We start from the raw sequence: 72089 nt of genomic DNA on the forward strand, positions 1-72089 counted from the left end.
CCCATCTTTTGTAGGCCTGCAGATGAATTTCACATTTAAAAAATAATAATAACTCAGTCGGGGTCTCAACTTACTGTTGAGATTTAGAATAATAGAATGAATACACAAGGTGCAATTTCGAAATTTGGTTGTGCATCACAGCAGTCATTCAAATAGCCCATGTCAGCTAAATGTTTTTAGATTGGTGAGTTAGTCTAGCGGCCAGCTATCTAAACTTGTAGTAAGCATTGTTGAATTTCCAACAGGGGTGGGGCCCATTGATCATCAGTTATCATATTAAAAACTGCAACTTTTTCTCTCCGCCCCATGGCAAAATGAGTAGAATTGCATAATTATTTTTATAAAATAGCAAAATCTTCTCTCCACCCCATGGCAAAATGTGTAGAATTGCAGTAAACTTGCTTTAAAATGGCAACATTTTCTCTTCGCCCCCATGGCAAAATGTGCAGAATTGCAGGAAATTAACTTTAAAACTTGGCTGTCACGAGGGGGTCCGCTAAAATATTTTTGCTTGCGATCCACTGCGGCCCCTCATGATGAGTTTCAGTTGTTTGTGGCCCCCACCCCCATCAAGTTGCCCATGCCTGTTCTAACTATTTTGAATGCAAAGATGCAAAAAATAAGTATTTGACCCCCTCTCAATCAGAAAGATTTCTGGCTTCCAGGTGTCTTTTATACAGGTAACAAGCTGAGATTAGGAGCACACTCTCTTAAAGGGAGTGCTCCTAATCTCAGCTTGTTACGTGTATAAAAGACACCTGTCCACAAAGCAATCAATCAATCAATCAGATTCCAAACTCTCCACCATGGCCAAGACCAAAGAGCTCTCCAAGGATGTCAGGGACAAGATTGTAGACCTACATAAGGCTGGAATGGACTACAAGACCATCGCCAAGCAGCTTGGTGAGAAGGAGACAACAGTTGGTGCGATTATTCGCAAATGGAAGAAACACAAAATAACTGTCAATCTCCCTCGGCCTGGGACTCCATGCAAGATCTCACCTCGTGGAGTTGCAATGATCATGAGAACGGTGAGAAATCAGCCCAGAACTACACGGGAGGATCTTGTCAATCATCTCAAGGCAGCTGGGACCATAGTCACCAAGAAAACAATTGTTAACACACTACGCCGTGAAGGAATGAAATCCTGCAGCACCCGCAAGGTCCCCCTGCTCAAGAAAGCACATATACAGGCCCGTCTGAAGTTTGCCAATGAACATCTGAATGATTCAGAGGAGAACTGGGTGAAAGTGTTGTGGTCAGATGAGACCAAAATCGAGTTCTTTGACATCAACTCAACTCGCTGTGTTTGGAGGAGGAGGAATGCTGCCTATGACCCCAAGAACACCATCCCCACCATCAAACATGGAGGTGGAAACATTATGCTTTGGGGGTGTTTTTCTGCTAAGGGGACAGGACAACTTCACCGCATCAAAGGGACGATGGACGGGGCCATGTACCGTCAAATCTTGGGTGAGAACCTCCTTCCCTCAGCCAGGGCATTGAAAATGGGTCGTGGATGGGTATTCCAGCAGGACAATGACCCAAAACACACGGCCAAGGCAACAAAGGAGTGGCTCAAAAAGAAGCACATTAAGGTCCTGGAGTGGCCTAGCCAGTCTCCAGACCTTAATCCCATAGAAAATCTGTGGAGGGAGCTGAAGGTTCGAGTTGCCAAACGTCAGCCTCAAAACTTTAATGACTTGGAGAAGATCTGCAAAGAGGAGTGGGACAAAATCCCTCCTGAGATGTGTGCAAACCTGGTGGCCAACTACAAGAAACGTCTAACCTCTGTGACTGCCAACAAGGGTTTTGCCACCAAGTACTAAGTCATGTTTTGCAGAGGGGTCAAATACTTATTTCCCTCATTAAAATGCAAATCAATTTATAACATTTTTGACATGCGTTTTTCTGGATTTTTTTGTTGTTATTCTGTCTCTCACTGTTCAAATAAACCTACCATTAAAATTATAGACTGATAATTTCTTTGTCAGTGGGCAAAAGTACAAAATCAGCAGGGGATCAAATACTGTATATACAGTGGGGAGAACAAGTATTTGATACACTGCCGATTTTGCAGGTTTTCCTACTTACAAAGCATGTAGAGGTCTGTAATATTTATCATAGGTACACTTAAACTGTGAGAGACGGAATCTAAAACAAAAATCCAGAAAATCACATTGTATGATTTTTAAGTAATTAGTTTGCATTTTATTGCATGACAAAAGTATTTGATCACCTACCAACCAGTAAGAATTCCGGCTCTCACAGACCTGTTCGTTTTTCTTTAAGAAGCCCTCCTGTTCTCCACTCATTACCTGTATTAACTGCACCTGTTTGAACTCGTTACCTGTATAAAAGACACCTGTCCACACACTCAATCAAACAGACTCCAACCTCTCCACAATGGCCAAGACCAGAGAGCTGTGTAAGGACATCAGGGATAAAATTGTAGACCTGCACAAGGCTGGGATGGGCTACAGGACAATAGGCAAGCAGCTTGGTGAGAAGGCAACAACTGTTGACGCAATTATTAGAAAATGGAAGAAGTTCAAGATGACGGTCAATCACCCTCGGTCTGGGGCACCATGCAAGATCTCACCTCGTGGGGCATCAATGATCATGAGGAAGGTGAGGGATCAGCCCAGAACTACACGGCAGGACCTGGTCAATGACCAGAAGAGAGCTGGGACCATAGTCTCAAAGAAAACCATTAGTAACATACTACGCCGTCATGGATTAAAATCCTGCAGCGCACGCAAGGTCCCCCTGCTTAAGCCAGCGCATGTCCAGGCCCGTCTGAAGTTTACCAATGACCATCTGGATGATCCAGAGGAGGAATGGGAGAAGGTCATGTGGTCTGATGAGACAAAAATATAGCTTTTTGGTCAAAACTCCACTCACCGTGTTTGGAGGAAGAAGAAGGATGAGTACAACCCCAAGAACACCATCCCAACCGTGAAGCATGGAGGTGGAAACATAATTATTTGGGGATGCTTTTCTGCAAAGGGGACAGGACGACTGCACCGTATTGAGGGGAGGATGGATGGGGCCATGTATCGTGAGATCTTGGCCAACAACCTCCTTCACTCAGTAAGAGCATTGAAGATGGGTCGTGGCTGGGTCTTCCAGCATGACAACGACCTGAAACACACAGCCAGGGCAACTAAGGAGTTGCTCCGTAAGAAGCATCTCAAGGTCCTGGAGTGGCCTAGCCAGTCTCCAGACCTGAACCCAATAGAAAATCTTTGGAGGGAGCTGAAAGTCCGTATTGCCCAGCGACAGCCCCGAAACCTGAAGGATCTGGAGAAGGACTGTATGGAGGAGTGGGCCAAAATCCCTGCTGCAGTGTGAGCAAATCTGGTCAAGACCTACAGGAAACGTATGATCTCTGTAATTGCAAACAAAGGTTTCTGTACCAAATATTAAGTTCTGCTTTTCTGATGTATCAAATACTTATGTCATGCAATAAAATGCAAATGAATTACTTAAAAATCATACAATGTGATTTTCTGGATTTTCGTTTTAGATTCCGTCTCTCACAGTTGAAGTGTACCTATGATAAAAATTACAGACCTCTACATGCTTTGTAAGTAGGAAAACCTGCAAAATCGGCAGTGTATCAAATACTTGTTCTCCCCACTGTATATATATTTTTTTTTTTATGAATAAACATATCATCATATCCTCCATTTGCACATATACAATACTAGGCCGCTTGCCTGCTTGCAATGCAAAACTTCACCACTAGAAACTGTGCGTACTCAATGTCTAAGGTTTGCGGAAAGCTAAGCACATTCTCATGTCAAGTTTAGTTTTTCTAAAGGCCAACTTTTGTGTGAAAACTGGCGCACGCATGTATTTTGTACTTACACAACGTTTATAAATGAGGCCCGTGGTAAATGCAAATGTACTTACCAAATAAAGGTGATTCTGAAAGACACACACACACACACACACACACACACACAAAGTCGCTCCCAAATACACACACCCCACCCTATACCTTCTCCTAACCCTAAAATTAATAATGAACTGCAACCCTAAACCCACACCCCACCACATCGTCTCATTACCCAGCCAGCCAGATAATCAAGAGTGTTGTGTTCGGTCTTCCTTAATTACTTAAAGCTCTTCCAGGAGCGAGGAGCAGCGACAGAGGCCAGGACTTAATAATAACGGTGTTCATGTGATACGGAGGTGCTCACAAACACCCCAGTGTGTAGGCCAAAGACAGCACAGAGAGGTGGACTGACAGGGTTCTGTTGCAGGTCTCGTCTACGATGGTATTACTGTAGTGTGGGTCTGGCCGGGGCCTACTAAATCTCAGCCAGGATAAATCTATCTGAATTACTCTGCAGATTCCAGAGGAGACTCTCTACCTTCACTGTATTTACTGGAAGGAATTTAATTAAGTGATAAGAGCAAGGAGAAACCGCAGGGAGTGCAATATCAATATGTACAATGCATTCGGAAAGTATTCAGATCCCTTGACTTTTTCCAAATTTTGTTACGTTACAGCCTTATTCTAAAATTGATTAAATCATTTTTTTCCCTCATCAATCTACACACAATACCCCATAATGACAAAGCAAAAACAGGTTTTTAGAAATGTTTGCAAAATTATTAATAAATAATAATATCACATGTACATAAGTATTCAGACCCTTTACTCAGTTCTTTTTTGAAGCACCTTTGGCAGTGATTACAGCCTCGAGTCTTCTTGGGTATGATGCTACAAGCTTGGCACACCTGTATTTGGTGAGTTTCTCAGATTCTTCTCTACAGATCCTCTCATTCTCTGTGAGGTTGGATGGGGAGTGTCGCTGTACAGCTATTTTCAAGTCTCTCCAGAGATGTTTGATCGGATTCAAGTCCGGGCTCTGGCTGGGCAACTCAAGGACATTTAGAGACTTGTCCCGAAGCCACTCCTGCATTGTCTTGGCTGTGTGCTTAGGGTCGTTGTCCTGTTGGAAGGTGAACCCTCGCACCAGTCTGAGGTCATGAGCGCTCTGGAGCAGGTTTTCATCAAGGATCTCTCTGTACTTTGCTCCGTTCATCTTTCCCTCGATCCTGACTAGTCTCCCAGTCCCTGCAGCTGAAAAACATCCCCACAGCATGATGCTGCCACCACCATGCTTCACCGTAGGGATGGTGCCAGGTTTCCTCCAGACGGGACACATGGCATTCAGGCCAAAGAGTTCAATCTTGGTTTCATCAGACCAGAGAATCTTGTTTCTCATGGTCTAAAAGTCCTTTAGGTGCCTTTTGGCAAACTCCAAGTGGGCTGTCATGTGCCTTTTACTGAGGAGTGGCTTCCGTCTGGCCACTCTACCATAAAGGCCTGATTAGTGGAGTGCTGCAGAGATGGTTGTCCTTCTGGAAGGTTCTCCCATCTCCACAGAGGAACTCTGAAGTGACCATCGGGTTCATGGTCACCTCCCCCCGATTGCTCAGTTTGGCCGGGCGGCCAGCTCTAGGAAGAGTCTTGGTGGTTCCAAACTTTTTCCATTTAAGAATGATGGAGGCCACTGTGTTCTTGGGGACCTTCAATGCTGCAGAATATTTTTGGTACCCTTCCCCAGATCTGTGCCTCGACACAATCCTGTCTCTGAGCTCTACGGACAATTCCTTCGACCTCATGGCTTGGTTTTTGCTCTGACATGCACTGTCAACTGTTGGACCTTATATAGACAGGTGTGTACCTTTCCAAATCATGTTCAATCAATTGAATTTACCACAGGTGGACTCCAAGTTGTAGAATCTCAAGGGTGGTCAATGGAAACAGGATGCACCTGAGCTCAATTTCGAGTCTCATAGCAAAGGGTCTGAATACTTACACATACTAGTCAACAGTTTGGACACACCTACTCATTCAAGGGTTCTTCTTTATTTTTACTATTTTCTTCATTGTAGAATAATAGTGAAGAAATCAAAACTATGAAATAACACAAATGGAATCCATGTAGTAACCAAAAAAGTGTTAAACAAATCAAAATATATTTTATATTTGAGATTCTTCAAATAGCCACCCTTTGCCTTGACAGCTTTGCACACTCTTGGCATTCTCTCAACCAGCTTCATGAGGTAGTCACCTGGAATGCATTTAAATTAACAGGTGTGTCTTCTTAAAAGTGAATTTGTGGAATTTATTTCCTTCTTAATGCGTTTGAGCCAATCAGTTGTGTTGTGACAAGGTAGGGGGGGGACATATTATGGCAAGAACAGCTCAAATAAGCAAAGATAAACGACAGTCCATCATTACTTTACGACATGATGGTCAGTTAATACGGATAATTTCAAGAACTTTGAACGTTTCTTCAAGTGCACTCGCAAAAGCCATCAAGCGCTATGATGAAACTAGCTCTCATGAGGTCCACCACAGAAATGGAAGACCTAGAGTTACCTCTGCTGCAGAGGATAAGTTCATTAGAGTTACCAGCCTCAGAAATTGCAGCCAAAATAAATGCTTCACAGAGTTCAAGTCAAAGACACATCTCAACATAAACTGTTCAGAGGGGTCTGTGTGAATCATGCCTTCATGGTCGAATTGCTGCAACAACAAAAAACACTACTAAAGGACACCAATGAGAAGAAGAGACCTGCTTGGGTCAAGAAAGACAAGCAATGGACATTAGATCGGTGGAAATTTGTCCTTTGGTCTGGAGTCCAAATTGGAGATTTTTGGTTCTTTGTGAGATGCGGTGTGGGTGAACGGATGATCTCTGCATGTGTAGTTCCCACTTTAAAGCATAGAGGAGGAGGTGTTATGGTGTGGGGGTGCTTTGCTGGTGACGCTGTCGTGATTTATTTAGAATTCGAGGCACATTTAACCAGCATGGCTACCTCAGCATTCTGCAGTGATACGCCATCTCATCTGGTTTGGGCTTAGTGGGACTATAATTTTTTTCCCAACAGGACAATGACCCAACACACCTCCAGGCTGTGTAAGGGCTATTTTACCAAGAAGGAGAGTGATGGAGTGCTGCATCAGATGTCCTGGTCTCCACAATCCCCAGACCTCAACCGAATTGAGATGGTTTGGGATGAGTTGGACAGCAGAGTGAAGGAAAAGCAGCCAACAAGTGCTAAGCATATGTGGGAACTCCTTCAAGACTGTTGGAAAAGCATTCCAGGTGAAGCTGGTTGAGAGAATGTCAATGTAGAAATTAGTCAAAATAAATAAAAACCCATGAATTAATCGGTATGTCCAAACTTTTGACTGGTACTGTATGTAAATAAGGTATTTAAGTTTTTTTATTCTTTATACATTTGCAAAAATGTCTAATAACCAGTTTTTGCTTTGTCATTATGGGGTATTGTGTGTAGATTGATGAGGAAAAACATTTATTTAATCAATTTTAGAATAAGGCTGTAACATAAGAAAATGTGGAAAAAGTCAAGGGGTCTGAATACTTTCCGAAAGAATTGTAGCTACCACATAAATTGAATGGCATTTGTCCCTCATTTTAAGGTCAACCCTGTTATGTAAACTGAACTCTCATTTTAAAATGTAGAAACTATTTCCAATTTATTTTATATATATATATATATATATTTGGAACATTTAACAGTCAAATCATAGTGTAAAAGCAGGTGAGCTGGTTCTACTCTTTTTGGCAATTTACTCGTGTTTTGTAGTGGAAAACTGAGCGGATCGAGCATAACACGTCAACACTGTTACCCATAGATAGAATATCAAATAAAATAAATGTGAAGCTTGGCTTTAATTGCCCCTCCCTGTTGCACACAACAAACTTCCATTCACCCTGTCACAAATCAAATTAAGTCAAATCATATTTTATTTGTCACATGCGCCGAATACAACAGGTGTAGACCTTAGCGTGAAATGCTTACTTACAAGCCCTTGACCAACAATGCAGTTTTAAGAAAATAGAGTTTAGAAAATATTTACTAAATAAACTAAAGTAAAAAATTATATATTTTTAAAAAGTGACACAATAAAATAACAATAATTAGGCTATATACAGGGGGTACCGAGTCAATGTGCGGGGGTACAGGTTAGTTGAGGTAATTTGTACATGTAGGTAGGGGTAAAGTGACTATGCATAGATAATACACAGCGAGTAGCAGCAGTGTAAAAGCAAAGGGGGTGGGGGGTCAATGCAAATAGTCCAGGTGGCCATTTCATTAATTGTTCAGCAGTCTTATGGCTTGGGGGTAGAAGCTGTTAAGGAGCCTTTTGGACCTAGACTTGGCGTTCCGGTACCGCTTGCCGTGCGGTAGCAGAGAGAACAGTATATGACTTGGATGACTGGAGTCTTTGACAATTTTTTGGGCCTTCCTCTGACACCGCTTAGTATATAGGTCCTGGATGGCAGGAAGCTTGGCCCCAGTGATGTACTGAGCCATACGCACTACCTTCTGTAGCGCCTGACGGTTGGATGCCGAGCAGTTGCTATACCAGGCGGTGATGCAACCGGTCAGGATGCTCTCAATGGTGCAGCTGTAGAACTTTTGGAGGATCTGGGGACCCATGCCAAATCTTTTCAGTCTCCTGAGGGGGAAAAGGCATTGTCGTGCCCTCTTCACAACTTTCTTGGTGTGTTTGGACCATGATAGTTTGTTGGTGATGTGGACACCAAGGAACTTAAAACTCTCTACCCTCTCCACTACAGCCCCGTCGATGTGAATGGGGGCGTGTTCGGCCCTCCTTTTCCTGTAGTCCACGATCATCTCCTTTGTGTTGCTCACATTGAGGGAGAGGTTGTTGTCCTGGCACCACACTGCCAGGTCTCTGACCTCCTCCCTATAGGCTGTCTCATCGTTGTTGGTGATCAGGCCTACCACTGTTGTGTCATCAGCAAACTTAATGATGGTGTTGGAGTCGTGCTTGGCCACACAGTCGTGGATGAACACGGAGTACATGAGGGGACTAAGCACGCACCCCTGAGGGGCCCCCGTGTTGAGGATCAGCGTGGCAGATGTGTTGTTGCCTACTTTTACCACCTGGGGGCGGCCCATCAGGAAGTCCAGGATCCAGTTGCAGAGGGAGGTGTTTAGTCTCAGGGTCCTTAGCTTAGTGAAGAGCTTTGTGGGCGCTATGGTGTTGAATGCTGAGCTGTAGTCAATTAACAGCATTCTCACATAGGTGTTTGTTTTGTCCAGGTGAGAAAGGGCAGTGTGGAGTGCGATTGAGATTAAGTCATCTGTGGATCTGTTGGGGTGGTATGCGAATTGGAGTGGGTCTAGGGTTTCCGGGATGATGGTGTTGATGTGAGCCATGACCAGCCTTTCAAAGCACTTCATGGCTTCACTTCACACATAACTTGTAGAAAATGCACTTTATGACACTGTCAAGAAGCATTATGACCATCATGATCGTATAAGGCAGATAGGCCTATCACGTACATACCCTTATGTCAGTCATCAGTCAAAAAGAGGGTGTCTTGTCCTGCTCCTTACATCTGCTCCTGCATTCATCGCAGTCATCAGAAACAGAGCATTGGCGTAGGTGCATGTCTGACATCAATGTGTGCGCAATTACAATGATAATTTAATATGGTCAATTTCAGAAAATGTTTTATAACATAAACACACTGTTGACAATAGGCTACGGTTTAATGGAATGTTTTACCTTGTGTGTTAGGTTTTGTGGGTTTTGACACTCTTATGTAGGTGTCATAACCAACAATTAAATAACGCAATATATGGTGTAAATATAAATATAAATGATTCCTCACAAAACCCAGAAAAAAAGAAGACCATGATTTTGTGGATTTTCATGAAATGTCTTTTGAAGGAAGGACTGTTGACATATATTTGACATTTGTATCTAAAATCATTATTGAGAAATAATTAATCAACATTTTGGCGTAACCCAGGCCTCCTTTAAGACTCCATAATGTTAATCTGTAGGTGCTACAAAGCAAAAATGTGTGTAATATGCTTTACCGCTGGCTCTGTAATATGAGTAGTGTTTTTATTTCAATAACAGTTTTACTACATTAATTTATGAATATTTAAAAATATAAACATTAATATTGAATATATATAATTGTTTTGATAAGGATAATTTTTCAATATATTGTTGAATATAATTATACTCTAAGTGTCACGATCGTCGGGAACAGAGGACCAATGCGCAGCGTTGAATGCCAACATATTTATTTAATCTGAAAGATAACACGAACAAAACAACAAAACGATAACGTGACGTCCTTAGCTCAAACACAACCTACTAGGAACACGGAACAAGATCCCACAAACACTGAGGGAAAACAGACTGTTTAAATATGGTTCCCAATCAGAGACAACCAGCAACAGCTGACACTCGTTGCCTCTGATTGGGAACCACTCTGGCCAACATAGAAATACAAGACCTAGAATGGAAAACAAAGAGCACAAAACATAGACTCTACACACCCTGGCTCAACATAAAAGAGTCCCTAGAGCCAGGGCGTGACAGTACCCCCCCCCAAAGGCGCGGACTCCGACCGCGCCAACAGAACACCACAGGGGAGGGACCGGGTGGGCACTCCGCCTTGGCGGCGGATCCGGCTCTGGGCATGATCCCCACTCCCTCTCTAACCCCCCACAGTACCCCTGGTCCGGTCTGGCCCTGCTGGCCGGAGCTGGACTGAACACTGGTGGAGCGGATTGCTCTAGCTCCGACGTGGAGCAGCTGACCGGTACCGGACCAGGCACCGGTGGAACAGGCACGGGCCGTGCCGGACTGACGACGCACACCACTGGCTTGGTGTGGGGAGCAGGAACAGGCCGAGCCGGGCTGACGAAGCGCACCACTGACTTGGTGCGGAGAGCAGGAATGGACCGGGCAGGGCTGGCGACGCGCACCACTGACTTGGTGCGGGGAGCAGGAACAGACCGGGCCGGACTGGCGACGTGCACCATCGGCTTGGTGCGGGGAGCAGGAACAGGCCGGACCGGGCTGGCGACGCGCACCATAGGCTCGGTGCGGGGAGCAGGAACAGGCCGGGCCGGGCTGGCGACGCGCACCATAGGCTTGGTGCGGGGAGCAGGAACAGACTGGGCCGGACTGGCGACGCGCACCATCGTCTTGGTGCAGGGAGCAGGAACAGGCCGGACCGGGCTGGCGACGCGCACCATAGGCTCGGTGCGGGGAGCAGGAACAGGCCGGGCCGGGCTGGCGACGCGCACCATAGGCTTGGTGCGGGGAGCAGGAACAGGCCGGGCCGGGCTGGCGACGCGCACCATAGGCTTGGTGCGGGGAGCAGGAACAGGCCGGACCGGGCTGGCGACGCGCACCATAGGCTTGGTGCGGGGAGCAGGAACAGGCCGGGCCGGGCTGGCGACGCGCACCATAGGCTTGGTGCGGGGAGCAGGAACAGGCCGGGCCGGGCTGACGACACGCACCACAGGCTCGATGCGAGGAACAGGAACAGGCTGGACCGTACTGGGGACACACACCACTGGCCCTATGCAGGGATCAGGAACGGGCCGGACCGGACTGGTAACACACCCCAGTACCTCTCGCCGTGCCTCCACACTTTCCCTCTCCTCTGTGACCAGTGGCCCCCTTAACCTGGCGGCCTCCTCTGCAAACCCGCTGGACCGCTCCATCGCGGCCTCCTGCTGCCCCGTCGTCCACGGCGTTAGCCCCCCCCTAAAAAATTTCTGGGGGTCTCTCCTCCCCGTGGGCCAGGCCTCTATAGTTCTCGCCCAACTCTCGCTCTTCTGCTTCCAACTCCAGCCTCTCTCCTCCTCACATGGCTTGACCCAGTCGAGACTCTTCCTACACTGCTCCCAAGTCCACCCTCTCTGCTCTTCACTAGGCTTGACCCAGTCGAGGTTGCCACGGAGATCCGCTAGCGATTCCCCTGGCGATGGCTCCTGGACACGCTGCTTGGTCCAGTTTTGGTGGGATCTTCTGTCACGATCGTCGGGAACAGAGGACCAATGCGCAGCGTTGAATGCCAACATATTTATTTAATCTGAAAGATAACACGAACAAAACAACAAAACGATAACGTGACATCCTTAGCTCAAACACAACCTACTAGGAACACGGAACAAGATCCCACAAACACTGAGGGAAAACAGACTGTTTAAATATGGTTCCCAATCAGAGACAACCAGCAACAGCTGACACTCGTTGCCTCTGATTGGGAACCACTCTGGCCAACATAGAAATACAAGACCTAGAATGGAAAACAAAGAGCACAAAACATAGACTCTACATACCCTGGCTCAACATAAAAGAGTCCCTAGAGCCAGGGCGTGACACTAAGGGCATATCAAAGTTCCAGAGTGGGATCTCTGCTAGTTTAAAAGCTTTGGGCCATTTTATACTAAGACATTGGCATAGTAGGAATGTAAACAATCACAACCCTCCTTTCACTTGTATAATTACACATCATGCAAATCACCAGCATAGGGCAAACATTTTGAATCCATTTTCCAATTCACTCTCTTGGTAATGCTTACAAAATGGATCGTAACTCTAAAGTTGCAGAGATCCCACTCTGGAACTTTGATATGCCCGTAGAGCACGGTTCTCCACCTGCTCTGCGTGACGAATTTGGCCCACGGGTGATTTTATAAATATATATTTTTATTTATTTATTGTTGGACATAAAAGACTGTAAAAACACCAGCAAATCAGCTCCAAGTCATTTTAATTTTGGAAATCTGTTCCAAATTATTCCCAGGCATAATAGAGTTTTTGCGCCCCCTCGGGCTCGTGTGGTAGAGGAGATCTTCGTGGGCTATACTCAGCCTTGTCTCAGGGTAGTAAGTTGATGGTCTGTTGATATCCCTCTAGGGGTGTGGGGGCTGTGCTTTGGCAAAGTGGGTGGGGTTATATCCTGCCTGGTTGGCCCTGTCCGGGGGTATCGTACAGAGACACAGTGTCCCCTGACCCCCTCCCCCCCCTGTCTCAGCCTCCAGTATCTATGCTCCAATGTGCCAGGGGGCTAGGGTCAGTCTGTTATATCTGGTGTAATTCTCCTGTCTTATTTTACATTTACATTTTAGTCATTTAGCAGACGCTCTTATCCAGAGCGACTTACAGTTAGTGAGTGCATACATTATTTATTTATTTATTTGTTTTTCATACTGGTGTCCTGTGTGAATTTAAGTATGCTCCCTCTAATTCTCTCCCTCTCTCCCTCCCCTCCCTGAGGACCTGAGCCCTAGGACCATGCCTCAGGACTACCTGGCCTGATGACTCCTGGCTGTCCCCAGTCCACCTGGTGGTGCTGCTGCTCCAGTTTCAACTGTTCTGCCTGCAGCCATGGGACCCTGACCTGTTCACCGGATGTGCTACCTTGTCCCGGACCTGCTGTTTTCGACTCTCTCTCTACCACAACTGCTGTCTTGACTTCTGAATGTTTGGCTATGAAAAGCCAACTGACATTTACTCCTGAGGTACTGACCTGTTGCACCCTCTACAACCACTGTGATTATTATTTGACCCTGCTGGTCATCTATGAACGTTTGAACATCTTGAAGAACAATCTGGCCTTAAATGGCCATGTACTCTAATAATCTCCACCCGGGCACAGCCAGAAGATGACTGGCCACACCTCAGAGACTGGGTCCTCTCTAGGTTTCTTCCTAGGTTACTGCCTTTCTAAGCAGTTTTTCCTAGCCACCGTGCTTCTACATCTGCATTGCTTGCTGTTTGGGGTTTTAGGCTGGGTTTCTCACTTTGTGAGATCTGCTGAACTTTGACACACAGGAAGTATGACAGAGGAAACATGAACAGTGAGCCCACACCCATCACCACCACAGTGTCTGTCAACAATCACCTGCTTTTGCATACAACCTTCCCACAACTTTCTGGAAATGGTGCAGGATAGTTGCTTGTGTCACGCCCTGACCTTGAGAGCCCTGTTTTCTCTAGTTGGTTTGGTCAGGGTGTGAATTCTAGATTTTCTATTTCTATGTTGGCCGGGTGTGGTTCCCAATCAGAGGCAGCTGTCGATCGTTGTCTACCTTAGTTGTGGGATCTTGTTTCTGTTTTGGCTTGTGTTTGTGTAGCCTGTTGAACTTCATGTTTGTTTGTATTTTGTTGTTTTGATTCTGTATTCAGTTATTAAAGGAATATGTACGCATACCACGCTGCACCTTGGTCTGATCCGTCTATCAACGAGCGTGACAGCTTGGCTTTGGAACATTCTCAGCACATTTAAGGAACTTGACAAAAATAAACGTTATTTCATTACTTTAGCAGAATGTTTCCTAAAAGTTCAAACATGTTTACATTTCATTTCAATATTGGTAATGTTCTAGGAATGTTCTGCAACTGGTTTGACATTGGGAATGTTCTCTAATAGTTCAGAGAAAGTTAAGAAACAACATTCTTCTGTGGGAATTTCAGTACTTCACCATAACAGTTCCTACAGGTTTCCTCATGGTTCTTTTTAAAGTAATGTCTAAGAGGCTCTCTCTCTCTCTCTCTCTCTCACTCACTCACTCACTCACTCACTCACTCACTCACTCACTCACTCACTCACTCACTCACTCACACACACAGGGTACATCGAGTTCTACGAGTTGATCCAACCATTGCTAGACATGCTATTTGTCATATTTTCAATTTTGGCATGGAACTCGTGTGTGTGTGAGAGAGCGCATGTGCGTATGTCTGTGCCTGCCTGCCTGTGTGTGTATAATTACTGTCTATAAAGATATGAATGCAACATGTGTCATAAGATAAAGGCCACAATTGAAGAGTAATGCAGGATAACCCTGGCCAGATAGAATATGTTTCCCTCTGCTAGAACAGGTAGTTATCAGATCAGACTCGAACATTGACACAGGAACAAAACTATAATTTACATATTTGTCTAGCCTGCCAGACCAAATGGTTCCCAAGGACCAGGTTATGTATTTATACACCTCGTTATTTACCAAAGTCATGTTGGTTGAACCTGCTGTATGTTACATATATTGATCCACAGCATGTCTTTGTCTCTCACATTAACAGTTAGCTGTCTCACATTGTTATGGCCTAGTTATAGCCTGTAGACCTGTTTTGTTATGGCCTAGTTATAGCCTGTAGACCTGTTTGTTATGGCCTAGTTATAGCCTGTAGTCCTGTTTGTTATGGCCTAGTTATAGCCTGTAGACCTGTTTGTTATGGCCTAGTTATAGCCTGTAGACCTGTTTGTTATGGCCTAGTTATAGCCTGTAGACCTGTTTGTTATGGCCTAGTTATAGCCTGTAGTCCTGTTTGTTATGGCCTAGTTATAGCCTGTAGACCTGTTTTTGTTATGGCCTAGTTATAGCCTGTAGTCCTGTTTGTTATGGCCTAGTTATAGCCTGTAGACCTGTTTGTTATGGCCTAGTTATAGCCTGTAGACCTGTTTGTTATGGCCTAGTTATAGCCTGTAGTCCTGTTTGTTATGGCCTAGTTATAGCCTGTAGACCTGTTTGTTATGGCCTAGTTATAGCCTGTAGACCTGTTTGTTATGGCCTAGTTATAGCCTGTAGACCTGTTTGTTATGGCCTAGTTATAGCCTGTAGACCTGTTTGTTATGGCCTAGTTATAGCCTGTATACCTGTTTGTTATGGCCTAGTCATAGCCTGCAGTCATGTTTGTTATGGCCTAGTTATAGCATGTAGTCCTGTTTGTTATGGCCTAGTTATAGCCTGTAGACCTGTTTGTTATGGCCTAGTTATAGCCTGTAGACCTGTTTGTTATGGCCTAGTTATAGCCTGTAGACCTGTTTGTTATGGCCTAGTTATAGCCTGTAGACCTGTTTGTTATGGCCTAGTTATAGCCTGTAGACCTGTTTGTTATGGCCTAGTTATAGCCTGTAGACCTGTTTGTTATGGCCTAGTTATAGCCTGTAGTCCTGTTTGTTATGGCCTAGTTATAGCCTGTAGACCTGTTTGTTATGGCCCAGTTATAGCCTGTAGTCCTGTTTGTTATGGCCTAGTTATAGCCTGTAGTCATGTTTGTTATGGCCTAGTTATAGCCTGTAGTCTTGTTTGTTATGGCCTAGTTATAGCCTGTAGACCTGTTTGTTATGGCCTAGTTATAGCCTGTAGACCTGTTTGTTATGGCCTAGTTATAGCCTGTAGACCTGTTTGTTATGGCCTAGTTATAGCCTGTAGACCTGTTTGTTTCTACCCCAGGGTATATACTGTAGCTTGTCCAGGTAAGCATATGGACAAGTAGGTTCATGTAGGGGGAGGCAGTGGATATTATAATAATAATTTGGTGGGTGCTTATACAGTGGGGAGAACAAGTATTTGATACAGGTTTTCCTACTTACAAAGCATGTAGAGGTCTGTAATTTTTATCATAGGTACACTTCAACTGTGAGAGACGGAATCTAAAACAGAAATCCAGAAAATCACATTGTATGATTTTTAGGTAATTAATTTGCATTTTATTGCATGACATAAGTATTTGATCACCTACCAACCAGTAAGAATTCCGGCTCTCACAGACCTGTTAGTTTTTCTTTAAGAAGCCCTCCTGTTCCCCACTCATTACCTGTATTAACTGCACCTGTTTGAACTCGTTACCTGTATAAAAGACACCTGTCCACACACTCAATCAAACAGACTCCAACCTCTCCACAATGGCCAAGACCAGAGAGCTGTGTAAGGACATCAGGGATAAAATTGTAGACCTGCACGAGGTTGGGATGGGCTACAGGACAATAGGCAAGCAGCTTGGTGAGAAGGCAACAACTGTTGACGCAATTATTAGAAAATGGAAGAAGTTCAAGATGACGGTCATTCACCCTCAGTCTGGGGCTCCATGCAAGATCTCACCTCGTGGGGCATCAATGATCATGAGGAAGGTGAGGGATCAGCCCATAACTACACGGCAGGACCTGGTCAATGACCTGAAGAGAGCTGGGACCACAGTCTCAAAGAAAACCATTAGGAACACACTACGCCGTCATGGATTAAAATCCTGCAGCGCACGCAAGGTCCCCCTGCTCAAGCCAGCGCGTGTCCAGGCCCGTCTGAAGTTTGCCAATGACCATCTGGATGATCCAGAGGAGGAATGGGAGAAGGTCATGTGGTCTGATGAGACAAAAATAGAGCTTTTTGGTCTAAACTCCACTCGCCGTGTTTGGAGGAAGAAGAAGGATGAGTACAACCCCAAGAACACCATCCCAACCGTGAAGCATGGAGGTGGAAACATAATTATTTGGGGATGCTTTTCTGCAAAGGGGCAGGACGACTGCACCGTATTGAGGGGAGGATGGATGGGGCCATGTATCGCGAGATCTTGGCCAACAACCTCCTTCCCTCAGTAAGAGCATTGAAGATGGGTCGTGGCTGGGTCTTCCAGCATGACAACGACCCGAAACACACAGCCAGGGCAACTAAGGAGTGGCTCCGTAAGAAGCATCTCAAGGTCCTGGAGTGGCCTAGCCAGTCTCCAGACCTGAACCCAATAGAAAATCTTTGGAGGGAGCTGAAAGTCCGTATTGTCCAGCGACAGCCCCAACACCTGAAGGATCTGGAGAATGTCTGTATGGAGGAGTGGGCCAAAATCCCTGCTGCAGTGTGTGCAAACCTGGTCAAGACCTACAGGAAACGTATGATCTCTGTAATTGCAAACAAAGGTTTCTGTACCAAATATTAAGTTCTGCTTTTCTGATGTATCAAATACTTATGTCATGCAATAAAATGCAAATTAATTACTTAAAAATCATACAATGTGATTTTCTGGATTTTTGTTTTAGATTACGTCTCTCACAGTTGAAGTGTACCTATGATAAAAATTACAGACCTCTACATGCTTTGTAAGTAGGAAAACCTGCAAAATCGGCAGTGTATCAAATGCTTGTTCTCCCCACTGTATTTGTACTGTTTCACACATGTACAAGTGTGTATTTTACGCATTTTGTGTGAAATGGAAATGTGTTTTTTGCATATCCCAACACCCTCAGAGAGTGGGGTCATGGCCAGGGTCAGCCATTATCAACAGCAACCCTGGAGCAATTACCGGTTATTGGTCCAACACTCTAACTGCTAGGCTACCTGCCACCTAATGATATTGATAATGCTCTCTGACAGTTAGTTACTTTCTGTATTTTCTGATTGTAGCCTATACATTACATATGAAGAGTTTAATTCCAAACCCTATATATCAATTTTCAGAAATGTTGGCAAATTAGCTTTTTTGGTTTAAAGAATTTATGAAAGAGATTAGTGTGTTTTCCCCCATTTAAACTACAGTGGGGAAAAAAGTATTTAGTCAGCCACCAATTGTGCAAGTTCTCCCACTTAAAAAGATGAGAGAGGCCAGTAATTTTCATCATAGGTACACGTCAACTATGACAGACAAATTGAGGAAAAAAAATCCAGAAAATCACATTGTAGGATTTTTAATGAATTTATTTGCAAATTATGGTGGAAAATAAGTATTTGGTCACCTACAAACAAGCAAGATTTCTGGCTCTCACAGACCTGTAACTTCTTCTTTAAGAGGCTCGTCTGTCCTCCACTCGTTACCTGTATTAATGGCACCTGTTTGAACTTGTTATCAGTAAAAAAGACACCTGTGCACAACCTCAAACAGTCACACTCCAAACTCCACTATGGCCAAGACCAAAGAGCTGTCAAAGGACACCAGAAACAAAATTGTAGACCTGCACCAGGGTGGGAAGACTGAATCTGCAATAGGTAAGCAGCTTGGTTTGAAGAAATCAACTGTGGGAGCAATTATTAGGAAATGGAAGACATACAAGACCACTGATAATCTCCCTCGATCTGGGGCTCCACGCAAGATCTCACCCCGTGGGGTCAAAATGATCACAAGAACGGTGAGCAAAAATCCCAGAACCACACGGGAGGACCTAGTGAATGACCTGCAGAGAGCTGGGACCAAAGTAACAAAGCCTACCATCAGTAACACACTACGCTGCCAGGGACTCAAATCCTGCAGTGCGAGACGTGTCCCCCTGCTTAAGCCAGTACATGTCCAGGCCCGTCTGAAGTTTGCTAGAGTGCATTTGGATGATCCAGAAGAGGATTGGGAGAATGTCATATGGTCAGATGAAACCAAAATAGAACTTTTTGGTAAAAACTCAACTCGTCGTGTTTGGAGGACAAAGAATGCTGAGTTGCATCCAAAGAACACCATACCTACTGTGAAGCATGGGGGTGGAAACATCATGCTTTGGGGCTGTTTTTCTGCAAAGGGACCAGGACGACTGATCCGTGTAAAGGAAAGAATGAATGGGGCCATGTATCGTGAGATTTTGAGTGAAAACCTCCTTCCATCAGCAAGGGCATTGAAGATGAAACGTGGCTGGGTCTTTCAGCATGACAATGATCCCAAACACACCGCCCGGCAATGAAGGAGTGGCTTCGTAAGAAGCATTTCAAGGTCCTGGAGTGGCCTAGCCAGTCTCCAGATCTCAACCCCATATAAAATCTTTGGAGGGAGTTGAAAGTCCGTGTTGCCCAGCGACAGCCCCAAAACATCACTGAGATCTGCATGGAGGAATGGGCCAAAATACCAGCAACAGTGTGTGAAAAACTTGTGAAGACTTACAGAAAACGTTTGACCTGTGTCATTGCCAACAAAGGGTATATAACAAAGTATTGAGAAACTTTTGTTATTGACCAAATACTTATTTTCCACCATAATTTGCAAATAAATTCATTAAAAATCCTACAATGTGATTTTCTGGATTTTTTTCCCTCATTTTGTCTGTCATAGTTGACGTGTACCTATGATGAAAATTACAGGCCTCTCTCATCTTTTAAGTGGGAGAACTTGCACAATTGGTGGCTGACTAAATACCTTTTTTCCCCACTGTAAATGTAATCGAAAATGTAATCCCCAAAAGTAATTATTTATCATGAGAGGGCCATAAACAATAACTAGTAATGCTGCATACTCCAAGAAAGGTTCAAATCTCACCTTTCTGGTAACAATAGTTATAAATTGCTGAGGTGTAGTTACTTTTGAGGACACAAACTCAAGTACACAGTACAAATATGATGCAAATATGAAATATTTTATATGATGTATTTCCTATTCAACAAAACTATGAATAAGGCTTGAAGTTACTTATATGCTTTCTAAATATAGTATAATCAGATTATAAAACGACTAACTATAAGATTTCACCTTCCTTATAACTGTAAAATACATATTTGTATGTTTAGTGTTAGAGAAAATGTGCATATTTTCTAAAGGTCTCTCTTGATCAAAACGTCTGCTCCCATCGCTGTGAACGTCTCACATAGCTCTAGCTTGCTTCCTGAACTTGTTAGGAACTCACCTTTCCTCTCATACTAATATTGTCAATCTATGACAAACAGAAAGTGTATTTTGTTTAAAATCTATTAATTATTTTAGATTAATGGCCTTAAATCGATCTCTGAATGTGCTACAGTGATAAACACTCTCCTGCTGTGCTACGATGTAAGGATTGCAGGCATGTGCTGTGGCTGTGATGTAGGGTTCAGCCAGGAGTTGATGGACAATCGGAAGAGCTAATTAAATGGTAAGAGGGACATCCCAGCTTCAAGTGGTTTCAGATTTCACATCCTACATCACACTCAGAAAATATACTGTTGTGTCTGTGGGAACCAGGGCAATCACTCAATGCAAGCCAGTTCGATCTACGCTGTCCACAGATTTAAAGCAAAAATGTTGGTCGGAACCGGTACCAGAACTTCAGATCTAAGAGGTTTTTAATCATGGGGTTGTTAAATGACAGATATGTATTTGTTTGAAATCTATCACTAGATGGTTTCATTTCAGAGAGACAAACAATCCTATTTTGTTGGAAATTGCTATATATCCGCCTCACTCTCAGAGAAAGTACTGCTAGGTTTGATAAAAATATAATTTTTTATAAAGAACTATACAAATGAATAATTTGTGACATCAATATTTAAAAAATAATTAATACATGAATATGAGATCTGTATGTAAAATACACAGGATGCGAACGTTACATTCCAGTTAAACAATGGATATATAGTGTTTTGCAACAAACCCCATTTTAATACACATCTAAAATCTATTAATTAAAAATCTGAGTACATCAAGGTACCCATAAGCATTCATTTCTGATGAAAAAACACAAATATGAAAAACTGGTCTATCTAGCATTTTTGAAGTAAACTGTTCATGTACTTTTACACATTCTAAATACAGCATTCACAGTATACACATGGCCATTATACTTTTGCCAGTTATAGATGTATGACCTCTGACTAAATATATGAGTACCATCACGTGGAGGGGGGCAAGGGAGACATACAGGCATCGTGCCAATTCAAACAAACACACAAGGGTTATCTCTCCAGCTCCCATCTCACCATTTCCTTCCATCGGCTCCATGTGTATCCTGCTCTGCTCCGGTCCAGTCTGGCAGGATATGGTAACATGTTAATGACCATAGAGATCCTATTAAATTCTTATTTAATTAAGTATTCTAATTCCTAATTCTTTGTTACTGACACACCTGACAAAACAAAACATTATCTCTCTCGCTCGCAGACGTGAGAGAGATTGCAGTGGATTAATGCAGGGTGTAGAGGAAGTGTGTTCTTACTGCCAGCCTGCCTTTCTGACTCCCCTGGACCAGCCCAAACATCCATGGAATGTGTGAAAAGCATCTGACTTTCCAGGGACATTCTCTCCTTCTTTGCTCCTTCTCTCTACCTCTCTTCCTTCTCTAAGCTACTCTCTGCTTGTGTTTGTTCCCTGAATATTTTTTTTGATTTAATGACCTATTTATACCAAATTCTTCTTACACTGAAGAAGAAGAAGAAGAAGGCAATTATGCGGAAAATGTTCTTCAATAGAATACTACTGTAGTGGCTTCATTATGATTCACACGTTTTATCAGGCCAGGAGAACCACGTGACCACCCAAAAGTCAAACAGAGGCACACCCTGATACCATAAATAATTAGCATTGTATGGGAATGCCAAGTTGGCAAAGGGTTGAGAATGCAGAACTCACTACCAAACAATGAAAAGCAACACACATACACACACACATAAACACAGGCATACATTCTAACAACTTTTTCACATCTTTGGAAGCCTGCCTAAACTCAACTTAATTTGAGAAGTAAAAGTATTTACAGTAACAGAAACTGCTATGTCAGGGGCTTGGGGCTGTTCCCCAACCCCTCCTCCTACTACCCCCCACTTCCCTCCCAGAGGACTATAGGGTATGAGAATAGCGGGAACCAGGTTACCGAGATTTACTGAGATTAAATCTGAACTAAATGGCTAGGGCCATTCGCCCCAGAAATGTGTGGGAACTTGCAGGTGCCTTGGTGGAAGAGTGGGGTAACATCTCACAGCAAGAACTGGCAAATCTGGTGCAGTCCATGAGGAGGAGATGCACTGCAGTACTTAATGCAGCTGGTGGCCACACCAGATACTGACTGTTACTTTTGATCCCCCCTTTGTTCAGGGACATTTCTGTTAGTCACATGTCTGTGGAACTTGTTCAGTTTATGTCTCAGTTGTTGAATCTTGTTATGTTCATACAAATATTTACACATTAAGTTTGCTGAAAATAAACGCAGTTGACAGTGAGAGGACGTTTCTTTTTTTGCTTGAGTTTATGTATTGGATAACAGCACAATCATTTGGGCTTTTTTGAGCTTTGGCTTATAAAATGTCTTTAATGTAGGCTCATAAAATATATTTAATGTATGGCTCATCTGGCTCAGGTAGCATCAGGCTTGAATGTTCATGCCGATCAAAGCTCTAATCAAATGCTTTAGAATGCAACTTCCACTTTTGGCGTGAAATACCAAATTTAAAAAGTGATTTATTATTTTGATGGAACATTTGTAAAATACCAGGAAAATATTCAACCGTTATGAGAACACTATACTGTACTGTATATTGTATACTATCACTGGTAGGAAACAGAAACCTACAGTCTCAGAAAATACCCATATTCTACAACATTTTGACCTACAAGTTTTTGAACATACATCTACTTAAAATCAGACTTATATTCAAAGACGAGTAAAAAACAAACAAAGGAGTCAAAATGTCTGCTACTGTACCTTCACTGGTCATTAGATGCTTCATACAATGTTTTCACAATGTTTAAGTTGATTGATTGTTTCTAATCATTAACACATTTTCTGAAATTCTGCTACCATGGACTAAGATAGACTTTATCTCAATAGGAAAACCTAGTAAAAGAGGTTGTTTCACTACAAATTGAAGCGATCATGTGTGATCGTTAGTGGCTTTACTCTGTTTGTAATGGCAACTTTAGCCAGCTGGTAAGTGGGGTGGAAACTATTGATCCAGAGCTGACATTTCCCCAGTTTACCCTCTAATTCACCATTAAATACACACTCATTTGACTCCCATGTAGGTACTTGTATTAATGCAATCAACAAGCAACTGATAAGCTAGGGGTTTATTTGACAGTTTGAACACGTGAGAGAGGAAATTAAGATAAAGAACAACGCTTATATTAAATACTTAGGATGCTTAATAACTACAAACGACAAATAGCTAAAGATAACTTTATTCCATTACTCAACAATATGAAAGCAGATCTAATTAAATGGAATTATCTTCTATTAAATATTACTAGTAGAATAAACCTCTTTAGAATGGCTTGGCTTTATTACCCCACCAAAGACATTCTTTAAAAAAGTATACTTGGTCTTAACAGACTTTACATGGGCAAATAAAATTACATCTTCCTAAGTCTGAGGGTGGTTTTAACCTTCCAGACTTGGAAACTCGCTACCCAAGGCTTTTACTTGCAACATATTCCACTAAAGAGGAACTATGGCTACATATTGAAGATGCCATGTTCATCCCCAGAAAAAATTTTACGTGTCTATTTTCAAAGGAGAATAATAAGTCACATAATAAGTCGCATGGACTCACTCTGTGTGCAATAATAGTGATTAACATGATTTATGAATGACTACCTCATCTCTGTACCCCACACATACAGATAATTGTAAGGTCCCTCAGTCGAGCAGTGAATTTCACACACAGATTCAGCCACAAAGACCAGGGAGGTTTTACAATGCCTCGCAAAGAAGGGCACCTATTGGTAGATGGGTCAAAATAAAAAAGAGCTGACATTGAATATTCCTTTGAGCATGGTGAAGTTATTAATTACACTTTGGATGGTGTGTCAGTACACCCAGTCAGTTGCCAGAAAGGAAGGAAACTGCTCAGGGATTTCACCATGAGGGCAATGGTGACTTTAAAAACAGTTACAGAGTTTAATAGCTGTGATAGGAGAAAACTGTGGATGGATCAACAACATTGTAGTTACTCCACAATACTAACCTAATTGACAGAGTTAAATTAAGGAAGCCTGTACAGAATAAACATGTTCCAAAACATGCATCCTGTTTACAACAAGCCACTAAAGTAATACTACAAGAAATGTGGCAAAGCAATTAACTTTTTGTCCTTAATAAAAAATGTTATGTTTGGGGCAAATCCAAAAACAACACATTACTGAGTACGACTCTCCATATTTTCAAGCATTGTTGTGGCTGCATCATGTTATGGGTATGCTTGTAATCTTTAAGGACTGGGGAGTTTTTCAGGATAAAAAAAATCAACAGAATGGAGCTAAGCACAGGCAAAATCCTAGAGGAAAAACGTGCTCAGTCTGCTTTCCACCAGACACTGGGAGATGAATTCACCTTTCAGCAGGACAATAACCTAAAACAAAAGGCCAAATCTACACTGGAGTTGCTTACCAAGAAGACAGTGAATGTTCCTGAGTGGGTGAGTTACAGTTTTGACTTAAATCTACTTGAAAATCTATGGCAAGACTTGAAAATAGTTGTCTAGCAATGATCAACAACCAATTTGACAGAGCTTGAAGAATTTTGAAAATAATAATGGGCAAATATTGTACATTCAATGTGTGCAAAGCTCTTAGAGACTTACCCAGAAACACTCACAGATTCTAACATGTATTGACTCAGGGGTGTGAATACTTATGTAAATCAGATATCTAAAAATATATATAATTCCACTTTGACATTATGGGGTATTGTGTGTAGGCCAGTGACACAAAATCTCAATGTAATCCATTTTAAATTCAGGCTGTAACACAACAAAATCTGGAAAATGTCAAGGGATGTGAATACTTTCTGAATGCAGTGTACATAGTCATCATACCCTGGTTTTCACATGCTTTCACCCTAGGAGCCGAGGCTATACCCTGGTTACCCTAATCCATATTACATAAAGGTCAGACTATCACAAACATTCCCCACTTCAAGTCTCAAGTTGCAAAACAAGAGTATAACCCTAACATAGATACCCAAGTCTATCTCATCCAGCATTCCACTATCTCATCCAACATTCCACTTAATTGAGTTTCTGACATAATCAACTCAAAGAAAAACCCATTAATAACCAATCATCCATTTATTTAAGCTTTTCCAGAGGAGGGAATATTTTGCTGTGACTTCATAGCCTTGACCAAGAGTCTCTGTTTCTCCTGTAATTTATCCTCAAGACACTGGATAAGGACCGGGTCAACTTTGGGATCCACCTTATTGGCGAACCAGCTGCCGTAGTTCAGGAGCCAGCGCAGCTCCCCCGCCCCATAGATACACACACTGCGGACGTGTTTCCCTGTGCATGATGGGTAAAGCGGTCCCTCCAGGTAGTTCCACTTCACCAGCCTGGTCTTACTCATCAGGTCTGTGACGTCGGCCTGGGCCCGGGGCACCTCGCCCGGCACGCCCGGCACCCGTGTCAGCGTGGCCCAGAAGTGTTCGTCTGGGGAGTAGGTGTCTTTTGACCACACTAGGAAGTCCCTGGCCAGCGCAGACGTGTTCACATAAGTGACGAACTCCCGCGAGAGCACGAAGTACGCGCTGCCGATGAACATCTGGATGCCGTGCGGCGGAGGCCCCTTGGCCTTGTTGGTTTTTACCGGCAGTTGGTGGTACTCGAATGATGTGTTCTGCAGCTCGTGGTGGAAGGAGAAACGCTGCTTCTTGTATTCGCTGGGGCGACTTGTCTCCACCATGTTACCCCCCCGGAGCTTCTTCAGGTCAGCCACCAGCTCTATGTTGGAGCGCAGGGGAAAGTCCTGACCGCACAGGTTGATGACATACCTCCACTTGACCTCTGACCCTATGAGGTCAGACAGGCAGTTGAGGTCAGCACTGAGGCGGCTGATGCTGGCATACTTCACTGCCTCCAGCTTAGAGGCGATGAAGACGTTGGGCAGACAGCGAGCCAAACCCTCCATGGACTCTCTGAACAGTTCTGATGACTTCAGGTCGTAGTGGATACAGTAGATGTTGTTAGGGGTGTAGATGGCCCTGAGGATCTTCTCCACCATGGAGGCAGACTTGTGGACCACCAGTGAGTAGGCCAGGGGGAAGGCCTGCTCCTCCTCAGACACCTGGACAGCCCCATAGCCCCGGGAGTCGAGGTATCGCGGGCAGTTAGAGGTCAGGTTGACCAAGCTCTTGTCCTGCTCCTCCACCACCGCCTGTTTTCTGATGACCAGCGACTTCCCCAACTCGGCCGGTTCCATGTCGTAGATGGCATTGCAGTCAATATTGTAGCGGTGGAGCAGCTCAACGTCATGGTGGCCTGCAGTAGTCCCATAGGTTTCAATGGTAATGCTGTATTTAACAGTGACCTTCAGGCAGAGCAGCAGCAAGGCACAGATCACCAGCAGCAACGATAAAGAATAAATGAAATGCTTCTTCCACAGTCTGCTTGAAAAGGCACATCTTAATTTCATTCTGTGGTGATGCAAAAGAACAATAGATAGAAACAAAGGTCAGTTCATGCATGTGTGACGACCCTCCCACTCTGCCGAATTCTTTCTCTCTGCTCTTGTTTTCCTTAATAGGATGTTGGTGGGCAGAGCTGGGAGGGTCATCAGTGAAATGGGACATACCTGGGCTCTGGTTATTTCTTTAGCTCTGCGTTGTCTCCCTCTTTGTTACAGGCTACGAGCCGGTTCGTAACACATGCACTCACATTTACGTCATTTATCAGACGCTCTTATCCAGAGCGACTTACAGGAGCAATTAGGGTTAAGTGCCTTGCTCAAGGGCACATCGACAGATTTTTCACCTAGTCGGCTCGGGGATTAGAACCAGCGACCTTTCGGTTACTGGCACAACGCTCTTAACCACTAAGCTACCTGCCGCCCCAGGTATGCAAACTGAAGAAAAAAAATTAAGGATTTAACTGAATAAACATTTGTACAATATGTTTGATAACCATGCTCTACTAGTTATTTGCTCTGTTGCTTAAACTCCTTAAATGTTGGGCTAAATATATATTCCTGTAAAAAAAAAAAATCACCTTGCTCAGGAAATGATGTGGAGGTCTCTGGGAACGTCCTGAGAAGATTACTTGTTCTAAAACCCGAGCCTGGAGAGTTAAAATGTACAGTAAGGTCAGAAATTATTGGCACACTTGATAAAGATGAGAAAAAAGACTGTATCAAATCAATAATACAAATACTGAGCTATATTGTATGCAAAAAAATAGATTTAGTTAACAAGTAATACAAATTAAAACATCTCAAAGAGATAGGGGTAACAATTATTTGCATCCCTGTTTTCAATACTCCAGCACCCTCCTCTTTTGAGGGTAACAACACTGAGCCTTTTTCTGAAACGTTTTATGAGATTGGAGAACACATTGGGAGGGATCTTCCCAGCAAACAGGGGACATCTTAAGGACAATGTTCCCATTAGGTCCCTTTAAGGGTTTCGGCTGGACGTTATTCCACTGACATTCTGAGAACGTTCTAGGAACAAAACATGACATTCAACTCGGGACCATAAGAGGACGTTCAGTACAGGTCCTGGTTTGGTCGCAGTATAACGTTATAATATATTTTGATGTTCTTTAGGGAACGTTCAGAAAAGGTTCCTATTTGGTTCTGAAAGGATGTTATCCATGGGACATTCAATGACCACAAGGGGACGTTTCATGATGGTCAATAGGACGGTCGCATGATGGTCCCAAGGGAACGTTCTCTTAGGGACCTTTTGTCTAGTTCCCTAAAGTTACCTGGATGTCACTGAGGACCATGTCAGGACTTTTTCGCACATTCTCAGGAATTTCATTTTTACTAGTCATTAGGATGTATGATGGTCCCAAGGGAACGTCCCTGCAAAGAAAAAGTAGTCATTAGAACGTCCCCGGAACATCACAATGGTTGCCTAAAGTGGTCAGGTCGGTGTGTCATGGTCCCCTGGAGGTTTTGTCTAGTTCCCGGTTTGTCCCGGGGATGTCCACGGGGATGTTTTTAGGACATTCTTGGGACGTTGTGTCATTGTCCCCTAGAGGTTTTGTCTAGTTCCCGGTTTGTCCCGGGGACGTCCACAGGGATGTTTTTAGGACATTCTTGGGAAGTTGTGTCATGGTCCCATGGAGGTTTTTGTCACCTTATGTCCCAAACCATTATAAGTAGTAATGAAATGAGTGTTTTAAGGTTAGTGATACGCTGTTAATCTAAAACAGTCTAAATTCAATTACATTTTAGCAGACGCTCTTATCCAGAGCGATTTACAGTTTTAGTGAGTGCATACATTTTCTCATACTGGCCCCCTGTGGGAATCGAACCCACAACCCTGGCATTGCAAGCACCATGCTCTACCAACTGAGCTACACAGGGGGCTAGTATGATATTAATCAATGACAATATGATTACATTTGACATGATCACTTAGTACTGACTTTTCAATATGACTTCACCAGGAATTTGAACTCACAACCTCCGGATTTGGGGTATGCTGAACTTTCTGCTGCGCTGCAAAGTCAGAAGTCTGCTACAGTACACATTCATTACCTATAATACATGTCTGCACTTACCAAAATAGTGCCTGCTGCACTGCTATTTTAGTTATCAGTTAATTTGACTATCAGATTACATGAAATTAGAGTGTGCGTGTGTTAGCAGCAAAGGGGGGAGAGTGGAGGCTGTTATAGCAGCAAAGGGGGGACCAACTCCATATTCAGTGGTGTAAAGTACTTAAGTAAAAATATGTTAAACTACTACTTAAGACGTTTTTTGGGGTATCTGTACTTTACTTTACTATTTATATTTTTGACTACTTTTACTTTTACTTCACTACATTCCTAAAGAAAATAATTTACTTTTTACCCCATACATCTTCCCTGACACCCAAAAGTACTCAATACATTTTGAAGGCTTAGCAGGCCATGAAAAGGGTCCAATTCACATGCTTATCAAGAGAACATCCCTGGTCATCCCTACTGCCTCTGATCTGGCAGACTCACTAAACACACATGCTTCGTTTGTAAATTATGTCTGAGTGTTGGAGTGTGCCCCTGGCTTTCTGTAAATTATTATTTATTTTTTAAAGAAAATTGTGCCATCTTGTTTAATATAAGGAATTTTAAATGATTTTTACTTTCACTTTCACTTTTAATACTTAAGTATATTTAAAACCAAATCCTTTTAGACTTTTACTCAAGTAGTATTTTACTGGGTGACTTTCATTTTTACTTGAGACATTTTCTATTAAGGTATCTTTACTTTTACTCAAGTATGACAATTGAGTACTTTTTTCACCACTGCCTATATGTTGGTTATATGTATATCTATAAAGTTATTGTACTGTATATGGTCTGCCTGCACAGCAAGTAGCCTACATCCCTTTGAGGATAAATACAGTTTATTGAATTGAGTTTAATTGAGAAGTAACACTTCCTAGCAATGACTCGAATTTTCAAATGGGATAGATTTCTCACGTCGAATGTTCTGTTCTGAAGAATAATGAATCACTCCATGTGCTCTGCATTTCAAGCTCTGGTAAAAACTATAAACTCATTTAATTGTGAATTACAAGATTACACGTTTTTTATTATTACTTTTCTCTTTGCATACAGGTATAACTTACATAACTTGTTGGAATTCTTTATCTTCAATTTCTGTTGACCAAGGTCAAATCAAAAGTATTTGCCCCTGTACTTTTCATCAATTTCTCGAAAGTGTTATTCCACAGTCAGATTGTTGTTCGCTGCATGGTAAACTCCTCTAATACCCCACCATTGTGTTGTTAATTGCAGAGCTCCGTCTGTCTTCGGTTAATTCCCATCATGTTAAAATTATCCGTTATCGCTCTCTTTACGCTTGGACTCTGACAGCCGCGCGGGGTGAAGTTTCCTTTTCACTGCAGCAATGGAGAGAGAGAGAGAGAGAGAGAGAGAGAGAGAGAGAGAGAGAGAGAGAGCGGTGTCAATGTACCACAAGAGTTGAGGACCAGTGAAGTCAGATTCCCTCCCTCTCGCAAAGATTGCGTCCCCTTTTGAGGAAGACTACTGATTAAATATTTTATTATTATATATATATTTTTGTGTTAAAAAATGTAACGTTAAAATACCTATCACATTACACATTTAGTAATGACATAATGCATTAGAAACTCCATGCACAGTGTCACGTTCGTTGAATGACGGGTCAGACCAAGGCGCAGCGTGATATGCGTACATGTTTATTGAACTTAACAAACACACAACAAAACAACAACGGAAACGAAACGTGACGTCCTAAGGTAGACTACACAACTAACCGTACCAGGAACAAGATCCCACAACTAGACAGTGCCAATAGGCTGCTTAAGTATGGGCCCCAATCAGAGACAACGAGAGACAGCTGCCTCTGATTGGGAAACACACCGGCCAACATAGAACTAGACATACTAGATCCTAATACATAGAACAAGCACAACAAGGAATATACACACCCTGACTCAACATATAAGCGTCCCCTGAGTCAGGGCGTGACACACAGTATAACCTGTCTCCATGCACAGTAAAACTTGTATGACTTAAAGATCAACTGCCCCTTAGAACCAACTTCTCTGGTTTTAAATGGCCTATGTGGCATCGATATGAGTCAGAAAAATTCATTATAATGTCAAAATGTACTACAAAGTGTAAATATGATAATTGTGGTCATAAAGTCAGTTTCGTCCAAAACTGAGTTTTGTAAGTGAGTTCATCACGATTTACTGGAGGATTGGGTATAGATTACTAACATGCCTACTTTTGCCAGTAAGTGAGTTCATCACGATTTACTGGAGGATTGGGTATGGATTACTAACATGCCTACTTTTGCCAATGATGCAGAAACAACAATTTGTGGTCTGCCCCCAACTGCCATGTGGAAAATGTTGTCAAGTCTGCATACGGGTGCAATGCATGCACAATTGGCGATCAGCAAATAGGAGTGAAAATGGGCTTCCTTAAAATTGGTGCAAACTTCCAATGCATTTCAACAATATTGCCAGATGGCCAGGAATGTATTACATCCGATGCATTTACTTCTGTGACTGGTGTTAGTGAGTATGTTAGCTAATTAGATAGCTGGAACTACCTAGCTAGTAGCTACTTTTGGTTATACAACATTATTTGAGCATGCTAGCAAGCCAGGCTAGCAATGAAATCACAGATGAAAGTGGAATGATTTTGTAGCTAGCTAAATACATTAAGCTAACGCAAAATGTGATATAGCATGTCAGATGAAGATGTGCGGGCCTCCTGAGTGGCGCAGCGGTCTAAGGCACTGCATAGCAGTGCTTGAGGCGTCACTACAGACCCGGGTTTGATCCCAGGCTGTGTCACAGCCGGCCGTACCCGGGAAACCCATGAGGCGGCACACAATTGGCCCAGCGTCGTCCGGGTTAGGGGAGGGTTTGGCCGTCCGGGATTTCCTTGTCCCATTGCGCTCTAGCGACTCCTTGTGGCGGGCCGGGCGCCTGCAAGCTGACTCGGTCGCCAGCTGGACGGTGTTTCCTCCAACACATTGGTGCGGCTGGCTTCCGGGTTAAGCAAGCAGTGCGGCTTGGCAGGTTCGTGTTTCGGAGGACGCATGGCTCTTGACCTTCGCCTCTCCCGAGTCCGTAGGGGAGTTGCAGGGATGGGACAAAACTAACTACCAATTGGAAATCACGAAATTGGGGAGAAAAAGGGGTAAAAGTTTTTTTTTAAACCTTGCTAACAACAGCTAACTGTTGCTTATTTGCATTTAGGGTCAATACAGGGCAGGCATTGGATACCAGCTTGCCAACTAATCATAGGATGTAGCCAGCTTCCTTTCATTAATGTTTCAGCTCGAACTGGCGAGCTAGCTAGCCAACTCAAACTCGGACAAAGATATTGATAGCTAACCCGGATTTGCAAGTTAGTTGCTAACTACCCACTGGGCACAGACATCAATTCACCGTCTATTCCACATTGGTTCAACATCATTTAATTGAAATGACATGGAAACAATGTTGATTCAACCAGTGTGTGTCCAGTGGATAGCTAGCATTCGAACTGACTTGTTGGAAAGGTGGCATCCTATGACATTGATGTTCAGTACAGGTCCCGGTTTGGTCACAGTATATTGTTATAATAAGGTATTTTGATGTCCATTTAGGGAACATTACCAAAAGGTTCTTATTTGGTTCTGAAAGGATGTTATTCATTGGACATGCAATGACTACAAGAGGACGTTTCATGATGGTTAAGAGGACGATGGTCAAGAGATGCCACCAGGTCTGTGTCAATGACTGATTTCACCTGTATTCCTACACTTTGCACTTTAAAGTAAATATCAGCTCTCTTAAAAATACAATCAAGAAAAACTATTATATTTATCATAGTGATTCAGAAGTAACATTAAATCAGAATATTCCCCACCAACATTAGACAACTATACTGAAAACCCTAAAATTGCTGAAATAAGTAAATTAAATCAATGAGAGAATAGTCGGAATAACTGATAACTACAATAGCAGTGCAGATGGCACTCTTTTGCTAAGTGCAGAGATGTTTTATAGGTTATGAATGTGTAGGGGAATTCTGCTGTCAAATGTGTCAGTGAAATGCGGTGGGCAAAGTCAAACGCAGGACACAGAGTTGATCAAAAAACGTACTTTACTAGAAAGTAATCTGAGAATACACAATCTCCACACAGGGAGGAAAACCCGCACACTAACGACTGCCGATAACAATAACAATCACACACAACACACAGTGTAAGACAGAGGGTTAAATAGGGAAGACAATACTACATAATGGGAAACAGGTGTAACCAATCAAGACAGAACAAGTCGAACATAGAAACATAGATCGGTAGCAGCTAGTACTCCGGTGACGATGAACGCCGAAGCCTGCCCAAGCAAGGAGGAGGGGCAGCCTCGGCTGAATCCGTGACAGTACCCCCCCCCTTGACACGCGGCTCCAGCCGTGCACCGACCCCGGCCTCGGGAATGGCCAGGAGGACGCGGAGCAGGGCGGGTCGGATGACTCTGGTGGAAATCCCTCAACATGGAGGGATCTAGGACGTCCCTCCTAGGGACCCAGCACCGTTCCTCCGGACCGTACCCCTCCCACTCCACGAGATACTGCAGGTCGCCCACGCGACACCTCGAATTCAAGATGGAACGGACCGAGGACTCCTGGAGTGGACCAGCTCGGGAAACACAACATTCATACACATATGCGCAACAGGGAGCTCTGGGTGAGTTGGGTGCCTACTCACCTGAAACGGCTCATCAGTGCGCTGCCTACTGCCTCGACTCCTAGGAGGCCCTCCCCAGCACCGACCAGCAGTGTGTCCTCTGCGGCCACAGTTGGTGCAGGGGACGGCCCCTCTACTGGTCTCCCTCATAGCAGCACCTCCGAGCTCCATAGGGGTAGGGTCGGAGGTGCTGGGGGATGGAATGGACGGCCCCGGATCCGGACGTCCGCAGGTAGCCAACAGGTTATCTAGTCGAATAGACATGTCCACCAGTTGGTCCAGGCTTAGGTTGGTGTCCCTGCAGGCCAATTCCCGACACCCTAAAGCGGCGGGTGAACTCCGCATAGCTGACAGTTGCGGCGTCTATCCCCCCCCCACTTGGCGTTGGCCCACTCCAGCGCTTTACCGGACAGACAGGAGATGAGGGCGGACACGCTCTCGTATCCCGAGGGGGCCGCGTGGATGGTTGCCAGGTAGAGTTATACCTGGAGCAGAAAACCCTGACACCCGGCAGCTGTGCCGTCATAAGCCCTCGGGAGCGAGAGCCGAATCCCACTGGACCCCGGAGGTGAAACGATGGGTATCGATGTAGGTGGTGGTGTCATCGGAGGAGGTATAGGAAGACCTCCTCTCTCCCATCGCTCCATTGTGTTAACCACACGTTCCATGGCGGTGCCGAGAGCCTGGATCATGGCTGCTTGTTGTTGTACGCGTTCCTCCATTGATCCGGCTGGCACCGCACAATGGTCTCGAAACACTGGTCTCCAAACAAGTGATTCTAGAAAGTTCGAGTGATATCCCTACCCTGGCCTCTCTATTCACCTCGCTCTCTCTATTTGGCCTATTGTTTTCAAAACACGTCAAAGACATAGGCCTCTCTCAAGTCCAGGCCTGAAGGTCTGTATCGAGGGTTCTGTAGCCCTGCTGGTTTTCATTCTCCCCGTCTAATCAGGGACTGATTTAGACCTGGGACACCCAGTGAGAGTGAATGGAATCTCTAACCAATCAGTGGCATTAATCAATCAATTAACTACAGTATAGGGAGCCAGTTACTGTAGTTATCTAACAGGGCAATCTTCATCCTGTTACAGTTACATTATGAAGGGAGACAGATACATTACTGTACTCAACCAAGGCCTTTATCCTGGAGAGCTAATTCCTACCAGATGTCTGTTTAACTGCCACCTGCTTTGGGGGAACATCCGCAACACTGTCGTCTCTCATGGAAGGTTTGTAATTGTTTAAACAACATCATCATCATCATGAGAGAGAGCCCCATGGCTGGAGTCATCTGAAACACACTAAACTATGTTAGTTAGATGAAATAACTATATGGTTCAAACTAGAGAGAGAGCTCTCCCACAGACTGCAAGCAAAGTCACATGCCCCCCGAGCAAGCAGCATCATTTTATTTATTTTTTATTTTTTGTCATTTAGCAGACGCTCTTATCCAGAGCGACTTACAGGAGCAATTAGGGTTAAGTGCCTTGCTCAAGGGCACATCGGCAGATTTTTCACCTAGTCGGCTCGGGGATTAGAACCAGTGATCTTTCGGTTACTGGCACAATGCTCTTAACCACTAAGCTACCTGCCGCCCCATCATCACCAGTCAGGGGCGTCATGCACCCATTATTTTAGAGGGGGCACAAAATACGTGAGGATGGTGGTTGGAAGATCATTTTTCATTTTTCAAACATCTGAAACAGCGTTTTCCTGTAATCTAGAGCCATAATCATTATGCCATAATAATTTGAATGAGGGTGTCATTCTGACTGTTATAAATCACACATCTCAATATACTGCACTAACATGCCTAGGATATTACATCCAAATTACAACACCGTACATAGGATCATGTTAGTTTCAAGTTTCAAGTTTTACACATGTATCAGAGAAAGGGGGGATTGGTAGGCAAGTGTTTCAATTCTGAATTATTAGCAATAGTAAATAAGAGTCTGGTAGCAGCAATTATGATGTGTGTGTAGCATGTGTGTTTGTGTGTGTGGTTTTACTATCCTTGTGGGGACCAAAAGTCCTCACAAGGATAGTAAAACAAGGACAATGTGAACAAGTGGTGACATTTACCCTGACCCTACAACGAAAAAGGCTATTTTAGGCTTAGGGGTTAGGTTTAGCCTTACAATTAGGTTTACGGTTAGGGTTATGTTTAGGGTTTGGGGATAAGGTTAAGGTTAAGGGTTAGGCTTAGGGTTAGGGTTTAGGGAAAATACTGTAGGTTTTTGAATGTGTGTGTGTGTACACATTTTACTATACCTTTGAGTACCAAAGCATGTGTGCTAAGGTGCGGAGAATCAGAGCAGGTGGTCAGTCCAGTTCAAGTGTTCAGCAGTCTGATGACTTGTAGATAGAAACTGTCTCTGAGCCTGTTGGTATCAGACCTCATGCTCCAATGCCGTCTCCCGAGTGGTGCAGTGGTCTAAGGCATTGCATCGCAGTGCTAGCTGTGCCACTAGAGATCCTGGTTCGAATCCAGGCTCTGTTGTAGCCGGCCGCGACTGGGAGACCCATGGGGCGGCGCACAATTGGTCCAGCGTCGTCTAGGGTAGGGGAGGGAATGGCCGGCAGGGGATGTAGCTCAGTTCATAGAGCATGGCGTTTGTAACACCAGGGTTGTGGGTTCGATTCCCACAGGGGGTATGAAACCCCCCCCCCCCCCCCCCCCCAAAAAATAAATAAAATAAAAAGTAATGTATGCACTAACTGTAAGTCGCTCTGGATAAGAGCGTCTGCTAAATGACTAAAATGTAAATGGTAAGGGAGTGAACAGCTCGTGGCTGGGATGTGTGGGGTCCTCGATGATGCTGCAGGACTTTCTCTGGCACCGTTTAAAGTAGATGTCCTGTATGGCTGGGAACACGGCCTCAGTGATGTACTGGGCCGTCTTCATCAGCCGCTGGAGGGCCTTGCGGTCGTGGACAAATTTCTTCAGCCGCCTTAGGAAGTAGAGGCTGTTCCACCCTCTTGACAAGAGTGGTGGTGTTGTTGGTCCATGTCAAGTCCTCAGTGATGTGGACGCTGAGGAACATAAAACTGCTGACTCTTTCTACTGCAGTTGCGCTGATGTCGATCGGGCGTGTTCCCTCCTTTCCTTCCTGAAGTCAACAATCAACTCCTTTGTTTTGCTGACGTTGAGGGAGAAGTTGTTGTCCTGGCACAACAATGCCAGTTCACTTACCTCCTCCCTATAGGCTGACTCTTCGTTGTTTGTTATCAGGCTTACAACCAAGATGTCGTCAGCAAACTTCATGATGGAACTTGTGTCATGCCTCGCAGTCGTGGGTAAACAGAGAGTACAGCAGAGGGCTGAGGACACACCCCTGGGGGGCCCCTGTGTTAAGAGTCCGCGTGGAGGAGATGTTGTTGCCATTCCTCACAGCCTGTGGTCTGCCCGTCAGGAATTCCAGGATCCAGTTCTGTGCATGGTGACAAACTTGTAGGGAACAATAGTGTTGAATGCTGAACTGTAGTCAATGAACAGCATTCTCACATAGGTGTTCCTCTTGTCCAGATGTGTTAGGGCAGTGTGATTATCGATGGAAATGGCATCTTCCATTGGTCTGTTGGGGCGTGATAAATTGTGTCAATTCAAATCTGGTATTGGGAACAAAAGAGGTCATTACACAGTATCCAAGTTAGTCTAGTATTTATTAATACAAATGCTTAAATGGTAAGTATGAGAGTTCGTATACGGGCTCACTGAAATACCACGCAGGGCAGACAGAGAACTGGTCCATTGTTATAAGTTCTTCTTTAAATACTCTGACAGAGATAGTTCCCGCTTCCTGCTGGCCTATCAGAGTAGAGACTGAGCATGGTTTAGACTTACTCAGCCTATCGTTGGCGCACAGGCTGGTCCCAGACCCTTGGCGCTTCACTGTTGCCAGGCATAAGTTGTTATCTGCAGCTTGTCCAGAGAGTCAGCACCCATAGACATAGTTTTCCTGTACTTTCCCACTCTAACTGTACTCTTTGTACCTATGTCCTTGGACAGTTCAACAAAGAGGCAGTGTGAGTCACAAGCCTTATCTCACCCTACTCCCTAACAGCTCCTCACATTAATCACAGCTTGTTAGGTTAAACAATTTATATCAGTACAGTCAGGGGCGGTGTGTTCATTAGGGCGATATGGGCGACGCACTGCCAAACGGGAAAAGGAAGGGATTTTTTTTCTAATCAATTATATCACGGCAACAGTAGTTATCAGTGTTCTAATCTAGACGTCTGATCTGCCACTAAATGTCCAATCAGGCTAAAGTCGTGCTTCAAATGGCCCCGCCCCTTTTGGGGCGATTTCAGTCAGGTTGAAAATCGCCCCAGAAGTCTATCATAGACTGTCATGTAAAATCTTTTTTTTTCAAATATCAGAGCTTTCAATACAATCTCTATGGGTTTCTGAGGGCTTGCACTTACGCGCTTTCGTCATACGTAACATAACCATGAACGTAACTAAGAAAAGAGCGGGTAGCAGCGTCAATCAATTCACGTACTACTATCAAGATGGCTATCGTTCAGTGCAACTCGATTGTCTCTTTGAAAGAAGTTCACATCAAAGACCATTCAAAACGAGCTACTGGAGTGTATGCTAGCGGTCATGAGGGAACATATTGTGGAGGAGGTGAAGTCGGCGAACTTCGTAGCTATCCAAGCTGACGAGACCACGGACGTTTCTACACAGACACAGCTGGTGCTTGTGCTGAGGTACATAGATAGCAACCACAAAGTGCAGGAGCGCTTTTTTGAGTTCCTTCCCATCTCGGAATCAACCTCAGTCTCAATCGCCAGTGTGCTTTTGGAGAGACTGAACGGTCTTTTTGCCGACGACGAGAAAGTCAAACTGTGGTGCACTGGCACTGTACCAGGTTGTCATGAGCTACAACCTCCAGGAGACGTTCTCTGAGACTGTGACTCTGTTGAACATCCTCATAACTACTCCCATGACAACAGCTGAAGCTGAGAGATGTTTCTCAACTTTGACACGAGTTAAGACATTCCTGCGAAATTCAATGGGCCAGGAACGTCTGAATGCACTGGCCATGCTTTCCATGGAGAGGGAACTAGTCCTCAGCATGCCTGATTTCAATGAGAAAGTCATTGACCGCTTTGCTGCATTGAAAGAGAGAAGAGAACAGTTTCAGTACAAGTAATGTAGCCTCTCTCTCTCTTTGTCCCTCCCTGTCTGTCTCTTTAACACACACACGCCCAAATCAGTTCACAGTTGATGTTGTTTAAAAATTTAAAAAAATTTAAAAAAATAAAAAAATCTGTTCATGTTCATTTTTACAAATCTATACAATTGGCCAGAATATGGTTGTTCATATTTACAAATCTATACAATTGGCCAGAATATGGTTGTTCATTTTTACAAAGCCATACAGATAGCTGTGTTTACCTTTTCTATAAATTATTTTCAAATTCTGTTTTCAGGCAAAATGTCTATCACTGTTCATTTTCACAAATCTATACAAGAGGGCAGAATATGGAAGTCTATAAAAATTTCTTATTACCAATAACTTGCATCAATGTTTTCAGTAGCCTCTATCAAAAGCTCCTGCTTGCTTGTTGTGAATTATGCTCAGGTGCACATATTTCCAATTCAACCATGAGGCAAAAAATGTGGTAAAAGCTCTTGTTGATCCTGCAATCTGAACAAATACCAAGATGCTGTATTTTCAGCTGATATTTCATTTGTTTATGGAAATGCATATTGTTTATGCAGTGTTGAGGAATGTGAAAGAACACCCTTGATTATTTTTACTGTGATAACTTATTTTGCTTTTGTAAGCCAACACTTTTGAGATCAGTCAATAAATGCTTCTGGCATTGACTTATATGCTGCCCCTGTCTTCATGTTGTTGCTGGACATATCTTTTTTAAAATGTGTGTAGGTCACCTAAATCATCAGAAAAATTGCCCCCCCTGAGAATTATTTCAGGAGCCGCCACTGAGTACAGTACAAACATTTTATGTTTAATCATTAATGCTTTCTTATTAAGCTAACAGCACATCTAAAATATAAGAGAATCATTTCCCACAATCCCCCCTTTCACACCCACTGGTTGTGAACCCAAAATAAGAAAACCCAGAATAAGAAATTTCAGGGAAATTTAGGATTCCCCCTTTTGACACCCTCTAGGGTGTCACTCATTAAAATACAATACAAACAAAAATAATCACACTTTTATTAATAGGCAATAATGATAATAAAAAGGCCTTCAGTCCTTCCATCTACACCTAACTTGTACTAGGTTGGCTACCAGCCACCCAGGAACTTTAAACCCCCCGTAGACACCCACTAGGGTGTCACTCTACAACCTCACCAATAGCAAACCAAGGGTCATCTTCTGTCAACCCCAGTTTCCTCCGAAAACCAGACTCAATATCTGCATCTCCTTCTTGAGCCTTCAGCAAAGGCATCATACCAGCAGCATGCACGACATCTGTGACCGACTTTCTGAGCCAGGGGATGATACAAGCGGCACAACACATCAGGATCAAGAACACAACGATTAGGGTCAGAAATCCAGTAACCACCATAGTTGAGTACTTACCAAACCAGTCGTTCAACCAGGAGAATAGCCCACCACTCTCCACTCCACCCATGCTCTTCATCTCTGCAGATAACTTATCCAGGCCAACAAGGGCTTTAGTGATGCTCCCGTCAGGGCTAGTATTGTTAGGGATAAACGTACAGCATTGTTCCCCAAACATTTTACATACACCTCCCTGGTTAGCAAGCATCATATCTAGTGCCAGCCTATTCTGCCTAGCCACCCTAGAGGTGGCCTCTAGTTGCTCAGACATTCCAGTCAGGGCAGTACGTGTGTTAACAAATCTCTGTTGATTATAATAGATATAGTTTATCCAGGATCGCTGTTTAGCAGCATCTATTGCTGGACCTATGATCGGCACCAGGTGCCATAACCCATCGTTCCTGTTAAGAGCCTGGAACTCTGATGTTACCCCCACAGGCACCCCCAACAAATTAGGATGGATTTCCTCCCCCGCTGACCATGGGGCACTACACTTCCTCCTCTGCCTTACACCCTCATTCTCCGGAGTTAATTGGGCGATTCCCAAAAGTTGGTCTGAGGAAACATAAATAATGGTCAGTGGAACAATTAAACTAGCTAAAGCACATGTACCCTGCCAGTCCCCCTTTAGAATCGGGATCAGTCTTCTATCCGGGCCACAAATCCACCACACATCAGCAACCCCCTTCGTCTGATTCCAACCTTTTACAGGCCAAGTGCTGTTCATGGTTACATTTACAGCACAGTCCCCAGACGGCAATCTACCATAGTTAACACCCTTACCTGTCCCAGTGATACAGCTGTAATTACCCCCATAAGCCTTAACTCCTCCTGGTGCCTTCTGTGGTGGAACCTCAGGAAAAATCTAACTTAGAGCTTTACACAGGGTGGTGTTTGGTAGCGAGTGATAGAACTCTTCCAGTATGCACTGCCATCCCTCCCCTTCTCCTAAAGCAAATGGGTGGGTTGCCAGTCCGGGTCTAGCATGCCCACAGATAACACACTTTTGCCTGCCCAGTGTTCTAGCCGTATACCTCATGTAGGCTAACCACATATTTTCCCTCTCTTCATACCCAGTTTCTGTACCCAATTGGTCACTGTCCGTAAAATCCCTAACATTAGTCACCTGAACGGGGTTTGGTACCTTTGTGGGTTGGGGCTGAGCTGGTCCTGGAGTGGTAGTGTGGTTTGACTGGGTCTGTCCCTGCCCAGTTGGAGGTTTGGGTGTGACTGCAATGGTAAACATACCCATTGTGTCCGGTCCAGTGTGCTCCGCTCCCAGAGTGTAAACACCCGCATCTGTAAGCTTAATATCCTGTATGGTTAGTAGGATTTCATCACCTTTACACATGCTGCTTGCTGATCCCTGCACACCCCGTATCATTGAAAACCTGGCTGCTTTAGACACATCACTTAATGCATATGGGTAGCTTCTCCGCCACTCCCAAAAGGTTCCTACATTAGTGACCATGTAATCCCAATATGGACACCATTTCCCTTCACATAGGTATGTACCACGTTATTTTGCATAGGGCACTAACACATTACATCCCCCCTTTGGGTCCCAAGGACAGATAATCTCACCAATTCCACTTGCTCTATTTCTCCAGGACCATATTTTACACGGTTCTAGGGTTACCACTTGAGACTCCCCTTCTTCCAGCGTAATGACTATGGTCCCTGCTCCTTGAGCTATGACCCCCCACAATGTAAGTCCCCATACTACCCACAGCACTCTCATTCTCCCCCTGTGGCTATGTCCTGCTGTACCTGGTCTAGAGTCCTCCCTGGGACCGTGTCTTTTGCACAGTATGTTCTATGATACCACACGTCCTTTTTACTTGTATTCACCCTCAGTGAGTGACTTGATACCTCCTTCACCTGGAACGGTCCTTCCCACCTTGGTTCCGTCCACTTCCTGGAATGCACCTTTACTCTCACCCAATCTCCCACCAGGACGTCTCTGTTCTCGTCTGTGGTCTCGACAGCAGGAGTGCGAACCTCCACCACCTGTTTGGACAGTCTTTCAACAAGAGAGGTTAATGCCTGCATGTAGTCTATGTATCTGATTTTTGCAATGTCTAGTCTAGGCATGCTAAGATTGTCTGCTGGTGGTCCTGGCATTCTACGCCCTGTCATGAGTTCATGGGGCGTTAAATGGGTGTCAGACCCAGGTGAGTTTCTCATTGACATTAGAGCTAGGGGCAGCGCATCTACCCATTTCAGCTTAGTTCCGGCCATGATTTTGGCCATTTTTCGTTTCAGCATTTGGTTAGCTCTTTCTACAAGTCCCTGCGATTGGGGGTGGTACACTGACCCGAACTTGTGGGTGATTCCTAGGGCCTGCTCTACCTTCCTCAGGTGTTCATTCTTGAAATGGGTACCGTTGTCGGAACGGACCATTCGCGGGACCCCGAACCTTGGGATGAGGTCCCTCCTCAGCCATTTAATCACAGCCTTTGCGTCTTCCCTTGCTGTGGGGATGGCTTCCACCCATCTGGTGAATCTGTCAACCATTACCAACAGGTATCTTTTTCCTTCCACTCTGTTGTCCTGTCCCATGTCCGTGAAATCTATGCAAATGTCTTGAAATGGCGCGTCAGGAATTGGGAAGCTGCCTATCACTGCTCCGAGTGACACTTTGTTGTTATACTGTTTGCATACTTCACAGCTTTCTGATGTCTCTCTTGCCATGTCCAACCTGTGTGGATGCCACCATGCTCTTTCAACCGCCTTTGATACGCTTTTCCATCCTCCATGTGCCTTCTCGTGTTCTTCTGTTTTTCCTGTATGAGACCTCCAGATTCCTTGGTGGTCCCTCCTTGCTCCCTGCCTGCTCCACACGTTCTGTTCGTAAACATCTGCTGCTTCTTGTAGCTGTCTTACTGTGTCTTCTGTTATATCCTCTTGGCCTTGAGTTGCTCTCTGTATCATCTGTTGAGCAGTATATCCTCCTGCCTCCTTAGCTGCTTGGTCAGCTCGATCATTTCCCTCACGTACCTTCGTGCTCTCTTTGCTGTGTCCTTTACACTTCATTATTGACACCCATTTCGGCCACTGGATTGCTCCAATAAGCATCTGTACCTCAACCTTATGTTTGATGGGCTCATTCGAGCTGGTTAAGGTGTGCAATCCCATGTGCATAGGCAGAGTCCGTGTAGATGTCCACCTCCTTTCCCTTGCTCAGTTGGAGTGCTCTCCTCAGTGCCCTAAGTTCTGCTAGTTGTGCTGAGGCTTCATTGGGACCCAACTTTTCCGCTTCCAATACCTCATGTCCTCCTTCTGTGTCCTGTTTCACTACAGCGTAGGCAGCAATGTTTCCTTCCTTTGGGTCTTTTGACCTGTAGCAGCATCCATCCGTAAACAGGGTGATCTTGTTCCCTTCCAAGGGTGAGTTTTGCAGGTCCATTCGGACTTTGATTTGTTTGGCTGCTCTATCCTCACAGACATGTGGTTCTCCAAGGCCCATACCGTCCGTCATGTTGGTGGCTGTTGTTGCATATGTAATGTGTCGTGCTGTAATGGCCTTTGTTATGCTGGATTTTCTTTTGCTGGAGAGGGTGAATAGTTTTGAGCCTATAAAGGCGGTCACCCCATGATCTGTGTTGATTTCCAGTGGGTGCCTCATCACAATGTGAGCTGTCTTTCCTACAGCTTTAGCGATTGCAGCCATATGTCTGGCACAGTCAGTTTGTCCTGTCTCAATGTTGTCCAATTTCGCGCTGTAATAGTGCAACACTCTCCTCTCCCCCTTTTGTTTCTGATAAAGGATGGAATGCACATACCCATCCTGCTCAGAAATATCCAAACAGAATGGCGTGGTGTAATCAGGTAAGGAAAGTGCTTCAGCCTGGGCTAGCGTCTGCTTGAGTTGGATAAAAGCAGCTTCCGCTTCCGGTGTCCACTTCAGGACTGCTGTGAGGTTTCTGTTTCCTGCTTCCCTCAAGATGGCCCGCAGTGGCTCCACCTTGAGACAATATTCTGGCACGTGTGTTCTACTGTAACCAGTAAGACCAAGAAAAGACAAGAGGTGTTGCACAGTAGTGGGTTTGGGATGTTCCAAAATGGAGGTCCTCTGGGCCACAGACACAGCTTGTCCCTTCCCGGACAGCACTCTTCCCAGGAACTGGACACTTCTCCGACAGCACTGCACTTTCTCTTTCTTTAACTTGTATCCCTTTTTGGCTACCAACAGGAGAAGGGACTTGGTGGCCTGCAAACAAGACTCGGCAGTGGGTGCTGCCAACAGAAGATCATCAACGTATTGGAGTAGCGTCACCCCCTCGGGAAATGTTAGTTCTTCCAAGTGGCTCTTCAGGATAGCGTTGAAGATTCCCGGGGAATCACGGTAGCCTTGTGGAAGACGAGAATACGTAAATTGCTGCCCTCTGTAGGTAAATGCAAAAAGTGGCTGAGACTCTGGATGTAATGGGATGCAGAAAAATGCATTGGCGAGATCCACAACTGTAAACCAATCTTGGGTGGGCGAAATGTTCTGTAAGGCCAGATATTGGTCTGGTACAGATCGAGTATCTGGTACAGTTACTTCGTTGATTGGTCTGAAGTCCTGCAACATCCTCCATTTCCCAGTGTCACCTTTCTTCACTGGAAGGATGAGTGTATTCCACGCAGAAGAGGTTGGATATATAACCTGTCCTTTTTGGAGTCCTGATATCGTAGGCTCAATTCCCTTCGTCTTCTCTTCACTGAGAGGGTATTGAGATTTGCGAACTGGGACAGTGAGTTCACTTTCCTTTCGAATGGAGACAACCACTGGTTCTACATCAACCAGCCCCACATCTTCAGCACTTGTTGTCCACAGTTCCTCTGGTAGTTGATTGAAAATGTTAGGAGTATCCGGATGATCAGTCATCTCCCTACCATGCTAACGTGATCTCCTCACAACCTCTGGTTTCGACACATCATCCACATTGAGTTTAATTCTCCATACTTGATTTCCATCAAGGAATGCGCTTTCCACTTTGTAACAAGAGGTTTTGTTCTACCGTAGGCAACTTGCTGCCTTTACTGCAGGTCCCAGAGATCTTGCCTCATATCCAAATCCCATGAGAAGGGTAACTTGCGGCACAGAATCACTAGGAAGAGCAAACCATTTGTCTGTGACCACCACGTCTCCATCCATGACCATGCAGCTGGTAGCCACCCCTTCTTTGAGTATGTACATATGATTGCTGGTCACAATCAGGCGCCTATCGTCCATTTCCTCCTCCCAGGCTTCATCATATGCTTCATCCAAGTCCCTTGTATAGTTCATTGTCATGTGCGGAGGGTCCTCAGGTGGATAGTATGCATTTAAGGTCTGTATCCAGGCCTTCCATGGTTGGAACTCTCTGCATACTCGGGGAGCATCAAGGTCAGTATCCATGAGCTTCAGCCAGTAAACATATGCTTCCTCCTCATCTTCCTCGTTTAGGTGTGTTCCCACATATAGCATGCGAGGGGGGTCGGAGAATTTTTCCATGATTACTGGCATGAGTTCATCAATGGGCGTGATGGATGCGTGCAGGCCCTCCTGGTTACAATAGATACTACATCCCAGTTTGGAAAGCAGGTCCCTCCCCATGAGTCCCACCGAGCATTCGGGGTTGTATAGAAACTGATGGGTAACCTGTAGGTCATCCCATACAACCTCCAATGGAACTGTGTATGGCTTTCTCATAATAGCCCCAGAAACCCCAGAGAAAGCTTGTGTTTTGGTAGTGAGTTGATATGTTGCTTGTACAGAAGACCATGTGCATCCTGTATCAATCAGCATATTATGTTTTCTTCCTCCAATCAAACATGTCACCACCGGCTCCGAACCTGGTGGGAAGGTGTAGATGTTGGTGGTAAGGTCCTTATGGGTTTCTGGGCAGCTTCATTGGTAATTGTGTTCGTCACCCAGCCATGACATGCTGGGCAGGAGGGCAGCATTAGGCACTGATGTGTCATGTCTTTGGTCCTGTTGTTGTGGTTGCGGTTGGTGTTGCTGGACTGGCATTCCTCCTCCTTGCCAGCTTCCCCGCCCTCGTTGGTATCTCGGTGCTTGTCCTCTTGACTGTCCCATGTATCCCCTCCCTCTTTGCTGTCCCTGTCTTGGGAGCTTACAGTATTTTGCCAGGTGGCCATACACCCCACAGTTAAAACACCCTTGGTCAGCGTATCTAGGGGTGTACCCCTGTTGTTGTGGTTGCACACAGGGTTGTCGGTATGCAGGTGCACCATATCCAGGAGGACCAGAAGGTGCCATCATTCCCGTCATTGCCTGTACTACAGCAGTAACTGCAGCAGCAGTATCATTTCCGGGTGCAGGAGTGGTAGGATTAGATGTTGGGGTACTGGTTACCACCATTTGTTTTCCTAGCTTGTCCTCTGTCAGTTGCTTCTTCAGAACCTTCTTCTGAAGTTGTTTGAGTTCATCCTCTTCCTTTCGCTTACCCTCTCTCCATCGTTCCACATGGTGTTGTGCTATCTCGGTAAATTCCGGGATCGATTTTGCGGTGATTGCCACAACTTTTTCACATTCAACCTGAGCCTGATCCGGGAGTCCCCCCAGGCAGTTTGTCAGGAAGAGGTGCTTCATGGTGTCTTTTCCTGGTTCTTCATTCCACGCTTGCCTCCAGAGGCACTTAGCCCTCTTCATGTATGCTGGTATGGTTTCATCGTCATTCAATGTCAGAGTTCTCATCAGTTCGGGTCTGGCCTGGGTAGGATACTTCCTCCTTATGGCGTCCCATACGTCACTGCGGTGGGGGTCAAATCTTGTAGCCGACACCACTTGTCCTCTCAGTCCCCCAGAGGTCATTATCTCTTTGCATTCCTGGTCACCCATACACCTGTTCATTACAGTAACCATATCACCTATGGTGAGTTCATCCGCTGCGGTGAGACTCTCAAAAGCCTTCACCCATCTGTGTCCAGATTCTTCAGGTTGGGGGAGACTGTCCACCAGGGTCTGTATGTCTCTGTGGGCCCATGGCTTGTAAACTGAGGCCCCCCTGGGGTCTCCCTCAACGGGTACTGCCCCCCTTTGTGTCCTTCTCTGGTCTGGGCCCTGGCTCGGGTGTGGTACGCGGGTCCATCATTGTTGTCCCATATGTCTCCATCAAAAACTCCACATATGAGTTTTTGTTGTTTCACTCTTTCCTCCTCACTCTCTTCCCCGTCTCTGAGGTCAATACAGTATCCCCTTACTGGTGAGCGTTCACTTTCACTTCTGTTTTTGTTCGCTTCGAGCTCCATCTTTAACTTGTGCAATTGTGCTTCCTGGTGCCGTACTTCCTCTTTTATCATCTTCAACTTTTCCAGTCGTTCTTCATCTCTCTGTCTCTCAAGTCTCTCCCTCCTTTCCTCTTCTTCAGCATCCTTGTTTCGTTGCCACTCCCCCTGGGCTAGACCACCCCTTACGTTTCCTCCAGTTAGGCTCATTCTCTCTTCCTTCTCACTCTCACCGTCTCCGTCAACACTTCCTCCTCCTTCTGTTCCGCATCTGCTCCCCGTCTCTCCCTCGATTCTACTCAGTTCAAACACTCCTTTTTCTAGCGCTTTTGCAGCTTTTAGAAGTACGTCCACTTCTCTCCTTCTGTCAGTCATATCGCTCTTTCTGACCCACATTCCTTCTTCCTCCTCATCTGTCCTTTGTTGATAGTGGACTTTTCCCGCTATGTCCAGAACCGGAGCCATTGTTTTTGGGTGGTCGTCATATGGTGGTGGCGCTGTTGGTAGGGGTGGGTATAAACGGGTCCGTTCCTTCTGTCCTGTTTTCTCCTCCCACAGTTTCTTCAATTTTCCAAGCAAAATATAAGAGAATAATTTCCCACAGGCGTAAATTGGAGTGGGTATGCTGGTTTTGATGTGGGCCATGACCAGCCTCTCGAAGCACTTCATGATGACAGGGGTGAGTGTGATGGGGCGATTGTCATTTGGGCATGTCACCTTGGTTTTCTTGGGCACTGGGACGATAGTGGTCTCCTTGAATACATTATTGTCTGCCTCGAATTGAGCATAGAATGTATTAAAGGACCCACCCAGAGCAAGTTGCCGCCACTATTTTGAAGTAATTTCAAGTCCTAGAGATGAAATGCACGTTTACGTTCCACCTCAGAAGAATGACGAAGGCTAAATGTACATATTCACAAACTGGGTGTGCGTTAGCTAGTGTAACAAAGTGAAAATGTAGAGTTTCCATCAACCTCGCGCGCAATGTAGACATCAAAGAACGCCGCAGTTCGCGGTAGAGTAGTGGGTGAAACCATTCACTTCAGGAAAAGGGGTGATATAAAGAAAGTTTCCTTTAATTTTGTGTTACTGAATTCATAAGAATATTTGCTGCCATTGTAGTAAGGTTGGTAATACGAGAGGTCTTCGGACTTACCATTTTATGTACTATTTTATTTTGAAAGAAAAACTAGTGGGTTTTGAGTGCTTCTCCCCTATTTGGGAAGTTGGTCTGCCTGCTCCTCAGTCTGAGAGAGATATTCTGAGAGCAGGTTCGTGTCTCCTTCCTCTGTATATAAAAAACTGTTAAAAACGGTATAATATAAGTGTTTTTGGAAAACTGATTCATATAGCCTAAAGTCAATAGCAAATGTGGCTATGTATATATTTATTTTGCCGTTAATGTATTGAAGACCTATTTCAGCAAGTTAACCAAGTTTTTGCTGGCTTAGCTAGCCATGTTAATGATGCTAACTAGCACCGTTGGTCACTGCACTACAACATCACGCTAGCTATTGCCAGCAGGTGATTTGCTAGCAGGTTTTACTATTGTACTTATTTTGCACTATAGCCTATTTATTGCCTTACCTCCATAACTTGCTACATTTGCACACACTGTATATATATTTTCTGTTGTATTTTTGACTTTATGTTTTTTTTACCCCATATGTGACTCTGTTGTTTTTATCGCACTGCTTTGCTTTATCTTGGCCAGGTCGCAGTTGTAAATGAGAACTTGTTCTCAACTGGCTTACCTGGTTAAATAAAGGTGAAATAAAAATAAAAATAAATATTCTGAGAGCAGTGAACGTGTGGCTGTGATCGTCCTGTCAATGCCTGTCATCACTGTTTGATAAATTTTACTGCAGATAAAAACCGAGTCAACCTGAAGTGTGGGTGTCCGTGTGCCTTTCTTCTGGGGGGATATGTGAAGTTGGTTACAAAATTGATTCCGTGACCCGGATCTACAAGATCAGCTATCGCCGATCACCGGCGGAATACAGCAGTGCTCCAGAGAAGAGGACTACACCTGCCGTCAACTTCAAGAGACAGTTAATTTGAATATTCGTCATGAATAACATGTCCACACCAAAAAATCTAGGTACTCTGGTCAAGCCCAATGGTGATCCACCACTTTTACTGGTGAGTGAGGACTTACAACCTAGGGGAGTTAACTGTGATATTGTAACCCCCAGTATTGGTAGGGGGGCTCAGATAGCTAGAATGGTAGAGCATAGCTTTACCGGGAGTGCTGGTGTAAGGTCAGTAAATGAACAAGAGGATGTTATTGATCAAACAACAGGTCAGAGTGATGGAGATGATAATCACTCCAATGATGATGAATACCATACGCAGCAGAGTGTTATGCTTGATTTAGTCAAACAGATAGGTCAAGAGATTGGTAACAGTATTGTTTCAAGTCTGTCAGCAAGAAATATCACTCCATCCAAGGTAACCACAGACACTGTCCCAGTGTGCATGCCAGACTGGTCCAAGGTCAACTTTGTCATGAAATCTGACATGCGTGAGCCACCCACTTTCAGAGGTGATGGAACAGATAAATGTACTGTGTATGAGTGGCAGGAAATGATGAAGACTTACTTGGTAAAGAAAGGTTACAAAACGCCAGAGCAAGGTAATGAAATCATGGAAAGGTTAATGGGGAGGGCCAAGGATTTAGTCAAGATAGGAATCCGCAGCAACCCCCTTGTAAACATCAGCAGAGACCCTGAGGTTATTTTCAGTATTTTGAAAGAGCATTTTGGTGAGGCCATCTCCTCTACTACACCGCTTCAAGACTTTTATGAAACCAAACCTTACCAGAGAGAGAGTAGCTTAGACTACTGGGTGCGCCTTAACCGAGTAGCAGATCTAGCTAATGAATGTCTACAAAGACAGGGCAGACAGATGGATGACGTGGGTCATGCGGTCGCCATGATGTTCGTGAAGCACTGCCCCAATCGTGAACTGTACACAGCATTCGGATGCAAGCCTAGGGAGAAATGGACAGTGGGTGAAGTTCAGGAATTGATAGACAGCCACCAAAATGACAGATGTGCTACAAGGAGGAAACAAAACATATTGACACTACAGGAAGACATAAAAAAAACAGAGGAGAGCTCAGAGCGTCCTGTCCTTACCTCAGCGGTTCAAGGAGTTCAGAGTGGCAATGATCAGGTGACAATGACAAAACTTGTAACACTGCTAGAACAGTTTATTATAAACCAAAACGCTGCTCGCCCCGCCACAAAAGGGCCCCGCAGAACTGCACAGCTGTCTCCCTCCTTCCCATGTGCTATATGTAAAGATGTGGCTCACTCCACTCGGTCTCACTGCCTTAATGACCGCCTGTGCTTCAAATGTCACAATCCTGGCCATCAAACCATAGACTGCCCACAAAAGCAGGAGGTTAGAAGAGAGACACCAGTCGAGCAACGGCCACAAAATCAAGGTCCAGCTTTAAACTAATAGGTCTGCACCTTGAGGGGAAAGGTGCAGCAAAAAACTCAGCCCCTATAAATGAAACTGATCCTGAAATAGAACTGTCTTCATACAAAGAGAAAAATCAAGGAGACACAAATGTGATATATCAACGTACTCAGAGAATAACTGGCAATGAAAGTCTGTTCTATGCACCAGTGACCGTGCAAGGTTCAGTAGAACTAAGAGGACTCATTGATAGTGGCTCAATGGCCTGTACATTAAGTGAATCTGCTGAGCATACATTGTTTCGAAAACATGTCTTAACTGAAAGCTCGAAAATGTCCACTCCTGTAGTACTCGTTGGATGTGGGGGTCAAGAGGTCAATCCCAAATGTGAATATGAGCTCCATATCGAATTAATGAACTGCAAGATGCTGGTGCCAGTCTTAGTTGTGCCAGGGCAAACTGATGATGTGATCATTGGAACAAATGTACTGAAACATGTCCTCCATCAATTAAAAAGTACAGAGGGATATTGGAAAGCAATATCACAACCAGCCAATGGCCTTTATGATGAATCAGATGCACTTCTAAGCATACTGGCAAATGCCTGAAAAAAAAGTTGCCACTGTTGTTCTCAGCCAGTGTGTGACACTATCCCCAAAACATGAACACTTAGTCTGGGGTAGGCTGAAAGGAAAAGGGCCCTTTTCCATTGGCAGTACTGTTATTGTACAGCCCACAACGTCCCGAGCAGCACAGAGGAGTGTGTTAGTGGGTCGTACTGTATGCCCGCTGTGGGGTGACAAATGGATCCCCATGAAGGTGGTTAATCTTCAAGATCGCCCGGTTACACTGAAGCGTAATGCAAAACTGGCAGATGTATACCGCTGTATAGCGTTGGAAGACCTGGAGTTAAACAGCAGCTGCTGTGGTCAATGTGATGACAAACAAGATGTTGCACAGAATGTCATTGGAACCACGACTGAACAGGCAGAAAAACGCTCATATGCTGATGTGTTGAAAGACATGGGTCTGACTGATGTTGACATTGCCTCCTGTGAAGTATCAGATGAATGGAAAAACAAGATGGCAGACCTGGTTGTGAAATATGACAGCATATTTTCCAGAGGGAAATTGGACTGTGGCGAAGCAAGAGACTTTGTGCATAGAATAAGACTGAAAGATGAGAGGCCTTTCAGACTTCCTTACCGCAGAGTGCCACCATGTGACTTCCAAAAACTGAAACAAACTTTGGAGGAAATGGAAGAACGTGACATTCTCAGGAAATCAAATAGTGAGTGGGCATCCCCCTCGTTCTTGTCTGGAAACCAAATGGTGAACTCAGAATCTGTACAGATTTCCGATGGGTCAACACAAGAACTGAGAAGGATGCTTATCCCCTACCAAATCAAGCCGATGCCCTGGCGTCATTGGGCGGAAACTGCCTTTTCAGCACAATGGATCTGACATCGGGATTTTACAATATTCCCATACACGAAGAAGATCGTAAATACACAGCCGTTACCACACCAGTTGTCCTTTTCGAATATAACAGAATGGCTCAGGGCCTCTGCAACAGCCCAGCTACGTTTTCCAGGATGATGATGTCAATCTTTGGGGATCAGAACTATCTCTCCCTTTTGTGCTATCTAGATTACTTATTGGTCTTTGGTAAAAGTGAACAAGAAGCACTTGAACGGTTGGAGTTGGTTTTCAGTAGACTCTCAAACAACAACTTGAAGCTTGCCCCAAAAAAGTGCCACTTCCTTAGGCGTTCTGTGAAATTCTTGGGCCATGTGATATCTCAAGAAGGGATCCAGACTGACAAGGGAAAAGTGACGGCAATCAGTGAGATGACATACACTGATCTCATGGAGATGGATGGGAAAACCCCTGGACTGAAGAGGGTCCAGTCATTTCTCGGAATGATGAACTATTACTCCCATTTTATCAACAGGTTTTCAAAAATCGTTCAACAGTGGGACAGAAAACCAAACGAAAAGATAAAAATGGCTAGACTCAGAGTAGGCCGTCCCTAAAAGGTGCCAGATTTACTGTCCTGACAGATAATAACCCACTCACTCATATACTGACAAAGCCTAAACTTGATGCCTGTGAGCAGAGGTGGGTGGCGAAGCTAGCCCCGTATGACTTTGATCTGAAATACATACCTGGGCCACAGAACATACCCGCTGACTTACTCAGCCGTGTACCGTTCGTCAGGGATGGTACCACACAACATGTCACAGCAGAGAACGTACAAGAGACGCTCCGGCTGTCTGTGAATTGCCAATCCCCGCCAAACAGTGGCATAACAGGGTCCAATCATGGTACAAAGGCTGCTGAGGTTTCTAGTGATGAAGTGAAGGCACTCCTAGACAACAGCTTGTACCAAAAGGGGATCATATCTATGTGCACTGTCCCTCTGATGCAGCTATCCCAACATCTGCAGGGAGGTTACCCAGCACTCCCCGCTTTTTCACTAGGAGATCTCAAAGAGAAGCAGCAAGCAGATGAGACATTGGCTTGTGCTACCTATTATGTGGAGAGGAAACGGAGACCATCACATCGTGAAAGAGAACATGAAACAGTGGACGTGCAGAAACTTTTGAAACATTGGGAGAAGTTGGAATACAAGGATGGAATACTGTAAAGGAAATCAAAGGACAAAACCGGAAATAAGAGAAATCAGTTCATTGTACCTTTGTCCCTGAAGGCGGATGTGTTGAAGGGGACACATGATGATGCTGCACACCAAGGTCAAGCAAGAACCTTACACCTCATCAGACAGAGGTTATTTTGGGTTGGTATGGATGAACAGGTGAAAGACTATGTTGTGAGATGTAGATGCTGTGTTGTGAGCAAGTCAAGAAGACTTGAGGCAAGAGCTCCTCTTCAATCGATTAAGACAAGTGCGCCACTAGAGTTGGTCTGTATCGATTTCTGGGCGGCTGAAGGAAAGGATGGAGAGAGTGTTGACGTACTAGTAGTAACAGACCATTTTACCAAAGTAGCTCACGCCTTCCCTTGTACAAATCAGACAGCAAAACAAGTTGCCAAGAAACTGTGGAACAACTTTTTCTGTATTTATGGTTTTCCTCAGCGTCTTTTAAGTGACCAAGGGGCCAACTTTGAGAGCAAGCTGATATCAGAGCTAATGGACCTGGCAGGAGTGAAGAAATCTCACACAACTCCATATCACCCAATGTGCAATGGGCAAACCGAAAGATTTAATCGTACTTTGGGGAATATGATCCGAGCCTTGCCTCCACGGACAAAAGAGAAATGGCCTCAGATGTTACAAACTCTCACGTTTGCATATAACTGTACCGTACATGAGACGACGGGGTTCGCCCCTTTTTACTTAATGTTTGGGCGGACCCCACAGCTACCGGTCGACGCCATGTTTGGAAGTGTTCTGAGAGATGAGACCGTTTTGGGTTACAACGAATTTGTAGACTCATTTCAAAGAGATCTTCAGGAGGCCGTGCGTATCGCACAGAAGAACACATCAAAGGCACAGAAAAAGCAGGCAAGAGAATATGACAAGAAGGTGAAAGGATGTACCCTGGAGGTCGGTGACAAAGTTCTCTTAGCCAACAAGAATGAACGGGGCAAACGGAAATTGGCAGATGTGTGGGAATCTACCGTCTATGTCATCAGCTGGAGCAACCCAGATCTGCACATATACAGAGTAGTCAACCCTTCCACAGACAAGAGCAAGGTTGTACACTGCAACTTCTTACTTCCTGTGAGCTTTCTTTCGATTGGAGAGGCTGATGATACAACCGTTCCCTCCATCCTTTCAGATGAGAGTTTTGCAGATGCCAGAGCTATGAAACCTAACCCACTACCAGATGTGGATGGGGGCAGTGATGACCAGAGAACTGCAATCTGGATCCTCTAAGTTCAAAAGTAGTTGATGAGGCTATGGATGCCTCTGAGTCCTCGTTGATGGGACAAGAGTGTAATGGAGAAACCGAGTCAATGGGAGAATCTGAAAGCGAGCAGGAATCTAGAACTAGTAACTCTGGTCACATGGAGCGTTCCGAATTTCAAAGCAATAGTGACAGAGACCCAGAAGGAGACCCTTACCACTCTGAGGATGATAGTTTGCAACCCTTGGCTGATGAAATAGAAACGTCCTCCAAAAGCAGTATAAGGGTCAGTGACTTTGCCCCAAGTGATCAAATTCAAACAAGCAAATCGGCCACCCGGAATAGTATCAGGGTCAGTGAAGTTGGCCCAAGTGAGAAGGCCCGAAGCAGCAGACTATCTCTCCTAAAATACATTGTTAAGGACAAGTCCCACGATACAGTCAATTCACAAAGCTCTAGGAATGACTTAGAGGAGGGTAGTGTGACACATAAAAGGTACGGAAGGGTTGTTAGACCAGTAAAATTACTTATTGAAGCCATGACAATGGTTGTCAGGGAACCTGACATGTCAGAGACCATAACAACACTCCTAAATGTCCTGTTGAAAGTCTTGGACATCAGTGATGCAGAGTATTAAGTAGGCTATGTGTATTCAGTGTTGAGTGCAAGTGACAGTTTAGGTTACGGGACAGAAAGGGTGAAGGTGATGTGTAAAAGACACGTTATTACTTTGTACAATGTTTTGTACAGTCCTATGGATAGCCCATAGCTAAGGTTTACCCTTCAGGTATTTCTTCAACAGGTTTAAAGTGCCCGCCCTAGTAATGTGTCTAAGGTCTGTATGGGTTGATGGAATTCTGCAGGGGTGAGTATAACAAAGTGAAAATGTAGAGTTTCCATCAACCTCGCGCGCAATGTAGACATCAAAGAACGCCGCAGTTCGCGGTAGAGTAGTGGGTGAAACCATTCACTTCAGGAAAAGGAGTGATATAATTTTGTGTTACTGAATTCATACGAATATTTGCTGCCATTGTAGTAAGGTTGGTAATACGGAGGTCTTCGGACTTACCATTTTTTGTACTATTTTCTTTTGAAAGAAAAACTAGTGGGTTTTGAGTGCTTCTCCCCTATTTGGGAAGTTGGTCTGCCTGCTCCTCAGTCTGAGAGAGATATTCTGAGAGCAGGTTCGTGTCTCCTTCCTCTGTATATAAAAAACTGTTTAAAACTGTATAACATAAGTGTTTTTGGAAAACTGGTTTATATATCCTAAAGTCAATAGCAAATGTGGCTATGTATATATTTATTTTGCCGTTAATGTATTGAAGACCTATTTCAGCAAGTTAACCAAGTTTTTGCTGGCTTAGCTAGCCATGTTAATGATGCTAACTAGCACCGTTGGTCACTGCACTACAACATCACGCTAGCTATTGCCAGCAGGTGATTTGCTAGCAGGTGACTTATTGAAATTAAGTGAATGTTTATTTTCTTACTACCTTAAAAGGTTTATATAAAAGGGTTGTACTTGTGCTCTGTATTTATGGATTAATATTACTTCACATTGAGGGTATGTATCACTACTGTTGCTCCTATCTAAAATATATATTGTGTCCTACCTAACCAGTGAACGTGTGGCTGTGATCGTCCTGTCAATGCCTGTCATCACTGTTTGATACATTTTACTGCAGATAAAAACCGAGTCAACCTGAAGTGTGGGTGTCCGTGTGCCTTTCTTCTGGGGGGATATGTGAAGTTGGTTACACTAGCGATCTCGCTAACTTTATCTATATTGCCTTCAGAAAGTATTCACACCCCTTGACTTTATCCACAATTTGTTGTGTTACAGCCTGAATTTAAAATGGATTAAATTCAGTTTTTTTGTCAGTGGCCTACACACAATACCCCATAATGTCAAAGTGAAATGATGTTTTTCGAAATGTTTACAAATTAATAAAAAATGAAAAGCTGAAATATTTTCAGTCAATAAGTATTCAACCCTTTTGTTATGGCATGCTTAAATAAGTTCAGGAGTAGAAATGTGCTTAACAAGTCACATAATAAGTTAAATGGACTCACTCTGTGTGCAATAATAGTGTTTAACATTATTTTTGAATGACTACCTCATCGCTGTACCCCACACATGCAAATCAAATCAAATTGTATTGGCCACATGCGCCAAATACAATAGGTGCAGACATTACAGTGAAATGCTTACTTACAGCCCTTAACCAACAGTGCATTTATTTTTAATAAAAAAGTAGAATAAAACAACAAAACAGTGTTGAGAAAAAAAGAGCAGAAGTAAAATATAATAACAGTAGGGAGGCTATATATACAGGGGGGTACCAGTGCAGAGTCAATGTGCGGGGGCACCGGCTAGTTGAGGTAGTTGAAGTAATATGTACATGTGGGTAGAGTTAAAGTGACTATGCATAAATAATTAACAGAGTAGCAGCAGCGTAAAAAGATGGGGTGGGGGGGCGGGGGCAGTGCAAATAGTCCGGGTGGCTGTTCAGGAGTCTTATGGCTTGGGGGTAGAAGCTGTTGAGAAGTCTTTTGGACCTAGAATTGGCACTTCGGTACCGCTTGCCGTGCGGTAGCAGAGAGAACAGTCTATGACTAGGGTGGCTGGAGTCTTTGACAATTTTGAGGGCCTTCCTCTGACACCGCCTGGTATAGAGGACCTGGATGGCAGGACGCTTGGCCCCAGTGATGTACTGGGCCGTACGCACTACCCTCTGTAGTGCCTTACGGTCGGAAGCCAAGCAGTTGCCATACCAGGCGGTGATGCAACCAGTCAGGATGCTCTCGATGGTGCAGCTGTAGAATCTTTTGAGGATCTGAGGACCCATGCCAAATCTTTTCAGTCTCCTGAGGGGCAATAGGCTTTGTCGTGCCCTATTCACAACTGTCATGGTGTGTTTGGACCATGATAGTTTGTTGGTGATGTGGACACCAAGGAACTTGAAGCTCTCAACCTGTTCCACTACAGCCCCGTCGATGAGAATGGGGGCGTGTTCAGTCGTCTTTTTTTCCCTGTAGTCCACAATCATCTCCTTTGTCTTGGTCACGTTGAGGGAGAGGTTGTTATCCTGGCACCACACGGCCAGGTCTCTGACCTCCTCCCTATAGGCTGTCTCATCATTGTCGGTGATCAGGCCTACCACTGTTGTGTCATCGGCAAACTTAATGATGGTGTTGGAGTCGTGCCTGGCCATGCAGTCATGGGTGAACAGGGAGTACAGGAGGGGACTGAGTACGCACCCCTGAGGGGCCCCCGTGTTGAGGATCAGTGTGGCAGATGTGTTGTTACCTACCCTTACCACCTGGGGGCGGACCGTCAGGAAGTCCAGGATCCAGTTGCAGAGGGAGGTGTTTAGTCCCAGGATCCTTAGCTTAGTGATAAGCTTTGAGGGCACTATGGTGTTGAATGCTGAGCTGTAGTCAATGAATAGCATTCTCACGTAGGTGTTCCTCTTGTCCAGGTGGGAAAGGGCAGTGTGGAGTGCAATAGAGATTGCATCATCTGTGGATCTGTTGGGGCGGTGTGCAAATTGGAGTGGGTCTAGGGTTTCTGGGATAATGGTGTTGATGTGAGCCATGACCAGCCTTTCAAAGCACTTCATGGCTACAGACGTCAGTGCTATGGGTCGGTAGTCATTTAGGCAGGTTATCTTAGAGTCCTTGGGCACGGGGACTATGGTGGTCTGCTTGAAACATGTTGGTATTACAGACTCAGTCAGGGACATGCTGAAAATGTCAGTGAAGACACTTGCCAGTTGGTCAGCACATGCTCGGAGTACACGTCCTGGTAATCCATCTGGCCCTGCGGCCTTGTGAATGTTGACCTGCTTAAAAGTCTTACTCACATCGGCTACGGAGAGCGTGATCACATAATCATCCGGAACAGCTGGTGCTCTCATGCATGCTTCAGTGTTGCTTGCCTCGACGCGAGCATGGAAGTGGTTTAGCTCGTCTGGAAGTATTGTGTCACTGGGCAGCTCGCGGCTGTGCTTCCCTTTGTAGTCTGTAATAGTTTTCAAGCCCTGCCACATCCGACGAGCGTCATAGCCGGTGTAGTATGATTCAATCTTAGTCCTGTATTGACTCTTTGTCTGTTTGATGGTTCGTCGGAGGGCATAGCGGGATTTCTTATAAGCGTCCGGGTAAGAGTCCCGCTCCTTGAAAGCGGCAGCTCTACCCTTTAGCTCACTGCGGATGTTTCCTGTAATCCATGGCGTCTGGTTGGGGTATGTACGTACGGTCACTGTGGGGACGACATCATCGATACACTTATTGATGAAGCCAGTGACTGATGTGGAGTACTCTTCAATGCTAACATGTTCCAGTCTGTGCTAGCAAAACAGTCCTGTAGCTTAGCATCTGCGTCATCTGATCACTTTTTTATTAACCGAGTCACTGGTGCTTCCTGCTTTAGTTTTTGCTTACAAGCAGGAATCAGGAGGATAGAGTTATGGTCAGATTTGCCAAATGGAGGGCAAGGGAGAGCTTTGTTTGCGTCTCTGTGTGTGGAGTAAAGGTGGTCTAGAGTTTTTTTTCCTCTGGTTGCACATGTAATATGCTGGTAGAAATTAGGTAGAACGGATTTAAGTTTCCCTGCATTAAAGTCCCCGGCCACTAGGAGCGCTGCCTCTGGATGAGCGTTTTCCTGTTGACTTATGGCCTTATACAGCTCATTCAGTGCAATCTTAATGCCAGCATTGGTTTGTGGTGGTAAATAGACAGCTATGAAAAATATAGATGAAAACTCTCTTGGTAAATAGTGTGGTCTACAGCTTATCATAAGATACTCTACCTCAGGCGAGCAAAACCTTGAGACTTCCTTAGTATTTGATTTTGTGCACCAGCTGTTGTTTACAAATATACACAGACAGCCACCCCTTGTCTTACCGGAGTCAGCCGTTCTATCCTGCCGATGTAGTGTATAGCCCGCTAGCTGTATGTTGTCCATGTCGTTGTTCAGCCACAACTCGGTGAAACATAAGATATTACAGTTTTTAATGTCCCGTTGGTAGGATAACCGTAATCTTAGGTCATCCAATTTATTCTCAAATATCCACGATATCTCCGTCTCTTCCTCATGCGAATGACGGGGATTTGGGCCTTGTCGGGTGTCTGTAGGATATCCTTCGTGGCCGCCTCGTTGAAGAAAAAATCTTTGTCCAATACGAGGTGAGTAATCGCTGTCCTGATATCCAGAAGCTCTTTTTGGTTATAAGAGACGATGGCAGAAACATTATGTACAAAATAAATTTACAAATAACGCTGAAAAACACACATAATAGTACAATTGGTTAGAGGGCTGTAAATTGCAATTATCTGTAACGTCCCTTAGTCAAGCAGTGAATTTCAAACACTGATTCAACCACAAAGACCAGGGAGATTTTCCATTGCCTCGCAAAGAAGGGCACCAATTGGTAGATGGGTAAAAATGAAAAAAAAGCAGACATTGAATATCCCTTTGAGCATGGTGAAGTTATTGATTACACTTTGGATGGTGCATCAATTCACCCAGTCACTAGAACGATACAGGCTTCCTTCCTAACTCAGTTGCCAGAGAGGAAAGAAACCGCTGAGGAATTTCACCATGAACCAATGCTAACTTTAAAACAGTTACAGAGTTTAATGGCTGTGATAGGAGAAAAGTGAGGATAGATCAACAACATTGTAGTTACTCCACAATACTAACCTAATTGACAGAGTGAAAGCATGAAGCCTGTACAGAATACAAATATTCCAAAACATGCATCCTGTTTGCAACAAAGCACTAAAGTACTACTTCAAAAAAAGTGGTGTGGTGTATTAACATTATGACTGTTTTGGAGGAACAATGAATGTTGTTTATGTTAGTATCAAAAGGGAATGTTTTAGGGTGACGCCCCAGGGGAGACTGGTGATTGGCCAGAAGAGGGAGCATCATTGTTATAAATAGGGGGGAAAACGAAGGAGAGGGCAGAACGAGCAGCCATTCTGAGGCGTCACTCTCCGGGTGTCATGTCACCTGTCACTCATGCTGAAGCTTGTGGTCTGAATAAACCTTATGATCAACGTTCAGTATGAGCAGACTCCTTTTGTTCATCAGCAATAATTGCCACCACTCACTCGATACGACAAATGGCGAGCTTGCCAGGAGGGGTCTGCACTTCTCCTCTGCTGCATTTGGAGCCGCCAAGCTAACTCAAGCTAACTTCGGTCTGGAGTCATGACCAGACCAAACACAGCTAAGTTGTTAGTTTTGTTACTGCTTGTGTACACTGGAGGAATGTACCATTACGACCGTGCCTCTGGTGGTGTTTTTGCTGATGACTGGGGGGTCTGGCTAATCATTATACAATTTTGAAAACAGCGCAAAAGTGGTTAGAGTTTATGGATTGTTTATAGAGATGTGTTGCTTGAATAGTAAGTCAAGAACAGTCGGGGCCAAGATATGTATACAATTTTAGAGCATTGCAGGTTTAGATAAGCCCTCGTGACGAACGAGGCGACCGCAGGGTGGGCCACAAAATCCTGGAAATGCATTAGGAATTTTCAGGTCAGTCTGGGACTGGGGTTGGTGGGACATTTTCTTGGGGATGGCTTGCTCAGCTTCTGTCCGACGGGATATTTGCATTGGGGGGGATCGCTCGTAGAAATAGCCAGACTCACGGCAGAATAAATTTAGGACAAACGAAACAGTAATCAATTAAAGACGCAATGCGGGTTTTGTTACATGTTGTAGGCCGCAGTTAGCTAAAGGCTAATGCTAAATGCTAAATGTGTTTTGTGTCACAGTGTACCTAAAGGCTAATGCTAAATGCTAAATGTGTGTTGTGTCACATTGTACCTAAAGCTAATGCTAATGCTAAATGCTAGATGTGTGTTGTGTCACATTGTACCTAAAGCTAATGCTAATGCTAATTGCTAAATGCTAATTGTGTTGCGTGCTACATGATAATCTTAACCTTAGAGGTCCACTGCGATGGATTCAAGCCTCTTAAACTTGTTTGTATGTGGGGGGAACTGAAAGTTCTACGCAAATGTGAGCTCTGTTATGTGTAATTGTGTGAGTATAACGTATAAAATAGTGAAGCTGTAGCGTAATGCTATCTTTCTATTGTATGGCAAGCATGGGATTAAATGGATGTGCGCATGTGCATGATTTTACGGCGCTAAAACTACGACATGCGGTTGTGCTAAGCCTACAAAACAAAATGGTGGGTACAGGTCATAGGTCCCATCTGGGAGCTGCAGGGGGAGACAGAGAAACACACAGACAAAGAGATATTTGGACACGAGTATTCTAGTTGGTACATCGGCGATGGTTAAAGATGAAACTTGTTTTGTGACCTATTGAATTTATAAATTAGATATATGGTGACGGAGTATAATGAATTGAATTAAATGACGGATTAAAATAAAATAAAAATGTTTTTGAGCGATCTATTTAGTTCTGAGGTTAGTCTTAGAGTGAATAATGGGTGAACGAAGGAATATTGAATATGGTTGAAATAACTCAGTGATTGCATTAACTACTAAAATGTGATGCTGTGTCTCTGTTTTTCTGTCATATGAGGCTATAGAACGGAGCAAAGGAGAGAGAGGGGGGCTAACGTGTGCGTGACGTGACGTGACAAGGTGTGACGAGGCAGACGAGAGGATCAGATATCAGGCTAGTTCACAAAATCATCCTTTACAAAATATGTGATGTTATGACGATTTTACATAGGCTTGGCAAATGATTCATTAAAAATTGCATTTGAGGCTCTGTGCATCACTGGGGTTTGATTGGAATTGTGTTGGGAATCAAGGACTGACATTATTCTGTAAATTTAAGATAATTAGAGGCTGATAGAGCAAGGGGTTATGGGAATTGGAGTAATGGTAGGGTTACAGGCTTTGTTTTTGGGATTGCTTTGAAGTTGACTAACTTACATTTACTTGCATTTGATGGGTTGTGGTAAGATAGCCAACACTAATTGATAAATTGGTGACATAGGATATAGGAATAAAAATTGGTTTTAATTATTCATGATTTTTAATTGATTTATTTAAAAAATAATTACAGGGGGTAAGCCATAGGCTATACAGTCTAAAATCAAATAATTCACAATAAAGGAATATAAAAGGGTTGATATAGGGGAAAAAATAGTAATCCTTTAACTAAAGTAGTGTTAGAAAAACTAATGGCAGAAGTTAGTACACCTTTCTCACATACGGATTCAGTAAAAAGTACAGCTTAGGGATGTTTATCCTCAGCTTCCGGTGATCATCCAGCAGGGTGATTGTTGCATCAGAGATGAAGACGAATAATAGATAGAGGACAAGCAGAAATAACGATGAAGATGAATCCAAAACTCCAGAAGGAAGGAAACGAGATGTCTGGAAGAAAAGAGTGAGGTTAAGGAGGATGGAACTTAAAGAAGATGAGGACGATGAAGATGAGAGTGATTGAGAAGAGGTCATGGGTGGATATGACTCTGTGATCAGAAGGAAGTTGGCAAGAGAGGAAAGAAGAAGGATACTAGAGATTTGATCTCTGATGAAAGTTGAAGGAAGAAGGATACAAGAGATTCGAGTTCAGATGAAGAAAGCGATGAAGATTTGGAGATTAAAGGTGCTTTATGTTCAAGAGGATTTTATCCTACAATGACTAGCAAAGAAGAAATAGATATATAGACCGATGTTTATCATGCCTGGATAAAGCAAATAGTTTAGAAGAAGTAAACACAGCTGAAGATACAGAAGAGGAGAAACTGCTGAGAGGATCCCAAGAATTGGAGGAGAAGAAAGAACAGGACGAAGAAACTCTCTGAAAACTCAATCAAATACAACTTACAACTGGAGAAGAAGGAGAAGAGAAGCTTTGGTTATGAAGAATCAGAATGAACCAAATCAACAATCACTGTTACAGCTTCAACTGAACAATATCAAATGCAATTGTACCAGCCAAGGGGGGTACCAGATGTTCCATATCCACAGCCAGTTTCTGGACAGACACAGAATTGGAGAGGAAGAGGACGAGAAGATTTAGAAGAAGGAGGAAGATTTCAGCTACACTTTCAGCAACTTTCAGAAGACTGTTATAATTGTGGACAGATTGGGTACTTTACCTGTGATGAAAATGCGTCAGGAGGAAACAACAGAGGAAGATAAAGGAGCAAGTGAAGATCACCTGTTAGTGCCTAGAAGATCCGGAAGGGGGGTATCAGCTGAGAGCATCGATTAGAGAAGAAGAGAAAATAGCTAACAATTGAAGTAAAAACAACCGACCATTAGAAGTGATGGTGAATAGTGGAAAAACTTATATGGGTTCAGCCTAAAGAGGTTAAACATCTCACTAATTGATAACTAATTAGGATAGGGATTTGAGGTAGTAAAACAGTTAATTACTCTTAAGATACTAATATTAGAAGATACTGTTATTGCAGTATTGGAAAGAGATGCATTGTTTATTCTGGGTTACATTCTTACACTAAGGGATTTCAGGCTAGGCTAAAAGGTGTTTAGTTTGCCAAGTCTGTGTGTAATGAGTCAGAAGCAGGTGGGGAACTTTCCCAATCACATATTCTAAAAATTTGGTGGTAAAGGGATTTTGTGAATAAATCAGTGGAAAAGGTTTTTAAAAGGTTAGGTGTATTTTTTATTAAAATAAGTTAGGAGGACTAGGTTGAAGGAACTCTAAGACAGTAAGCTAAGTTTCAAAGTTAGTAGTAAGAGAGAGAGAACAATGGTGAAGGACATTTTAGAGTAGGGAGATCAAGGTAATTATAGATGTATTGTTATAATCAAAAGTTTGAAAGTCAGGGATTAGAGAAAGGACTGAGATTTGGGGAAAAAGTGACACTAGTGGTGATAGATGGAAGTACAAGCGAAGACAACCAATACAGCACCAATTTTAGGGAAAAAATACTTATTAGGGTTAGGATGGGGACGTTTCTCTCATATGGAGAGATAATTATGGAGAATATATGTGTACTTATCTAGTGCAAGCATTAAAATTTGTTCCGGTTAAGAATTATTGGTTAAAAGGCTATGTAATTCGTAAAGTGATGCCTATAATGGAAGATTTGAAATCTGTTGAAGCTTCCGCAGTCACCGAAGGAGTTCAGGAGGAGTAGATTACAGTAGCCACTCCAACAGTAGATAATACACAGAGGATATTGGTAACTTTCGCACTAGAAGTAATTAAGATTAATACATCAACTACTTTAATGGTAACTTTGGAAGGGATTAATGATACGATGGCAATAAGCAAATGTAGGAAGTATGACACCGACAACAACTTTTCTGAAATTAAAGGGGGTAGCAAGACGAATAGGGTTAAAATAGGAGAGCAGAGAGTGGTAGAGACAATATAGATTCATCTGAAATAGTGAAGGATACTATCATGGAGGACAGGATGAGGTCTTTGATTTTGATGACAGACAAGGAGAGGTATCTGCAGTACCGCTCGTTGGGGAAGAGAGAAACTATATGCATGTGGTTTGGTTCTTCTGTTGTGAAAATTAGAGATAGATGGGCAGGTTCCAGCAGCTCATTCTGTAATATCAGTGAGGAATCTTGAGGGTCCATGTCTGGTTAGAATTCCAGTCAAACATGTTAGAGACGGTCGTTCGACCTCTATCAAGTATGTGTCAATCTTATGCTTTGTCACGACTGTTGTATCAGCAGCAACAGTCAGTAACAGGTAAAATAATGTCATTGTCAAAACATTTGTTTAAGCCTAGGTTTAGGTGGTGTTGGGTTAAGTGAATTAACTTGGGTGCATTTGTTAGATGGAAAGTAAAATCAGGTAACAGCGTAACTGAAGTATTGGAGGTGTAACCATTGAGGGCTAAAAGTTGTTTGTTCTAATAAAACATATGAGGTAAGGGGTATGTTTATGGGAATATCAGATTGTGATGTTGTATGTATGACCTTAAGGGTAGTAATGAGAAATATGTTACTTTTTATGTACCAGTTAGTAGGAACAGCAGGACTTTGATGGTTAAAAGATTAGCTTTTGCCTGTCAATGTGACTATGGGGAATTTTAGAGATTTGGAGGGTTTGTGGTGATAAAGCATATATATTCTTACATTATGGATGGACAGGATTTTGTTACATGTCAACGTTGAAGCTTCCATATGAGGTTTCTACCATTATAAGAGGGGTAGCACCGGACACAGAAATCTGAAGTTATATTTGAAATTGGATGAAAGAGACATGAAGACATGTCATAGTCTTCAAGCCTATCATTGAAGGATAAATCTAAGGGAAAAGGGGGGACGTTTTCCATGGTATGGTGTAACATTTGGTAAGATCCTATTGATGATAATAGTTATACTTTTAGTTCAGATAGTTATATATACATTGAAGAATATAAGGGATGTGTTTGGGAGATCTGAGAAGATTTGGTTGCAAAATCAGGTAGGCCAGTAGGGGCAGTGATGGGTTACATTTAATGGCAGCTTTGATAACACTGTGTGATGTTTGTAATTTGTTACTGACCTTTGAGAAAGCTATGATATTGAGCTAGGTTGGAGAGTGATGCCTGGAGACAACACTCAGATGCCGGTGTTGACTGTTCCTGATCTGGATAAAGATGGACAAGTAGAACTGAATGGATAAATATCATTTTTGATGGGTTGATGATTTTTCATTTTTTTTCCAATATTGGTGTGATTTTTAGTATGATTTATGAATCAAAGGGGGGAATGGGTTTATGTGATTCATGCATCATTTATATATCATTTTTATATTCTTAGTGGATATTGATGTTTAATTTGAAAGGGTTGTTTTGCAAAAGATACTGTTTGGTCGTTTCTTTTCTTTTCTTCCAGAAGCATTTGGGGAACATATGGAGATTGAAATACTCAAACAGGGACAATATGAAGGGACAATATGACTGGAGGAGATGAAACAAGGAGGGTGTGGCTGATTCCATCATCAACAATCCATTGGAAGAGGAGACTACGGGGAGATGAAGTGTAGTGGACTACATTCCAGTGTCTGCAATGAAATATAGACATGTGTAATACATAATTGTGTCATATTCTTAGGGATTAATTTTGTAGAATGATGTTTGATGTTATTGAATACATGTGAGGATCTTAGATGTTTTTGTTTATTTCGTGAATGCTTAGGGACAGAGGAAATTTAGGTAGGGAGAGTTTCACTGTAAGGTCCAATGGGTTGACCAGCCTTACAAGTGGATATTTATTGGATAGGATTTTGTTTGCAGGGGCTTACATGTGTATTTAATTGCATCATAGTTTCAAATGCATTTACATGGTTTATGAGGTTATCTGGAGTACCGAAGGTGGTTGCCTGGGGCAGAGGGACCGTGAGAGAATTTTACTGTCTTGATTGATGGATGGAAGGTTGCCGGACAGTTTTTCGCTCTTACACTCCATAAAGATTTGTTCATATTTCATAGTAATGTATTCATACTTCATAAACAGTTGTTCATATTTCATAGAAAGGTATTTACACTCTAGAGGAGAAGGTTTTTGGTTTAATGTTAAAGATACTCAATAAGATAAATGGTTACTAGTCATAATCCTATTCTGTTTGTTTTCGAGACGTTTAGTTCGTCTCGAAGGGGGGAAATGTGGTGTATGAACATTATGACTGTTTTGGAGGAACAATGAATGTTGTTTATGTTAGTATCAAAAGGGAATGTTTTAGGGTGACGCCCCAGGGGAGACTGGTGATTGGCCAGAAGAGGGAGCATCATTGTTATAAATAGGGGGGAAAACGAAGGAGAGGGCAGAACGAGCAGCCATTCTGAGGCGTCACTCTCCGGGTGTCATGTCACCTGTCACTCATGCTGAAGCTTGTGGTCTGAATAAACCTTATGATCAACGTTCAGTATGAGCAGACTCCTTTTGTTCATCAGCAATAATTGCCACCACTCACTCGATACGACAGTGGCAAAGCAATTCACTTTTTGTCCTGAATACAAAGTATTATGTTTGGGGCAAATCCAATACAACACATTACTGAGTACCACTGTCCATATTTTCAAGCATTGTTGTGGCTGCATCATGTTATGGGTATGCTTGTAATCCTTAAGGACTGGGGAGTTTTTCAGGATAAAAAAGAAACGGACTGGAGCTAAGCACAGGCAAAATCCTAGAGGAAAACCTGGTTCAGTCTGCTTTCCACTAGACACTAGGAGATTAATTTACCTTTCAGCAGGACAATAACCTAAAACACAAGGCCAAATCTACACTGGAGTTGCTTACCAAGAAGACAGTGAATGTTCCTGAGTGTCCAAGTCACAGTTTTGACTTAAATCTGTTTGAAAATCTATGTCAAGACCTGAGTTCTCTAAAGTCTTGGCGTTTTCCAGAATTAAGGCCACGAATTCGCCATAGAAATAGTTAGAAAGAATAAGATGAAGCTCCGGTAATATGGATAACTATTGCACAAGGTGTAACCTTAGGTAGGCTGCTGGCAGGCTTTGGCTGCGGTACAGCAAATCCAAGTCAGCCCGTACTTGTGGTTCTCATAGGGTAAGTAAAATGATAGGCTACAATGATAGGAGTGTTCATGCATGCTGCAAATGGCATGTAACTATAACCCAGCTAATAACAAACGTTCCCATAACTTTAGCGATGTGCAAAGAATGTTTCCAAGAGACCATTCCTTAATGTCAAATAGAACTTACCCAGAACTTGGTTATCATGTTCTCTGAATATAAAATGTTCATGTTCTAAACACATTTTCATGGGATGTTGCAAGAACGTTCCTGTATATCAGTTGTCAGGACGTCGTCTGATGGTCCGAAAGAAACGTTTTCCAAAAAACAACAATTGTTTCATCATCCCAGCAAACTAGGAACATTTCCAGAACATTAGCTAAGATTCCCATTAAGTTTGAGTTAGGGTGGCCAAAGAGCTCTAATTTCATGTCATCTGACCATACCACCACCTGGAGTTTGATAAACAAGCTCTTTGGCCATGCACACCAGTTGTGGGTTTGGCGTTGAAAAACAGAAGCATATGCAGAAAAGTACCTCATTCCTACGGTAAAATATGGTGGTGGATCTTTGATGTTATGGGGCTATTTTGCTTCCACCGGTCCTGGGGTCCTTGTTAAGGACAACGACATCATGAACTTCCAATTACCAGGACAAAACCTGATTGCCTCTGCCAGGAGGCTGACACTTGGGTGCAAGTGAGTCTTCCAGCAAGACAATAACCCCAAGCACAAATCAAAATCCACAAAGAAATGGTTAATTGTCCACAAAATCAACATTTTGAAATGGCCATCTCAGTCTCCGGACTTGAACCCCATTGAAAACCTGTGTTGCTAGCAAGGGGAGGTTGCTAGAGTATTGAAAACAGCGGGGTGCAATAATTTTGACCTCTATCTTTTCTAGATTTTTTTATAAAAATTACTTGTTAAAGGAATACTTCGGGTTTTTGCCAATGAGACCCTTTATCTACTTCCCCAGATTCCTCTGACTCCCTTTAAACAAAATCTCTTTCTCTGAGCAATTATATTTGTATAAAATATACTGAACAGAAATATCAACGCCACATGCAACAATTCCAAAGATTGAAATAAATTGATTAAGCCCTAATCTATGGATTTCACATGACTGGGAATACAGATATGCATTTGTATAATCTATTTGTGCATATGGAACATTTATGGATTATTTTATTTCAGCTCATGAAACATGGGACCAACACTTTACATGTTGCGTTTATATTTTTGTTCAGTTTAAAATACACTATATATACAAATGTATATGGACACCCTTCAAATTAGTGGATTCAGCTATTTCAGCCACACCCGTTGCTGACAGGTGTATAAAATCGAGCACACAGCCATGCAATCTCCATAGACAAACATTGGCGGTAGAATGGCCTTACTGAAGAGGTCAGTGACTTTCAACGTGGCACAGTCATAGGATGCCACTTTTCCAACAAGTTCGTAAAATTTTCACCCTGCTAGAGCTACCCCGGTCAACTGTAAGTGCTGTTATTGTGAAGGGGAAACATATAGAAGTGGTAGGCCATACAAGCTCACAGAACGGGACCGGCGAGTGCTGGAGCGAATAGCGCATAAAAATTATCTATCCTCGGTTGCAACACTCCCTACAGCGTTCCAAACTGCCGCTGGAAGCAACGTCAGCACAAAAACTGTTCGTCGGGAGCTTTATGAAATGGGTTTCCGTGGCTGAGCAGCCGCACACAAGCCTAAGATTACCATGCGCAATGCCAAGTGTCGGCTATCGTGGTGTAAAGCTCACGGCCATTGAACTCTGGAGCAGTGGAAATGCGTTCTCTGGAGTGATAAATCTCGCTTCACCATCTGGCAGTCCAACAGACAAATCTGGGTTTGGCGGATGCCAGGAGACCGCTACCTGCCCGAATGCATAGTGCCAACTGTGAAGTTGTGGAAGAACTTGACTGGCCTGCACAGAGCCCTGACCTCAACCCCATCGAACACCTTTGGGATGAATTGGAACGCAGACTGCGAGCCAGGCCTAATCACCCAACATCAGTGCCCGACCTCACTAATGCTGTTGTGGCTGAATGGAAGGAAGTCCCCACAGCAATGTTCCAACATCCAGTGGAAAGACTTCACAGAAGAGTGAAGGCTTTTATAGCAGCAAATGGGGGACCAACTCCATATTAATGCCCATGATTTTGGAATGAGATGGTCGACGAGCAGGTGTCCACTTACTTTTGGTCATGTAGTGTAAGTTCCCCATTTTTATTTGCATACAATAAAGCTCAGTATTGGTGTTATTTATTTTAAAAAGTCTTTTTTGCTCATCTTTATCAAGGGTGCCAATAATTATGGACCTTACTGTACATACAGAGGCTCTTTTGTTTGCAAGCACATGTGGGCTATACCATGTTTATTGGAAGGATATGGCACCTGCTTATAGTGCATGCTAGGACACTCCAGGTACAGTAGAAGTTGGCCTTAAATTAACCATTGCAGGGAAAGCACAAAGCTGGCCTAAGATCAGTTTCCAGGAATAACTTCATGGACGGTCAATGAGCAGTAGAGAATGTCCCTCAGTAGAGTAAAATGTAAAATTGTTCGCTTAAGTTTCATATGGAAGTTCTGGGTGACTTGTATCTTTCTGAATGATAAGATGTCAGATACTGACTTGTGAGATACAATCTGTAACTTCTGTATCTTAGTGAGAATTGTGGGTGTTGACAAAGTGTAAGTGTGTTCCGCTGTTTTATTGTCACATACACCAGATAGGTGCAGTGAAATGTGTTGTTTTACAGGGTCAGCCATAGTAGTACGGCACAAATTAGGGTTAAGTGTCTTGCTCAAGGGAACATGGACAGATTTTTCACTTTGTCAGCTTGGGTATTCAAACCAGCTTCCTTTCAGTTTCTGGCCCAGCGCTCTAACCCAGCGCTCTGTGTGTGTGTGTGTATGTGTGTGTGTGTGTGTGTTTCGATCCTGTCCAGATAAGGTGCTATTTATTTAACAGAGCCCTACATGTGTCTAACATTTCTGCCTGACTGGAGACTCACAGGGCATCAACGGCCTCTTTCAGCTGTGGGGAAGGAGAGAGAGAGAGAAACAGAGAACTATCTACACTACCTAGGTCAGCATCCCGGAGTCGCCTCTTCGTCTCTTCACTGTTGACGTTGAGACTGGTGTTTTGTGGGTACTATTTAATGAAGCTGCCAGTTGAGGACCTGTGAGGCGTCTGTTTCTCAAACTAGACACTCTAATGTACTTGTCCTCTTGCTCAGTTGTGCACCGGGGCCTCCCACTCCTCTTTCTATTCTGGTTAGAGACAGTTTGCGCTGTTCTGTGAAGGGAGTAGTACACAGCGTTGTACGAGATCTTCAGTTTCTTGGCAATTTCTCGCATGGAATAGCCTTCATTTCTCAGAACAAGAATAGACTGACAAGTTTCAGAAGAAAGTTATTTGTTTCTGGTCATTTTAATCCTATAATCGAACCCCCAATTACTGATGCTCCAGATACTCAACTAGTCTCAAGAAGGCCAGTTTTATTGCTTCTTTAATCAGCACAACAGTTTTCAGCTGTGCTAACATAATTGCAAAAAGGGTTTTCTAATGATCAATTAGCCTTTTAAAATGATAAACTTGGATTAGCAAACACAGCGTGCCATTGGAACACAGGACTGATGGTTGCTGATAATGGGCCTCTGTACGCCTATGTAGATATTCCATTAAAAATCAGCCGTTTCTAGCTACAATAGCCATTTACAACATTAACAATGTCTACACTGTATTTCTGATCAATTTGATGTTATTTTAATGGACAAAAAAAATGATTTTCTTTCGAAAACAAGGACTTTTCTAAGTGACCCCAAACTTTTGAACGGTAGTGTATATGCAGCTGTAGTTTGACTGTAATAAGATAAGCCGTTTCTGGGGAAGCAACTAACATGTTTTAGGTCATATGGTCTAAACACCTTTGTGTGACACTAACACAAGCCAAATTATGTTGTTCACATCCTCATAGTCTTATGATTAATATTCATTCACTTCAGCCATTTCAAATATGTAATAGGGTTCTCAAACATTGGGTGTGTCATTTGTTAATTATTTTATATGTTAACAGAAGTTTCCATTGATC

The 72089-nt window shown here is 43.7% G+C and overlaps 1 protein-coding gene across 1 annotated transcript; it reads right to left on the reverse strand.

The window, feature by feature from the left end:
• Positions 1-24010: 24010 nt before the first annotated feature.
• Positions 24011-29847, reverse strand: LOC311127614 (beta-1,3-galactosyl-O-glycosyl-glycoprotein beta-1,6-N-acetylglucosaminyltransferase 4-like). The gene is made up of 3 exons (XM_084159438.1): positions 29829-29847; positions 27256-27324; positions 24011-26684 (listed from the first exon to the last, which is right to left on the reverse strand). The coding sequence occupies exon 3, from the start codon at positions 26681-26683 to the stop codon at positions 25349-25351; it is 1335 nt and encodes a 444-aa protein (XP_084015564.1). The 5' UTR covers position 26684; positions 27256-27324; positions 29829-29847; the 3' UTR covers positions 24011-25348.
• Between the last annotated feature and the right edge of the window lie 42242 nt (positions 29848-72089).

This window comes from Coregonus lavaretus (assembly GCF_964263955.1).
Source record: "Coregonus lavaretus genome assembly, chromosome: 4".
Classification (NCBI taxonomy): Eukaryota; Metazoa; Chordata; class Actinopteri; order Salmoniformes; family Salmonidae; genus Coregonus; species Coregonus lavaretus.

What these genes read in the sequence shown, in the direction of transcription:
- LOC311127614 (XM_084159438.1), bottom strand. Translation starts at nt 26,683, where the DNA reads ATGAAATTAAGATGTGCCTTTTCAAGCAGACTGTGGAAGAAGCATTTC.